Consider the following 72,089-nt stretch of genomic DNA (forward strand, 5'->3'; position numbering starts at 1 on the left):
ACAGCAGAGGCTAACGCCATATTAACAGCCTTATAATATACTAATAAACACCCTAAATATAAACAATATATCCTCTTTTCAGACTCTCTTTCGTGCCTTTAGGCTATTAAAATCTCTCTTGCAAACATCCACTTTTAATTGAAATTATTGAATTATATAATGAGCTTGCTACTGGCCAATACGACATCGTCCTCTGTTGGTTACCCAGCCACGTTGGCATTTCTGATAACACAATGGCCGATCTTGCTACCAAGGCAGCACTGAACAAATCTGTGAGACCACTTCCTATTCCATACACTGATTATAAAGCTACCATTAGATCGTATATCAGTGATCTGATGCAGAAGAAGTGGGACACCCAAGTAGGTATCAATAAATTACATGCAATAAAACCTTATATTGGTTATACCTACTTGGGTTGTCAGTCCAGATTTGAAGAGGTCATCATGCGACGATGTCGTATTGGTCACACAAGATATACTCATGAATACCTACTGAAAGGTGAGGATCCTCCGTTTTGCATCCCTTGTGATGAAAGAATCACGGTCAAGCATGTCCTCCTTGACTGTATTGATGTTTCCATCACAAGGGATAAATATTTCAATGTCAAAACGGTTAAGGATCTAATTATCATTTAATTGAATTTTAAAAAGAAATAGAATTACTTGATGAATTTTGAATAATATGTTTTGTAAATAGATAAATGGTATTTTAAACATGGTAGTGTAAATTAGCACTTGCGATTGTTAGTGGCTGTATCCTCTAAGGGGGTTAAAGTATCGTAAAATTATTGTCCTCCTGAGAGGATACGTAAGTCCCAAAACTTTCAAAATTAAATTTAAACTTACCAGATTTCTAAAACGTGGTATTTTGGTCCATAGTATGGTGATCTACCTTCAGTTGTTGGCGACCTATAGCCAATTTTTATTATGTATTGTCCTTATTTGAAAGCCAATTTTGGAAAGAAATGCTAGCTTTATTTCTTGATACTGTGATATTCTAGTTGGTTTTACTGCCCTCCGATGACAGTTTGTTTTTATAATTTACATGACTTTGTATTTATGGTGAATTCTAAACTTGTCACGATATGGCTGAAATATTGCCGATGTGTCTTTAAATCTTAACTCACTCATTCACCCACTCATTTTCGTGACTCTTTGTGAAGGTTAACATGTGTCACTTGAAACCCTTATAATATGGTGTCTGTTCGTGAGTTAATGGATATTTTCAATGGTTCACAAGGAAGAGTAATCTGGGCCCCGCGCGGTACACTTGTCCACTTATAGGACGTGATCAGTTTATTGTATTCTGCACTGTGTGTCATGACCCATTGCTGAAAAGGGCTGCACTTTGAGGAAATGTTTAACGTGCATCAGAGACAAGCTTAAGTATGTGAAAAAACTGTAAACAAATACTTGTATCAAGCACCTGACATGTTTGACACATAAGGGCCATGAGGAACAACACTAGGCATAATTACTGCTGTGTAAACGTCATTTACTATTGATTTGACAGTCGTTGACATGAAGGGCCTGATGTGTGGATTTTGCAGCTTATTACAGCCTGCTGGCCGCTTGCTGAGACTAATGAGAGAGAATGTCCAAATATCAACCAACATGGAGGACTTACTTCCATCTTACCCAATTAGTCACAGAAATATAGCTTGAATACAATGTTCGTGTTATAATTGGTCGCCATATTGTTTGAACAACCGGGAACTGTTAGAAATTTGTTTTCGTTTTGAAACACATGTACATTTGTACTTAAACGTCATGTTTCTCTGTTTTAAAAAACAACCTTTTCATATTTGTAAGAAATATCTGATTAAAGCAGAGTTGTCTGTACGATGACGACTTCATTCTGAGCTTCTGTCTTTTAATTCAACATCCAACAGTGATGAGATATTCGCGATAAAGTGAGCGTGCAGTCTTTGCCTATCGCTGATACACAACACACACACATGCAAATGCAGTCCATATGTTCTTCTGAATGCAAACAGTCCATTTGTTCCGCTGAAAAAACACAGGGACAGTTGATAAGGGTCAAAGCTGATCGGTCAAATCTGCAAATGACCTCGATATGTCTACTACGAAACATTTTGAAAGCTTTACTTCGCCATTCATCGTTGCCAATCCGAGTAGAAATTTGATTGACAAACATCAAAATGGGTTAACGTTAAATTCGAATCATATTTCATAAATAACAAAAAAGGAAACACACAATAATCAATCATTTGACATTTTTTACAGCAATATAAAGATAACTACGCATCCAAAACCAATTAATCTTTAGTCCCTGGTAGAAAACTCTGAACTTGGATAGTGGTAGCTCAATCTGCTTTAACACTTTGTTATCTATTCGTAAGATCCAGTACTCTGTCTTCAAAACTTTGTTACAGACGTCCTTCATTTCGTTAATCGTTAATCATACTGGCTCCTCGTTTGCATGGGTATCGTAATTGTCCTTCCCTGAACAGCATACCATGAACATAATTTAATTTGTCGAGCAATCGACATGTGATTTGTCATTCACCTGATGAGAGAAAAAGGTGGTCCGGACACGCCTCTTGAGACCATAAATAAGTTGTTGGGGTTCATCTGCAGGTCGGTGAACAACTGATTATTAACTAAACCCGTAGTGTGAAGTTGCGTGGATGTTTATCGAAACAGTGTCTTGTTCAATGAGGATAAAACTGGGATTGTCTCCAACTCGAAGAGTAAATAATTCAGGGTAATAGATTACATGTTTTGTTGCAGAACCTGAATGAGCCTTTGAAGTGATGTACATCACAACATCCAAAAGAGTTTACAATATAGGACAATTGAAGCCACAGACCATCTCTGCTAATGTAACGAGCCCTCGGTTTAATTCTGTAGATCTAAGGATTTGTGTATCGTTTAGGCAAAGTGCAGGTTTTGCTGCCTCTAATTTACGATTTCGGTGATTGGACGAGTAGCGTTTCCTCGTTCCAAAGTAATAAACCAATCTAGGGGCCTGATTGTAATTTATCTCAGTGTTTGACTGCTCGCATTAGAAAGCCAGGATGATGTCAAACACATTGGAATGTTCCTTGTGAGCTTCTTGCCCTACGTTGCAGCTGGTCCGATGCTTGTGGTAGCGGAACCTGTTTCAGACGTCGGGGCAGAACGTGGTTCCTACGACCCATTTTGAAACGACAAAGTATACAAAGGCTAGATATTTGTAGGACAAACGGTGATATCAACTCGTCAATCAACTGTGGTCGCTGGTAGCTTCTTGGAGCTGGATTGTGACTCGGATGATGGGTATTTCAAGAACGGGAAGATCTTTCAACTTTTTAAAGTAAAATTTTCACGTACCAAGTTTTTAAACGTAGTCTTTTTGTTCTTTTGAATTTTTTAATTATCCTACAATCGCCAGCGGCTGAAGGGATGGTGTAAATCCAGCTAGGCTCCATGCAGGTAGCAAAATTAATGTAAGTCCCCATGATTCCTAGTAAGGTGATCTACCTTCAGTTGTTGGCGATCTATAGCCTGTTTTTATATTGTATTGTCCAAATAGTGCTATTAGTTTTAACTTTCAACGCTAGTTATAATTCTAATTGTATTATTCTAGTTGTTTTACTGTCCTTCGTCGACAGGTTTTTATAATATACATATATTCCATTTCATTGTCAAATATGTTCTCGTCACGATATTGCTGAAATATTGCCGATGTGACGTTAAATATTAACTCACTCACTTAATTATTACATTGTTAAACTTGAGTGAACTGTGTTTACTCACAAGTTAGTTTTCATAGATATAGTGAACACTGTTTACATTAATATCGTGGATGCTCATTAAGCCTGAGTTCAGTTCACTCACTCGCTGCTGTGAGTAAAATTTGACATGACCCCTGTGCTTGTATAAACACAGTAGCTGCTAATCCTTTTCAGGGTGTTGGCAAAACGAGGATAAACCACACAGAAGCTATGATTACCAGTGACCACTCTCCACTGTCTATAAGTAAGTTGGGGGTAAAGAAACAACAATGATGTTATATAATTGTAGCTTGGGGTTTTGACTTCCTCAAGCAAGTTAAAAAACAAAGTGATCAGTACTCAAGTCGGGAGCGAAATGAGAGGTTTAGCCATGTCGGCTAGATAAACTGACTTTCTGAATGTGCCATCAAACCGAAAAATGAGTCTCATTAACCTGTTCAGACAATGACCCACTTTTCAGCCGATCCGAATTTTCTCGTGTGAAAGTGAAAATAGACATCACAAACAACTATGGTTACACTGAATTTCAATTGCTTGTTTCATTAGAAAATGGTATTTACAAATGAATTGTGTTATATTGTGATGGAACAGGAACAATTGTTTATCCATAAGTAAGACTTTTAACCATATAAAATGGTACTTTGTTTTCTCGTTACGATATGGCTGCAATATTGCCGATGTGACGTTAAGTAATAACTCACTCACTCACTTGTTGCCGGAGGCTGTCTTTGGTGATAAAGGTTTGTTTGAGGCGTTGAATCTATTACAGGTGGTGCTGTATAGGGACTTGTTTCGTCTTGTGGTGATTTTGTACTTTCGAAGAGACCAAAACACACAATTTATGCTACAGATACACACACATGTTTATGTGTAAGTCACTTATCCTTTATACCGATTCAAACAATATAACCAAAACTGGTTATACATAGGTTACGTCCCGTGAAGATCCGGGTTAGAATTGATTTTCAGTAACCCGTGCTTGTCGTAAGAGGCGACTAACGGGATCGGATGGTCAGGCTCGCTGACTTGGTTGACACATGTCATCGTACATGTATCCCAGTTGAGTAGATCGATGCTCATGCTGTTGATCACTGGATTGTCTGGTCCACAGGTGTTTAGTTACAAACCGCCGCCATATGGCTGAAATATTGCTGAGTGCGACGTAAAACTAAACTTACTCACTCACATAGGGTACACGTACAGATATGCAAATATAGATACTTTATATAGTTTCATTCTTTGTTAAAGGCATTAACCACATGCAGACAAAATTCAAAATCTTACACATCACAAGGGATAACTATTTCAAATCACGAACGATGAAGGATCTTTTTAATAATATCAGTTCTCATTTAGTTATTGCATTTTTAAAAGAATTAGATTTGTTGAATGAATTGTAAATAGATAAATATTTTAAAATTGGTAGTTTAGTTGAGCAGCTGAGATTGTTAGTGGCTGTATCCTCACAGGGGGTTGAAGCATTGTAAAATTATTGTCCTCCTGTGGGGGTACGTAAGTCCCAAAACATTCAAACTATATTTAAACATACCATTAGTTTTAAGCGTAGAATATATATTATTTTAACTTATGAATAAATTGTCTAAACTTGCTGACGGCTGAAGGGATGGTGTAAATCCAGCTAGGGTCCATGCAGGAAGCAAATGTACTGTAAGTCCCCATGGTCCCTAGTATGGTGATCTACCTTCAGTCGTTAGCAATCTACAGCCTGTTTTTATATTGTATTGTCATTTCTAGTTCCAATATTTTAGATTTAATTGCTAGTTTTAAATGGATATCTGTGATACACTAGTAGTTTTACTGTTCTTCGTCAACAGGTTTTTTAATTTCTAACTTTATTCATCTTTAATATCATTATAAAATGTTCTCGTCACGATATGGCTGAAATATTGCCGATGTGACGATAACTCACTCACTCACTCAAAATCTTACAAGGGATCCTTATTCCCATTTGCGCTTGTGCCAATGTCAGCAGTTCATATCGTATAGTTCCCTAAATGCAAATATATGTATGGGTGTGCAGTGACATTCCACTGATGACACCACAAAATGCAATATGTAATTCCAAAACATTTATTTTATATTATTAACCTCAATCTCGTTTGCCTTACAGAATATGGTACCGGTCGTGAAAAGTGAAACAAATATTTCATGAAAATGTCATTAATGCAATGCTTGGCCATTTGACTTTTAGTCTATATGTAATTACCCTTGGCTTCATATAGATCGAGTTGCAACATGATGACAAGCCTTTTGCAAGTGCCATCCTCAAATAACCTTATGAACACTGACGATAAATGTATAATCAAAATGATTGGACGTCGCATCGCGTCCGTCGTCATCGATGTGAACAGTATCTAGTTTGATTAGTGATACTAAAGTACAACGCCTTGTCGACATCCGTTCTCTTCCCTTGATCTTCCCACGTGGTCGACGCCTCCACTAGCGTCACATTTTACGACATCACTACCTCCATTATTCTGCATGCCTCTTGCTACTTACTTCAGTTTGAAAGTTTGATTCACACAGAGTCTATGTTACAGTGTGTGTATGAGTGCGCCTATAATTAGGTTCTTTGGTCTCATTGTGTAGGAAATGATACAATTTTGACTTAAAATATCTTACCAAGACAAATGTATTGCGAACTGACCGAATGAGGATCGTATAGTCATGGTTTGGTCGCGTGGTACCTTCCAATTTTGCTTACAAAATGAACCACTTCATTGTCTGACTGTGCTTGAATATTTTGAAGGACAGTATATAGAGGTAATATTGATGACTTGTTTGCACAACAACACACAGTATGTACTAAAGGGATAAGGCAATGGTCCATTATAGTGATTTACTTCGGTCGGTTCGCCTTCTCAGATGGTACTACATTCGGTTCGCCTTCTCAGGTAATACTACATTCGGTTCGCCTTCTCAAATACAGAAGCTTAATTGCAAAACAATTGATAATAGAAAATACGGTAAAAGACAGATAAATGAACCGAGTCATGTTCGAGACAAAGATATTTTATGTCCCTCGTTATGACGTTAAATGGTGCCAAATGCGCCCTTCCTGATAACGATCTTTAAGGCTCAATAGCCAATGGGTAATTTGTTTTGTCAGTTCATTCCTTGGATACGGGGTTAAACATATTATTAATTTATACATACGTGTGCACATACAACCACAAAAAACCGCTTATCTCCTGCTAATATCCTGCTAATATCTAAGCAAACCAACACGAGAACTGGTTTTATCCATATGAACGTCAAGCATATGCATGCACTGTATCTGATACTATTTTGTCACAACCGATCTGTTTATTTTCTTACTGTTTTGTTGTCTTACTTCAAAATGTTCCATGATGATAAAATATCGATTTGGTATCACATCACGTGCTATTTCCGTTCAATGTAGTTTTAGAACCAACACCTCTTCAAATCTCCTCCGCACTGTCATAGTATTTCATAATGCACTGTTCTGCTAAAGGGCAAAGAGACCTGAAACAATACATTTTCAATATTTCATCAATGTGGATATAGCTTTTAATCTTCATACATGGCGACATTTTAGAGGTTGTTTGTTTAAGCAATAATACAACTTTTGATGAAATTGGAATATGGTTCAAAGCGGAGTTGAAACCAACACGGCCAGTCACTAACAAAAGCATAGATGTACTTGATTAGTTCTATTTAGCGGGAAAGCGACATTATGGCCTCAACAACCAAATCAGAGGAAAATATTATTTAGTTGTTGCATTGTTTACTGCTTTGTTTCCTGACAACACACTTGTTATTCACTATTCTGTTTGGTAAGTAAACATTGTTTAGGACCACTGTACAGCTGTACCAACTGTACCAACTTCGTAGATCGGCGCTGATGATGTCAATCATTGGAGTGTCTTGTTCAGATTCGATTACTTAGTACATATATATAGATGGAACATTGCTTAGTCCCTTCTTAAACAAGAAGCAGGCAAAGAAGCAAAACAACTGCCATGGCTGGATACTTCTCAAGACAGCTATCCGATAAAACATCTATTGGATGAGATTGCACGATGCCTACCACAGGACCAGAACCAGCCGGCAACTTTGTTGTAGTTTGGCATAGTTAATATCATCTCCCAGACTATTAGACTATTTTTAATGATATAATGCCTCCAATCTAGGCTTGAGTTGTGCCAATGAACATCGTCATGCGATATTCGTACATATTCAGGATCGATCAAACCAGGGTTCGATAACCGAAGCCTGGGAGGAATGAAACAACATACCTTCAGGGCCTACAAGATCACTCGCATGTTTTTTTACGCTCGTTAGGGTGACCCAAAAGAAATGTTTCCGGGTTCTTTTCTTAAGCAGCGTATTACAGTTTATCGTTCAAAGGAAACCATGCAATGCTTGAATTTGGCGGTTACTGGCCATCTCATTTGAAACAGCCGCCTTATCCTGACATATTTGTTCCGATGTGATACATCTTCTCGCCTCTTACCGTGATTGACAGGTCCTGTGAAATGGTTTTGATGCTGCTCTCTGTTAACTGGCGACTGACATTGTGGGCGTGTCAAGTTATGTACATAAATTAAACAATCACCTGATGCAAATAACGTCACAGTATGTAATCCTTCGATTGGAATGTTTATCCATCTCGAAATTTCCGTCCGCTTTAATTAATTTATATACCTCAATGAACAGAACAAAATATACAGTTTGTAATGAAGCACGGTTACGTTTCGCTTCTTGTTGTTTTTATTATATGGACAATTGATATTATTTTTCATAACACGCCATCGAATACCGGAACTACTTTCAACATACGTTTACTGTCACGAGTGGTTCCGTTGATTCACAGATAAGGTGGTCATAAATCGCACTTACTGTGCACTTTCAACAAAATACATAATACATTGATTGATTAATTAGATAACCAATGTAACAACACGGACATGGAACCGATAGACATCGCTTCACCATGTAATAACACACTGCTGTTTGTACAGACTTGCTACCATCGCACACCGGTGGCTTTCACTGCTGTTAGCACAATGATAAACTGATTTACGTACCTGTTATGTGAAGGACGATGAGAGACTACTATCAATACGGATGTTTTACCTTTACACCAACATTCAGTATTAAATTTACATGGTAGTGATTAGTTTGTCTACATTTACTTTCGTCAGTTCATGTACGATACGCCCTCTGGCGTGGGATATCCTAGTGGTTAAAGCGTTCGGTCGCCATGCCGAATGTCCGGGTTGGATTCCCCGTATAGGTACAGTGTGTGAAACCCATTCTCGTTACCCGCCGTGATATTGCTGGAATGCTGCTAAAAGCGGCGTAAAATACACACTCATATACATCAGAATTTTCTCAAATGTAATAGCATGACGGTACACAAACATAATGGACAAATGATAAACATGTTCACTGTAAAGTGCCGTTAAATTCGAGACATTCTTATCCAATACATTGACATGACCCTCTCCATAACACTAAATTATACTAAATGTGCACTTCTTAAAACAGTCCTTATGGTTTAATAGCCAATGGAGTAATTCGTATTCTCTTAAACAGACCTCATTTCTATGTTGTCATTAAATATGACAAATAAGTTGAGCAGGAGGTGTCAGTCATAGTTGAAGCAGGTAGGTACCTAGGGTTCGAACCTGTAAGGGATACTTCATTTTGTACTTCCATGCGTTCAGTTTCCCAAGTAATTGCCTTCCCATTGCAAACCTACAGTGAGAAAAACGAGGACAGTTAAACAAAAGCAACAACATAATACCTGTCTCGAAGAAATATGGTTTCAACTGAGGCATCCTCATGGCTGGTAACTGTCTTCATCATTAATTGATCATCAAAGGGTGGCATTGTTGGCGAGCTGGCTAAGGCGCCAGGCTAGTGATCCAGCGAGCTTGAGGTGACGGGATCGAGCCCACCTCTGACCGGGTGTAAAAACCTTGGAGTCAACTTTGTGTGCAGACTCTTTCAGTGTTGTCACAGCCCCTAGTGTACACCACACAACCCTGTTCACTTAAAAGATCCGTTGGTATATGACCAGATGGTGGCCACAAGAATATGTGCAAACACCTAGTTGCGGGTACAGCAACGGGCAGTAAACTTGGACAAAGTACCGTGACTATGTGTCCCAGTCCACCCAGCTGTGAATGGGCACCTCGTAAGGATGGGAAAGCCACATTAACTCAGTGCGCCTATAGTGGCTGCAAGAGTTGTATGATCCCTAGGGAGTTGAGATTGATAAAACATTGTGCCGTTTGAGACTGACATCCAATGATCGAGGGAAAAACGAAGCGCCTTTGAGCAGGTGATCTGGATATTGGCGCTATGTAGATATATATCAATGAAAAAAAATATTTGTAGTTTACAGATTTGTTTAGTCTATCTTTTTGTTGATCCCTGGCGCATCAAATCGAAGTTTCTAGTCATGCAGGTAATGTTTGTTTGTTTATCATGATAGCGGCCGATGATAAACAATCCTATCTGTACTAGACTACCCAGTGAGCAGTGATACAGTGAGTGAGTGAGGTTTAGTTTTACGCCGCACTCAGCAATATTCCAGCTATATGGCGGCGGTCTGTAAATAATCGAGTCTGGACCAGACAATCCTGTGATCAACAGCATGGGCATCGATCTGGGAACCGATGGAACCAATTGGGAACCGATGACATGTGTCAACCAAGTCAGTGAGCCTGACCACCCAACGCCTCTTACGACAAGCATGGGTTACTGAAGATCAATATTCTAACCTGGACCTTCACGGGTCAGTGATACAGTGAGCAAAGGTGCACGCCATCATGGTATGATGACACGCTGTTAACCAATTCACCAAGTCTGACGACATACACAGATTCTTGGGGAATTACTCTTACCCGGAATGCCGCAGGGTTCGGGTGGGATTGGGGGTGGTGGGGTACCCTAGCGGTTAAACCGTTCGCTCGTCTCCCGAATGCCCGGGTTGAATGTCCCACATGGGTACACTGTGTAAAGAGTCTCAAAACCAGTCTCCACCCGTCACTAAGATTAGATGCGCCATAAGGTATGTTGTGTCTTACTTCTAGGTATTATTTGTCATAGTGTTTAAAGCATGAGGTGAACCGGTGTGAAAATAATCGATATATTTTTATCTTACTTCAAACCGTTCCATCAAAGTATTATCAGTTTGATGCGCCCTCAGTCTAACACAGTTACAAAAAACTAACGATCACCTTTCAGTTTTCGGTATTTATTGCCACACAAGCGTATTTCACTAAGTTATTGTGACATTCACAATGCAAACGGCCGAGGAGTACTACAAAGTTCAGTACTCCCCCGACATCTGGATCTATCTTTGCCCCACAAGCATCCACAACTCGGTCCCCCAGGCTATATTTACCTCTGAAAGGCACCACGAGTACATTCCTGTACACCGGTTAAATAAAAAGTGAGCAGAGGACTGTCGGTAGCATATTTAGAAATCAATAGATGGGCGTGTAACATAGCTCGGCTACGTCGGAATCTCATCTGTAGGTTTCCCATTAGCACCAGGATCATTATAACATACACGTTCACTGAGGAATTGCCACAGTTATACGGATGAAACTGTGTCTTACTGTTAGATGTTCCATTCCCGGGTCTCCTGATAGGATGTTGTTTTAAGGTGGCATGGATGACGTTTCGCAGACAGAAAGGTAAGATGTATGTTTAATATACTGACATATTGCTCATAAGTGTTTTTAAAAGTAGAATGGTCTTTTTATGACGAGTTTTCGTTTCTCGTAAAGATCTTTGATAGTGTTTTTGTGTCACGCTGAATCTGGAGCAGACAACCCTGTGATGGTTATTGCCAGGAACGATGCACTTCATCGGGTACATTACCTGAGTCAGCCAAGTTACCGGACCTAACCACCGAGGCCAGTATAGGTGGCTGGGGAATTATTCCAGCCCTGTATACCCCTGGGGTGACATTGAAGGAAAATAACTTTAGTTGTATACAGGAATCATGAAAAATGAAAATAATCATATTTTCTCAAATACAGAAACGTAGTTATCAAGCACTTATTCCACTATCTGATATACCAATGGCAGCATTCTGTGAAAAGACACTGCATGTATATCGGTAAATATATGTATCAAACTACGAGTATTTAGTAAATGTCCCGCAGTTATCCTCCAAAGGAGCAACATTCTTGAAGCTACAACATATAATTAGGCTAAAAACAAACACATCTTAAAGGTTTAGTGTGCATCAAGTAATTAGAGAAGGGCACCCAGAGAATTTACTCTAAAGATAATGTTTCTAGATGCTCCTTTCGACTATCAATAATAGTAAGATAACCGAGTTAACACCAAGTTTATTTGAGTTCCCCATAGTTTACTGACATCTTGAGAGCCCCTGGTATCATGCAGTGATAGGATAAGGCAGGAGTGGTGTGCTGTAGATCTTTGTTCTCCTTGCCCGCGTTGACTGCTTTACCGTTTTTCTTGTTATGTATACACCATTGATCTCCCCGCTAAATGATCAACGCCTCGGCCAGTTTAAGCCACAATGTTCATCATTTGTATAATGAGGCATTGTACTCGTACGAAGTATTACGTTACCGTTATACCTCACCATCAGTTTAAATGATAAATTCCCTGTCTACGTATGATTTATTTAGCTTAAGGTAAAATAAAGACGCCTTTGTTTATAAAAATAGGAGCTGTTTGCAATAAAATACCAACGAATGTACAATACGAATGTACAATTTCATTTACTTTAGTGTGAATATGAAATAGTATAAACATGTATATATTTTACATAGTTCTACCCTTGTTGGTTTTAGTCGTAAAAACTGTTCATAAATACAGCTTTGATTTTTCTGTCTTGTTCGTCACACCGTTTTCAGAGCAGATTAATCATCAATTATTCCGTCTATTTATTCACGACGTCAGGATCTATATCATGTTTGTGCATCATCAGAATTTCAAAATATATGTATTTCTATTGTTTAGTCTAGTTTTTCATGACAAAAACAGCAAATAACAGCTTGCGCATACATATATATATATATATTAATAGATAAACAGTTCATGATAAGAGTCACGATCCACATGTGTGAACGAGTGACCTGGCTGTAACGTCGCTTTCAACAGTACGTGATTGATATTATATCGTGTCAGCTTATGTGTAAAGTAAGCTATGTAGTACAGGTCTTAGACCTTTATGAAAATCTTATGAGTGAGTGAGTATGGTTTTACGCCGCTTTTAGCAATATTCCAGCAATATCATGGCGGGGGACACCAGTAATGGGCTTCACACCCATGTGGACAATGGAAACCGGGTCTTCGGCGTGACGAGCGAAAGGTTTAACCACTATGCCACCCCACTGCCCCGAAAATCTTATGAAGGCATGACAACTGTATGCCTCCATGTCGCACTTAACTATTCGTTAAGAAATAAAGTTGTTTCTGTAGACATTTTATATTGTAAATATAATAAGCAGTGTAAAGTCATTAGGGTACGTGTTCATAAGATTTAACTTCTGCGTTTTTGTACGAACGTAAAAAATTGCCGTACATCCGCTTTTACTGATAAGCCGCCATGAATGAACGTATTTCTGTGTCATCTCTTCTTTTGGTTACTGTAGTCTTTAATCCAGTCAGTACCCGTTCTTAATGTACCAGACCCTCGAAGATCCGGGTTAGAATTGATCTTCAGTAACCCATGCTTGTCGTAAAAGGCGACTAACGGGATCGGGTGGTCAGGCTCGCTGACTTGGTTGACACATGTCATCGGTTCCCAACTGCATAGATCGATGCTCATGCTGTTGCTCACTGGATTGTCTGGTCCAGACTCGATTATTTTCAGATCGCCGCCATATAGCTGGAACATTGCAGAGTGCAGCATAAAACTAAACTCACTCACTCACTCTTAATGTACCATGGTTGAAGTGTTTTTCAGGTGAACAATTGATTTGCCTTTGCATGTGTTTGTGGAGGGGCAGGCTACGCTCACGTCTTTGCGAGTACCTGGTATAATCTCTGTTTAATTGTTTTTCATACGCACAGCCATGCGTAGGTCGTGACTCGCACAGTGAAGTTTTGCTATGGCGATGGAAATTGTTGCGTCGTCTTAATTAACTTCGGGATCAATGAACTCGACGGATTCTTCTCAGTGATTAGGTATGTTATAGAATCAGATTACGTATCGTGTATACAGGCAGCGCACGGTCAGATTACAATGTGTAGGTTCGGTGTAACAACCAACAATACTTGAATACCACGTATGTTCAGAGATACGTTTAGAATGACGTAAATTGATTCCTACGGTCCTGTTGAGTAATGATACAGAAATTGTAAGATTACGATGTTCATCAGGTTACACACTAGCTGTTACATTCGTAAACAGTCACCTTCGAGGACATTCGTTCACGACACACTAAACATTTCAGGATTTATTTTAAAAGATGTGAGCTGGCTCTTCTCCACGTACCCGTTGCGAATAGGAAATGATATGTAAATAGAAATACTAGTAAACGTGTAAAGTAATTAATTCTATTAATTTTGAGTGGGTATCAGCTTAAATTGTAATCCTGGTATATAACGCTCACAGCTCGTTATGTGAGTGGTGTACCATATCCGTTATCACTCAGCTTTGAGAAGTGGCAAAATGGCTAGATGCAAGTATAAGACTGACTTGTTCATATAGCATAAGCCTTGACTACAATGGTACAATAGATCACATAGGTTTACAATTGCAATAGGACAAACGTATTACCAAACACTCATTACTTATTGTTACATATTGTCCATACCGATGTCTTCAACTGCATTTAATATGTCTACAAAACACACATTTGTCTTATAATTATAAAACCAGCAATTGATTCAGCCGTCGGCAAATATTTGCAAAATCTTTACGAATAATCACTACGGTAGTGAGTCGATGATGGAAGGAACTGTAATGTGTACATACTGGAAGGGCTGCCTGCGATATTGCTTGCTTGGCTCTACTAAAGACTAATTATTAACGGCGGTGTGTATTTGTGTGTGGAACCTGGTAATCACTCAGGTTAAGAGAGTTTATTTGCGTTTGAATGAAGTACGAATGTGTATTTATGTTACTGAATGGATATCGAGTACGGAGGTGGTTATTTATGGTACTCATCGCACGGTACGATTTACTAACATGAATCTAACAGTAAATTGCTAAAGCGCAAATGAATACCTGTGACAAACATTTTTAGGTCAAACGTATAAAAATGTATTTTTTAGCTACATCAATAATTACTGCTGGTATTTTGTGTCCGTCACGGTATATAAATCTTGCTAGCGAAACGAACTAACTGCCGCGAGCTGAATGAATGTTACAATATATACAGACAACGGGGATGCCGATGGCCAATCGATATCATACAATATTGACACAGAGGATTGCATCACTGATCCGAGTCATAATCGGTCAGAAATCCGTAGTGGGATACAAACAGCATGGTTGTATTTTATCTTTTAATAACCAAATATAAGATTTGTTTGCGTGTTTGTTTTGTTTTTCTTAAACAACCAAGCTTATCTTTTGTAAAGATTCAGTGAAACATTGTCTATTTCCACACCTGTTGTATCTTGTGGTGCATCGAGACTATTTGGGCTGAAATCGGAGCTCACTCTGGGGAGAAAAAAAGAGAGCTCCGTTGATGTTGGTGAAACTGGGTTAAAAGAACGGTTAAGACAAAAAGAAATGTAGAGCTTTTTAACTGTGGAGGTTTGCCATAGCTTCTATATATTCCTGCTTGGAATTGACGCTATCAAGCAAAGGTCAGCTCCGGAAAAAAATGAGTCTGTGAAAAACATATTACAGGGTATATGAAATTGATTTAACAGTGGTTCAGACTCATTATCGGACAAAAAAAGTAACACAAACAGAATTTAACCCTAAACACAAACTATACAAAACGTAATTAGACTGAAAACACTCTAAATATAGGTCCAAAACACACCTACGACACCACTATGGTTTATCCGTTCCTTGTTTGTTTTGTTTATCAACAAGCACAAAAACCGATGGGTGTATATTTTCTTTCGCGTGGCAGTAAATGTTACCACGCGCCAGCTAAAACCGCTGTCTACGAACTGACGCATGGCTTCTGAAACTCAAAGCATCAAAACGAACGAGGTAACGAAGATATTTTCTTGGTGTCCTTTAGAGGTTGGTGTGATGAACAACGAGGAGAGTTCTAAGGATATTCAACTTCTTTATATAATTTAATAAAATGAGCAGGTGCTTGATAACGGCGTTAGTAGTTACACCGAAACGTCGCTCATATGTGTTAGTGTGGCATTCTAGAAGTTGGTGGCATAGAGATGACGAAACTTCATGGATGATCAACGTCTCTATTTTCACAATAGCGACGTTTCGGTATAGCTTCTTATGCCGGTATATGTTTGAAAACGGTGTAAGAAGCTATACCGAAACGTAGCATAATAAAGAAGTTGTATATCCATAGAACTGTCCTCGTTGTTCAACTTAACCGGGCAGTGGATAATGTCTAACTTGCATACAAAGGCGTCAGCAGGCTGAGACATATCCATAGCAGTTATTGAATGGTGAGTCTCAGTTTGTTTTTTGTTCCTACAAACACAAAGCGTTAAGTGCTTTATTGCAGACGTTTCATCTTCAAAATGCAGAAATTCGATATCTCTCATGCAACGTATTGTTCACCGTCTGAGCAAAACTGATTTTCTATTCATCCAAGTATAAATATAGTCGGCTGAGATAGGTCTATGTTTATTGTGTAGATGGAATCATATCTATGGATCATATAGAAAAATACAGGGATAAATATATGCATGTAGTTATGTAAATACAGTAATTATGTGTTCCCTACCATTGAGAATATGATGTGGATGGGAATGGGATAAAGATATTTCAATGATGTTTATACACAGAAAGATGTGCGTGGGACGACGGTGTAGCTTAAAGCGGAATATTGGATGAAAGTTATTACTACATGTAAGTCTTTCTGTTGACCACGAAAACCTGTATGTGACTCCCCATGTAACATGGTTCAAGCCGAACAGTTTGGAATGTAATATGAATGAAACCGGACTGCGTCTCAAGTGAGTAAGTATGAGTTTACGCCACTTTTACCAATATGCAATCAAAATCACGGTGGACAATACCAACTGCCTTGGCACAGTGCACCCATGTGGGGAATCTAATCAAATCATTTAGCGAGAAGAGAGAATGTTTTTGCCACTGGGCTACAACGCCGCCCCTTATGTCTCACAGGGTAACTCTGAGGTTGACACGAGGATTAGACAGGAATATATTCGTTGCTGTGACATGTCTCCTGTTATCATATTTGTGGGTCTCACCGCCAAAAATATAATGAGCGAAAATGTCCACTTGGCGTTATTATGACTTTACAACCTATCAACTAACTCAGTACCACCGTTGACTTTAGCAATATATTCTCAGTCGCAGTACCTAAAACCACAAGGACTATTTGTCTTGTCCGACGGCCATTAGTGTAGCTACGTGACATCGATGTCTGAACCATCAGGTCGAAATGTCTTTATCCACGAATCTTCTTAATAACTTTTGTGTTTCTCTATTGTTTCTACATTGAGCCTGTAATTAAAGTAAAGTAAGACATGAGTTGTGTTGAGTTGAGTTGGGCTTTACGTCACATCGACATTATTTCAGCCATATATATTCTTTTTCATTATTATTTGTAAACAGAAAATATCATAGCACCAAATTAAAAAATAAGCAATTCGTCATTAACATTATATAGACTGTTACAATTCATGGTACAGGTCAACTTCCCTCAGGTAGTTAACAATGAGATGCCCGCTCACGCTAGAAAACAGGTCTTTCAGATTTATCGCTTCGTAGTGTGAATCCCTTGCATTTGAAAAGTCAAGCAGAATATGCTGGATGGTGAACATTTCATCGCTAGAGATACACATAGGAGGTCCGTCTCCGTCCGTTTTCAGAAGATAGTCATGAGTAAACCGACTGACCTCGTATACATTTTGTATAGCCGCACACAGTGTACGTTAGTGCTCTATTTTTATGACTGTTTTGTACCGCATAACAAGCAAATATACTGAATCTGACGGCTTCACGTGAATCAATTTTTGTTAGTTCGTTACACACCGCGAACAACTCGCAAGTAATTGCTTACCAGCAGGAAATAGCACTAATGCGACCAACTTATTGCGTAGATTCAACGTTCCTATCGCGTAACTACGATTTAAGTGTTCGCAGAAAAAACATTACATTCATATCTCGATAACTGAATTTACGACACTGGACTTACTCTACGACATCAAAAGTATTGATATTCCTAACTAACGAACTGAATCGATTTTACGACATCTGTTGTGTGTACATATTCAGTGGTTCAACGGAAAGTAGCTGAGAATTCACAACTGACAATCGCTACCCTATTTGTCTCCAGTACCAGTTGTCAACACATGACATGGCTGATGAAGTGATAGTGACATGACATGACATGTCAAAAGTCAAAAGTCAGTGTCAGCAGAATGACATGACATCTCCTGTCACTGGCGAAATGTGGGAACTAATGAGACGTTTGGGAACAATTGCTTTCTCGCCTGTAGTGTCACCGACAGATGTAGTGGGCTGTCACAATGTTTGACGTATTTCCATAAATGTTTGATAGGTTTCAAATCTGGTGATCAAGAGGGGGAGGAGAGGAACTGAATAGCTTTCCTGGGAACGTATACTTGACGGCGTGAGTCACTTGGTCTGACATTAGCCTGTTTTGGCATTCTGAGTGATGCGGAGTAGGACAGCAGATTGTGATCTCACTAACGTTTCGGTGAACGTGAGCCAGGCTGATCATATCAGGCCTCTGCCCACATCGTTACCATACCTCCTCCGAACCTCTCACCTCCCTGAATGCAGATTTGAGCAGAAAGTTTTCGCCACCGAACCCCACAGTTCTCCATTCCAGGTAAGACTTCTTATTTAAAGATACGTAAGTCGAAATGTCGAAATGTGTGGCAAGCATGTAGCTAACTATACACTGACCAGTAACACTTACCTGCTCCAACACAAACGCTGTGTCAGTTCACACGATCACTCAGTCACTGTATTCAAGCAAACACTCGGTCTCGGAACCGCCAGCTGCAACCGTTATCTTTTATGACATTTACGTCCTGCGATCGAGGTCAACACAGACTGAAGCTTTACCAATGTGCCCGGATTTATCTATACACAATAAATTCTCACGCAAGCTGCCGAAAACCGTATCCTTATCACACAAAGGGTGATGCCTCTACTCTGAGGGCGTTGCTATTTAGTATAGAAGTGACGTCATAGTTCATTCTCTACTGCATGTTCTTCCCAGTAACAGCTTCATGATTTATGAGACTTTAGTATAAATATGATTGATTGACTTTGATGATTGTTGGTATAACACAGCAACATGTAAAGGTCCGTCGGTCGTTGGTTACCAAATCATCTAAAACACACTCAACAACTCAAACGAGTAACTCCTGCTTTTCAGTAAACGGTAATTGCGAAAATCGAAACTTCTCTATTTTGTCGTTGCTTACAACTATGACAGTGATGCCGAGTAATATCACGGGGGCGACAGAATTGATTTCATACGTTGCAGCCATGAAGAGAATCAATCCTGGGTTTGCGTAAAGGTTGTAAGACAACGTGCTCTGTCTGAGGCTGTATATACTTACATATTTCAAACGTCAACTTGAAACTGCTTATATAATTATATGAAAGGCATAGGCGAATCCAAGGGGAGGGGGGTGGGATTCAGGGGGTCGAAAATTCGTGGATCCGCCTATGAAAGGAGAGTCAATAAACTACATACTAGATGGTAACTGTCAAAGCGGGTGTTGACACAGATAATAATAATGGCCATTTATAACGCGCCTTTTCCACACACTCGTGCATGCTGCCTATGAGGGGTTAGAAGGTTATTAGTCAGAAGACTTGTCCCACCGGGTACCCACTTTCTGCTGGGTCAACAGAGGCAATTTTTAACAAACTCATTTGCCTAAGGTGAGAGCGCATGTGTCACATGTGCTTCGTTGTGAGGACAGTTTGACTCCTGAGAGTTTCAGTAAATCAGTTGTGAAGTGTCAAAGTTGTATCTTAATGTATACATATTAAACAAAACTTAGTTGTTAGTTTAGCACAAAACTTGCATACATCTGATATGTTTTCCAGCAGGCTGTCCCATAACTAGGGCATGCACTATCTATTACATGTTACTAGTAGTTTACTCTGCCGCCAGAGATAGCTATTTATATAATGCAATGAGGAAACCTATGTTCCGTACTTACAACGTTCAAGTAAACCCTTGGAAGGACACAACACATCTGTATACTGACTGAATGTATACCCAAACTAGTCTATCAAGTGAAATTTGAACCCTGTGCGAATATAAACGTTAATGCCACAGAGCAAGCATATCGATTATCCGGCGAACCAGATTCCAAAGTCAAAACGCCGCTGAAGACCATATGAACGGATCACCTAAAGTTTACAACATCAAGCTCCAAAGAGGTTAACCATGCCCCACCCTTCCGGTAGCGATAAACGATCACTCAAGTCGCTTCAATTCTATGTGTTCGTCGCTTGATATACCACAGTGGTAGTTCTTCAATGCAACGACGACAAACAAAACAGTCCCCGATTATGAAATTTAATCTGAAAAGCAACCGATACTCAGTTACAGTGGTTCCTTTTGTTGGATGAAGACATAGATTTTGTCAGCAGACAATGTAAACATGACGGTACAAATAGACAATGTTTTGAACACTGACTGAAAATAGCATAACGTTTCAAACTGTTCCCAGGCAGAACGTAAAGCCGTTAGTTGAGAGAATATGGCGGCATCTTGATCTGAAAATACACCACCCTTACCTGAACACATCTGAAACCCTGCAACAAAGACATGCTATTTCAACCAAAGCTGACCCGTGAAGATCTGGGGTAGAATTGGTCTTCAGCAACCCATACTTTTCGTGAGCGGTAAGACTAACAGGATCGAATTGACACATGCCATCATATCCCAGTTGCGTAGATCGATGCTCAGGCCATTGATGACCGGATTATCTGCTTCACACCGCCGCAATACAGCTGGAATATTGGTGAATGCGGCGTTATACAACCAACCAACCAACCAAATCAACAAAAGCTAGTCTGATTAAACACAAATAGCTGATGATGATTTCGCCTAAAGCATTCACCTTACGGATGCGAACATCACGTCGAAGTTTGCAGCGGCGCGTCTCGTTGAGGATTAATGCAATATTTTCTGTTAGTTGACAAAATATTCACCTAGGGTGGATCAGGGGCTAATTACTGTTACTTGCCTGAAGTGACAAATTATCTGGGTTGGGATTATGTCAGGTTATCAGTAAACTAGAGGTGGTGACCCGCCTAGTATTTCATCCAGTGGCACTCTATGAACCCATCCGATTCGAAACCTTTTACCTACTGCGGGCGTTTATTGAGTCCTCTCGGACTGATGGAGTGAACTGTACCCATTGGTCAGAAATAATTAGTTGACGGGTTTCCTCTTTCGGTGTTCATTGTGGGTCATCTTCTAAGCTTGGCATAACTAAGACATTTCAATAGTATGTTCTTAAATTTGTAAGCTGCAACAAACGATTAAATCCTACTGCCTGAAAGACGTGTAGAAGTAATGGCGCCGTAGAACACTTTCTTGAAATAATAAGAGTTGATGTTCAACATTTTTTCTCCCGAGCAATTACTTTGAAGTGAAGATAAGCTGAACGAACATTTTTGTCATGTTCACTGAAAGCCATCGCTCATTTGAAATTGGAGCCAAAGCCACATGTACACGTGATTTGTAAAGTCATTATGCATATCCGTATTTAGAAATGGAACAATGGCACCCCAAGTCAAGGTTGTACACTTGAATGAAGCAGTAAATAGCATAATTTGGCGTGATAATTGGACGATAAGCGAAATATGGTCTGTTGAATATTTTATTATATGCCGTTAATGGACATCATTTCCTGGACGCGCGTGACACAAATATATTAGTTTAATGGATAACTCTAATTCCCAGCTACGGTCTGGTGATGAGAGCACCCACTGAGTCGATCTGCCCACCTGCAGTTCTTGGCTTGGACATTAACTACTTAGTTTACTTCTATTTATTGTCGACAGTGGGCGGTACAGCCAAGACTCATACTTAGTTGTCAAATACATTTCTCGCCAAGCAAAAAAGTGGATTTAATCTTACTTTTTTATTGCTTACAGAAAAAGTGTATAATTATCATCACAACGTTCTGTTATTGTGACATCACTGCATGTGCCTCTACCATGTGTCTATTCTGTGTAAATTATCTCTGTAGGTTACAAAATAACACACATTTATGCGCACGGGTTTTTTTTCCATTCGATCAATTATTCGCACGTATAGAAGTATGTTGTATTATTCATATACGTGACTTACATAAAAACAGCTGCTGGGCAAAAGCAAGCAAACCATGTTTGATGATATCTTTAAAATGCATTTGGAAGTTGGAAAAACTTCTTTGATTCTCAGTAATGTTGTTTCTGAGATTCTTCGTTGACCTTCAGGTGAATACTGAGTAAGACTATAGAGTTAAGATATATAGAAAATATGATGTTGCGTTAATATACACCACGGTGAATGTCCTAAGACCCCGAGATAATGACGAAACGAAAGGGATTAATAATTACAAGCCAATTAAATGCGCTGAAGGAGTAGTAATTGGGCTGGTAGTAATAACAAGGAGATGACTATGGTAACACTATCAATAAGCCAATCAAGAAGAACCTATGTGGTTGATGGTATGATTATAGCACAGCGGAGTACACGAGGAGTAGGTGGATGCCTTTGTGTCTGTTAAAGGCTGGCTTCTTTCTTTGGATTTCAGTATATGTTCTGAAAATTTCCTTTCCTCCATACACTGTTCTTGTTATGGTGACTATTGGTTGATATCAGGAAAAGTGGTGGGTGGTACATTGTATGAGATGTGCGGGGAGTCTTAACAAAGGGTCTGTGTTCTTTATCCTGGAGACTATGGGTCTTTTGAATCTATTGAATATTTTCCAACTCTCTCTCTCTCTCTCTCTCTCTCTCTCTCTCTCTCTCTCTCTCTCTCTCTCTCTCTCTCTCTCTCATATATCACTCCTGTGCTCTCTCTCCCCGCCTCCTCGCTCTCGCTCTCATACTGTGCTCTCTCTGCTCTCTCTCTCGCTCTCTATATCATCTCTCTCTCTCTCTCTCTCTCTCTCTCTCTCTCTCTCTCTCTCTCTCTCTCTCTCTCTCTCTCTCTCTCTCTCTCTCTCTCTCTCTCTCTCTCTCTCTCTCAGGGATATTGCTAAAAGACAACACTCACTGACTCGGTGGGTACGATATGGCACTCGGCAACATTTTCTATTTCAAAGCTACCTATTTCATTAAAGATTCTTAGTATTCTAGTATTCTGTGTAATCTAACTGACGGAGATAAAACCCTGGATATTGACAATCTTATAAAAGGCCATTACGGCTTAAGAGGAAAGGATGATATTCCAGTAAATTGCAATGCGATAAATATAGTTACTAAAGGAACTTTGAAAGGTGATCGCATACCACTAATTTAAGAACATTTATAGATCAAAGTACATTGATTTTACAGTGACATTGTTCTCAACAGCAGCTGTATCAAATTCAAAATATTTCTGCATATCAATTAGTCCTCCAATAAAGTGCGAACAGTATACAAACCGCAGTATATCCCAACTAAACGCACGTTATAGTGATACTTTGTCTTTTGTATCAGTTATTGAAATTCTCATTTATTGTGTGTACCATAGACTTGAAAGCGATCTAATCTTAGTGACCAGAGAAGGTATGCCGAGTTTAATATGTTTCATGTTGTTGAAAAATAATCAATATAACCATTACTCACATTTATTGAATGACAAATATACGATAACTCTCAGCAGGTGTGTATTAAGCGAAATATTTGTGGTTGTCTAAATTCTTTTTCAATTTTAAAGGAAACATAAAAGTCGTCTGAAGTGATGCATTTCTCTGTACACCATACCAATGATTGTGGTGAGACCCGCATCATTTGTATCTTTCCTCGATGATGTAACTAGAATACTGGACGAAGAAGCGATAAACAGTACTCACTCACACATAAGATTGAAACATGGGATTCTGGCGCACCTATGGTATGACCGAAAATAGAATGTTGAAAATATTTACATGTCAAATTTGGTTTTATAATTTATTTGCATTTTTCGATTTGCACCCAGAGAGGCTGTACACGAGTCATATCAGAGGATAATAAAGGGTGTTTGTTGGCACATACATTTTAACAATGAAATATTTACGAGAGGTTTTGCATGCCTATTTCTGTATCGTCGTGTATTAAAGCTTAGTCTTCACAAAATACGTTAGATGTGCGGGTACGAATGTACGTTTTCAATGATAAATAAATTTTGTCAAACTCATTGGTAACAAAATATTGTATCTACACAAACCATAATGAGATGCTTTAGAAGTATGTAATCTAGTGCCGTCATAAGGTTTTACCATTAGTTTTGTGACAATGACAGTCAGAAAGACATTGTAGGTAATAATGATGTTATTAACCCAGGAATACACTTGTAATGACTTTGATGTGAAGGGATTTCTATATTGCCAAAGGTATTAAGATGACTGTATTCATCCAAATGTATATATTTATTTTAGGGCTGGATATTGCCCTGATTCTCATATTGCGATATATTGCAATAATTTAAGAGATATTGCAATACATATTGTGATATATTGACTGGAAGGTTTCTGCCCAAGTGCTTACATCATAAATTCATAATAAACTCTCCCAAAAAAGATGGAACCTGAACTTTCAGTTTGGATAAGAAGTATAAGCTTTACAAACTTTTCAAGGACAGACATCTTATGAACGCACCACCATTTCTCTTTATCACCACCCCTAAACACAACGCACGTGCACAACGCAGTAGCCCAATACACGTGCACGGGGAGTCATTCTTGATTTAAACAGTTTTCAAGAAGGTCGATAAATCACTGTAGACCATTAATTTTGACAATCATCTTGCATCACACGGTCGTTAGTGTTTGTTTCTAGCTGGGTTTTCTGTTCTTTCTTTTCTTTTGTTTGAAAATGAAAATCGCACACATGCAAATTTCATGTGATTCACCAATCATCTTTGTAGAGCGATTACTGTGCATGTGGTGATGCGCTCTCTAAACATTCATTATTATCATATCAACATTGATTGACGCCGATATATCTCCCATTTTTTCAGTCGTAGATTAAAATGAGGTTCCATTACTTTTTTATGAGTATAGCCCTCTGTGTACGACATCATTTTCTTAGTTGCTGTTACACCATGCTTTCACGCTTCCCGTCCCCATTGTGTAATGGCTGTATGCCGATGGTTTACAAATAAATAAAATGATATAGAGTCTTAATATGGAATGTTTAATTGAAGTATTGCAACAAAGTTTTGCGAACATAATAATGAAGGTAATAGTAGGGCTGTGACGGGTAACCCGGATACCCGGGACGGGTGGGTAATGAGTTGCACCCGTCTCAAAACCCGGCCCCGTTATGATCATGTGACTAATAGATTAAACAATGTAATATGTTATTCTTTCATGATTAAAAGGGTGTATTGTCTTTGTAGATTTAGACATAATTACAGTCACCTCTTTTGAATATAATACATGGTTAAGATATTGAAAAACTCGAAATTTTAGCCTCAGAGCTGAGGAATATATTGCCAATTCTTACAAATTTGATGTCAGGAATTAACATAATGGGTATCCGGGTAGGGTGGGGTAATAGTGGGTGGGGTACCCGGGTTGAACATTTGGACCCGTCCCAGCCCTAGGTAATAGTATAACATGATTTTCATGGCCAGTGTTGTTTGCTTCAACAGAATGCACTTCAAATGTCTTCAGTGCAGTAAATAATTATTGTTACTGCATGTCAGTGATTCATTCATCTTCAGTATAAACATGTGTTGACATGAACTATTGCAAAATGAAACAAAACATGATTTTGGTTAACTACTTGAGCTTAACATCTCATGTGACTTCTGCTAACTAAGATCCGTGACTAGAATGTCATTATACAGTCACAAAGTTTATAAGACTTAAGCCTTTGTGATAAATTGATGACATATGTCCTGTTATGAAACAAACAAAAATAACAAAATAATGTGAATTGTGAAATGGTCACTCAGAGCCAGAGGCTCTACTAATAAGTCCAAAAACAACACAGGTCCATTTGAGGCCACTTAATTCCCCCAAACTGTCACATATGAAACCATTGAAACCAACAAAACTTAAAGCATTTGGTAGAATATTTGGCAGTTTTGGAGCCACTAATAAAGACACTTCCATTTGTAAAATGTTACATGAAACCAACAGAGATATAAGTACATTAATTTTGGCACTTTTTGTTGCCATGGAAATCAAGGGCAGATACTTCAAAGGGAGCTAACTCTGAATGACCCAATATATTGCAGAATCTGAGTCATATCGCGATAATCGTATCACGAGATACAGTACCGGTATATACCGGTTTACCGGTAATATTGCACAGCCGTAATTGATTTCCATTCATCTAAACTAAAACAACTCATTTGTTCCATTTTTTTAATGTAACAAATGCATATATGGAAATGTACTCAGAGAATGACGTTTATCAGCATTTTTTTTCAATTAAAGAAACCTTATCTACAGTGGTCCCTGAGGGCTCTGACATAGTGGTTATGTGTTCATGCTAATTGAAACGAGTTTGCATTTAATTCCTTACATTATCACACTGTTTACTTTTAGTGATTAGCCCAGATACACTTGTCAACTATAAGCCAAACTGCGAGAATGTGAAGACGGCAATTATGTTTAGACACCTCGTCTCTTTTCACCAGAATGCATAAACATTGATCAAATCGCTGACTTTTACATCCCTTGAAGCAATTTTGTGGCCAAGAACGTTGACTTCAATAGATAGGACTTCTGATCCTGGTCTACAATACGTTACTTATGCCATCCAAATCGATGACAAGGGGTTCAGTATACAAAGATCACAACTCGATATGGCTGAAATATTGCCGATGTGACGTAATAACTCACTCACTCACTACATAACTGAGTGTGACGCTCCCGGTAATGGTTAAATGTGAAGTGGTAATGATAAAATAGAAGATTTCAATCATAAATGGGGTCTTCTCTTCCCAATACTTTGATGAATTTAAAATGTACCCAATTTACCTGAGGTCATATTTCTCTTTTATTGACTTATAAATGTGTATTAACATGATATTGACATAATACCTGTACATCATCCACCTGTCTGTACACCACTGTTCTACATATCATGACATTGTAATCCTGGGAACCAATAAAAAATTTTTAAAAAAATATAAAAAATGTGAAGTGGTTTCTCTGACTCCGAATCTGTTGTATACTCTGTACACCCCCCCAAAACAACAACAACAACAAACAAAACAAACAAACAACCCCCAAAAAAACAAACCAAAAAAACAACAACAAAAAAAACAAATCAAACAAAACAAAAAAAACAAACTTTGCGTAGATCGATGCTCATGGTGTTGATTAATGGATTGTCTGGTCCAGGCTCGATAATTTACAGACCGTCGCCATCTAGGTGGAATAATGCTGAGTGTGGCGTTAAACAACAATGAATCAATCAGATGTATTCTTTATGCATTCCATGTACAGAGGTGATCATGGTGAGTCTGTCGTAGGTGTGGCACCCATATGAATTTGTCGTGCGCTGCAATTGTACAACGTGGTCGACCAGATCTGATAACTGTTCCATAGTCTTGCAATGGTGATTGGCGATACGTGCAAAAAGTACTGGGTACGGCCAACGCCTGTTTGCAGTCAGCCGGTGACGTTCTTGCTCTGAGCATCTGTCAGTCGTGGCATGTTTTCACTTTTCTCTCGAGCTTGCTGTACAATTGTAATGACAGACAAATGGAAACCCGATGCCCAACAATTCATGTTGCACATTCATTTCATGTTTGTGTGTTTGGGAGCCAAGCGTCAACATTACCGAGTTTTTGTGTGTTTACCCCTCTTTTTCAGTATTTTATATTCTACCTGCACAGATCACTTCAGATGCATGCGGTCATGAGAATTTCATATTTTGTACTCATTTGGTAGAATATCTGAAAAACTCCGTCAGATATGTCGATATTCCTACTGTTACGCTTCTTATTTCGCAGAGCATATAATGGTTATTTTCTCAGTCCATATGCTATTGTCGTAAATGACTTTAGGGTCCAAACTCCCTGATGGAGTAACTGGACTTTGTGTACCAACGGATCCTTCAACAGTTACTTACACGTATTGCCGTTCCATGGTTAATTTTAGACATTCCCCTGCCATTCGCATGGCCTTGACGTTTCACCAAGGAATGGTGTGTGTCCAACGACCGTTGCTCCTAATTACCTAACACCATTCCTGTACCCACGCACATTTATTCAAGGACTAATGCAACTTACATAGACTATGTTTAGCTTAACTATATCCTGTGATATATCGTTTTGTTTCGTTAAAACCAACCCCTGACCTTATGTTTGTGTCGTGGAGGGAAGATTACTGGAAACCAGTGACCTATAAACTCATTCTTGTATAAGTTTCTTTATCCGTCTTTTATTGATTTCCTTCATGATTTCCATAATTCTGAGACTTTCTGTCTTCCTGGCTTTTTGCAAATAATCCATTTCCGACGCCAAAGTCTCATTTCAGCCCCCACTCCAACACTAATTGATTCTGGTCTATTTGCAACAGAACTACGATTAACTCATTCAAATCTTCCGAACAATTACCCTACATAGCCACAGTGATTTAAGTCCTCGTGTCCACAGCTTTACACTAATGTCGTACGTGTATTTAATCTGTCTGTCCACAATAGAACAGTTCAAGACACGAAGCTATATTTGTGTGCAAATTTATGTTCGCTTCAACGTTGTTCATATGCATGTTTGGACGTGTGTATAATGATACTTGGCCACGTGAGATCGTTCACATGTCAAGTTTAGGGGTTGCCAAAAATAAACATTGAATATGTCAAATATGGCGTCTTAGAGCATAAACGTTCTACTTGTTTGATTTTGTAGAATTATGTTTTTAAAGCACAAGGACAGACATGTCTTACTGTAACTGAATACGGTAATCCCAGCCATGTGTCTCCTACAATCCTATTGCACGTACAATTGGTTATAGGCATATTTTAGTGCCCGTTGCCCTGCAGAATGAAGGAGGTGCCTTCCTTTACCAAGTTTTGAAGACGCAGAAATCATTAATGGGTGCCATTCCTTACTGACGCCCATGATCAAGCACGTGTTCCATTGTTGGCATGTCTACTTATCTCTACTGCTGCCACTTCTAAGTGAAGACGTCATTCACTGGGGTTCAGGTTGACCTTCCATATATTGTGAATCTGTATTGTAAACCAATACAGATAACGCCGTCGGTTCCAAATGAATTCCCGTGCTTCAAATACTCAATAAGACCCGGAAATTGGCCAACACATGATGTTTATCTCCTAAATGGGAAGCCAATCGGCTGCCCTAAGACTGCAGTAATAAGGAAACCACATCATTAAATTGTAAGCGTAACGGTTCCATTTTCAAGCAAGAGTGGAATGGTGTTTTGATCAGTATTTACGTTTTGATGTATTGTCTCATCTAAAGGTGACGCATGACGTAAACAACAAAGGTGAACACTTGTGGTGACAGACCCGGAATTACAATAGGGACTTAACTGGGATCCAAACATCTCGCGTAACGATCTTTAATCAGCATGCAAGGTGCGGCGAACGTATTTACGTAATTTAAACACAGTGTCAGAACCTGTTTGTCGTTTTATTGCTGTTATATTGATATGTTTCAATTCCATTCCTTGTTTAAACTCTTCCATGCTGTGTTATGGCGTCACGCGTGCTAAAAGTCACTATTCGACAGCCCGCACCAAAGAAAATTCATTGGTCTCGACGAAGGAGAACTGCCTGTTTGAAATTGCGGTTCTTTGCAGTCATTGTAATCTCTTCTTGCTTTAATTCATCTAGAACATGAAACTTGAGCCCTCAGAATCACATTTTCAAAGGCTTGAAATTGGTTTGGTTTCTATTTTTCTAAGACGGGGAATGTATTAAGTTACATTAAACGCAGGGTTCGATATTTAATGGGATTTTGGTTTGAACAAACTGCCATCTATATGTGGACGTGTCATAAACCAATAGTGACGCAGGTCTTAGCCGTTTTCGTATGAGTATCGTAAATTGGTATTTGACCAAGGATGATAATTAGGCAGAATCTGGGATTCTCACCAAGAGTCTTATACTGGAACAACAAGGTAAGCAACCCTGCACAGCCAGTTACGATACCGTACTTCCAACAAGTGGGCCACCATCGCCATGAAAGGCTGCAAGGTATCATACAGGCTAAGATCTTTTGCAAGCTACAATCGAAATAACGATTGACCCGAACCATTAAGCTAAAGTATACTTGACACATGAAGACGTGTTTTTGCTTGTTGAATTCAAATCAATACGTCGACCACACGAAGATTGTATCACAAATGTCACGCCAGATGTGTTGTTAAGTGCGATCTATTTCCAGTTAATAGTTAAAATGTCACTAACATCCGAGTCTGTAGTGAAAGAAATGTTAAACGGTTTCGATACTATTACTTTTGTAATGCATGTGATAAGGTAACCAAACGAAGAAATGGTCATTTGTCCCAGAAATCTGTTTTACATTTACATAAACATGGCCAATGTACATATACATTTGCCCAGTCGTACTGGGCTTTAATTCGGTTTACTATTAATTAATTCTTAATAGTATGGAAGAAAGCCGTCAAACAAGTGGACATTTGTTTTTCTTGCGAACTTCCAGCATGACAATGGTTCGGCAGTGAAATCAGCCGTTGGTATGCAACATAAAGGGGCAAGGTATTGTCGTGTTGTCTCTGCCAGACACAGTGGCACCACCCCCAGTATTACCGCTACTTATACATCTCCCATCTAAGGATTCGGTGTATCGCGGTGATGTCATCAGCATTCCTGTCGGTCGCCTGACACTGTCCAGAAGAAAATCAAAGCCAACAGACGTAAAGCCGACACTGGAACATCAGCAGCAAGGCCATCGATGAGATCGAACACAGTGATACTCGCTGACCAGAACTGGCAAAGAGTCGTGCTCACGGGCGGGAGCAGATGAGATCTTTTCAGGGCAGATAAAGAGTTCGTGTCTACAGACATCTACATACAAAACACATTGATAGAACCGTTACTCAGAAAATAAGGTGAACAGATTGCTTCGGTCAGCACGACTTATCACCTATAGAACACGTGTGGGATTACCTCGACCGTCAAATTGGAGCACTGCAAATTCGGAGAACCGTTAGCGCTGAGTTAGTTGTTGAGTCTCATTTCCCATGTCCCATACACGACATTGACTGACAAGTGTGACATTCTGAAGGATCAAATGGAGTTTCATGTGTTTATTGCAGCTTTGATGGTTGATCGATAACTGAAAAACTAACCTACATTTTTTTTATTCCCCAGCCTGACTTCATATTGTGACTTCAAAATGATTTCATATTGTGTTCCTATTCAAGGCAGAACGTGTAAAAATGTTGTATTCTCATGTCGTTGGATACAGTATGTATCTCCCTTGATATTGGTTCTGTTTTAGGAAATTCAGTGTTGGTGTGAACTTTCCTCTGCTTCTATGTTTACAGCTGACACATTATATAAACTATCACACAAGGTCACTTTGCTGAACCTCTCCATGTGAATTAAGAAAACACAAAGGATTTACTGGAATTATTGCAATCCCAGGAAAGAAGAATGATACATGTTTAATGTTTGTACACCACTATCCATCATGACAAACATGTGAGACCTTCATTTCTTGATCCACGGAAAGTTTGACTTATGTTCTGACCAGAGGTACAACTCTATATTAGTCTGACAAAAACGAAAGCACATTCCATCTGCATCTGCAAAGCAATAAGCGAAATGCCCTTCTTTAGCACAAATATACAAAATGTCATCACTAATGTCTGAGGTAAAGACATTAATGTACAACAAGAAATAGAAATTCCTATGAGCACTATGCCCCCAAAGGATTTATTTGAATTTCTTCAGTCTCGGAATTATATATAGGTGACGCTGATGACTGAACCTTCCCAGGTACAATAGAGCGTGCTCTCTCTACAAAATGTCACCGAACGTCATACGGTTTTGAAAGTTGTCCGATCACTGTCAGGACCATTAAGGCTTCAGGAAAGCGTTGAAACATTTCATATTAGACACGTAGATAACATTGTCAACTTTGACGTATCACTTTCCTGTTTGGAGTTGATCTATGCTGCCCGGTGGTTTTCACATGTTCGTTCACCAAGTGACTTGTTTTCGGGACGGTACCACCAGTGGGGCAGGATGCCCCCATCCTTTTAGCAAGAACCTTGTATTATCACTGTTAATATCCATAAACACATGCTCATGACACAGGTCGTTTCCCTTCCGTATGGGCGCAATCTATTATTATCCCGTTATATAAAAACGGAAATGCACAAAATCCTGACAATTATAGGGGTATTTCTCTGACTAGTATTCTAGGTAAAACTTTTACATCTATTATCAACAGTAGGTTAACACAGTGGTCGAATATGAGAGATTTAATACCGGAACCTCAAGCTGGATTTAGAAAGGACTACTCAACATTTGATCATATATTTACCTTGTATGCTATTATTGAGAGATATTTATCCTTTAGCAAGCGAAAGTTGTATGTAGCTTTGTAGATTTCAAAAGGCGTTTGATTCTGTAGATAGAGGTAGAATGTGGAAATGCTTAAGAAATATAGGTTTGAGAGGTAAAATGTATGGTATCATAAGATCGATGTATTCCAATGTAAAGTCATGTGTCCGCTGTGGCTATGGTGTAAGTGACTTTTTCGATTGTCCTGTCGGTCTGCGTCAAGGATGTATTTTAAGTCCTTTACTTTTCTCCTTTTTCATTAACGAATTATATTTAGATATCATGAAGTCTGGTAAACATGGCATCCAACTCTCTCCCGATGTAATAGAACTTTTATGTTATTATTTGCTGATGATGTCATTCTTATGTCCAGCTCTGTAATTGGTCTTCAAAATCAAATAGATATACTCTCAGCGTATACAGATAAATGGCAGTTGAGTGTGAATCTAGATAAAACAAACATCGTTATATTCCGAAGAGGTGGTCCTTTGTCGGCTAGAGAGAAATGGTTTTAAAGATAAACGTATGAATGTTGTGAATGATTATAAATACCTTGGCATATTGTTTACCCATACGCTGAATCTGAATAAGTCCGTACTTAACCTGGCGAGGAGAGCAAAGAAAGCTCTTTTACAACTTCACTCTGTTGTTCCTATGCTCGGTCTTGTTCCACCGACTATTTACTTCAAATTATTTGACTCTCAGATACAACCGATTTTACTGTATGGATCTGAAATGTGGGTTTTAAAGAGTATTATACCATAGAAAAAAATTCATTTGCTTGCCTGTAAAAAGTTTTTAAATGTTGGTTTGTCAACACCAAATGTTATGGTTTATGGTGAATGTGGGAGGTTCCCCATTGTACATATCATCTTATTGTCGTTGTTTAAAATATTGGTGTAAAATAATTAATATGCCTGAACATCGTTTACCTAAAAAAGCTTTCAATATGCTTTTACATCTTGATTATCTTGGAAAGAATAACTGGACATCTCATATTCGCACCTTACTATTTAGATATGGTTTTGGTTGTATTTGGTTATCACAGACAGTTGGCAATGCAAATATGTTTATTAAACAGTTTCGTATGCGGGCTATTGATATGTTTAAGCAGGAATGGCATTCAACTATTAATGAAAGTTCTAGATACGATTCATATCGTCAGTTTAAGTCGTTGCTTGAGCCAGAGTGTTATCTTGCTCACCTTCAATACAGAAATATTCGCAATGCTTTTATACGGTTTAGATTAGGCCTTAATGATTTATTAATTAACCGTGGAAGATATGTTTCTATGGAAAAAACCCAAAGATTATGTCCATTCTGTTTTATTATTGAAGACGAATTCCATTTTATGTTTATTTGTCCTGTATATGAAAATCTAAGAAATAAGTATCTACCGCAACTGTCTTTATCTCAAATCAACGTTAATCTATTGTCTTCCTTACTTTCCAGCAAAGAACCTCCAAAACAACACAAAGTTGCTCTATTTATCTACAATGCATTTTTGTTAAGAAAAGAATTGATAAGTTAGAAAATTGATTATATATGCCATTGTTAAGATGTATCTCTTTTGTATATGGGCCTATGGCCTTTAATACAATAAAATATTGAATTGAATTGACACAGTCGGAATTATAAATCGTAATGAAACAGGTATGGAGATTGTAAATGAGAGTGTGCAAGTGCTGGGCTCCCTGCTATTTACCTCAGGCATGCTCTGCACTATGTAATTCCGGACATTTTACAACTGTCTAGTTTGTATGGATTCTTATTTTCAACCTCTAAATCAAGAAGAATGGCACCACGAATGGCGGAACCGGAAATACCTAGGACAATAATAATGATTAATCTCAAATCATCTTAGCATTAAATACATCATTACATAGACAAATGTAAAATTATATCGCGATTAATTTTGGTTGACATAAATAACTTAGCCATACTGCTGAGAATCGCATTGATTCCAAATTCCACCAACCCTGTTCCGAACTCTCGACCAGTCTATTGGGTATTGATTACCTTGTTATGTTGGCCTACTCTTCTCGTTACTAATGACAAACAGCTTCGCAAACAGAATAAAAAAATCGGGCGGAAACGTTAAGGTAATAATTATTTCTGTGATCGCGCCCAGTGTTTGCAGGCACGTGTCATACACCACATTGGACGTTAGTAATAAAATCAGGTTCTTATTTATTCCTATTGAATTATATTACATGATACAGACCGAAGAGGAAAGCTATCCCTCCCGTAATTATGTGAAATCTCTGCTGAAACAGAATCCCTTGTACGATTCCAACCATCTTCTGGATCACAATCGCTTATTGTTTACACCAGGTGTTCGCGAAAAGTCGTTCTGTATCACTGATTTTATGCAAGATAAAGATCGATCATGATTGATTTCCAACAATGCTTCTATTCAGTTAATGGCAGTGTGGGAGTGACCGTTCCTTCCATCACGCCGCTTTTGTCAGTATGAGTGAGTGGAGCAGCCGGAGATAGATGAGGTCAAGGAAACCCGGATGTTAAAGGTGAGCGTCGCATCATGATCTGGTCTACTTTTACAGGCCAGGCGTCCAGACGTCCAGACGTAGTGTGTGTCATATGTAAAACAGCGACATACTCCTTTTTGTCGATCATTACGGATCGATTGACCTGATTCAGACAAGTTCAGCTGACAGCTAGAGTGGACACTACATGACATGTCTGAAACGTGTTATTCCATTTAATTGGTTAGTTCCAACTGAGCAGTGTGTTATCGTTATACTTTCACATCACTTTCCCAAACTAATTACACATGAACAAGGTTCATGTTTGTGTCTTCTTTTGGTGGCCCTCGTACTTTTTTTACCCAGAAAGAAAACAGTTCATGTAAAAGGTGTAACGTTTTAAGAAAGTAGCACACACGATAACGTGGAAACGATGTTCAAGCACGAACTGTTTATGTGTCCCATGGGATCGTGGCACTATACTGAGACGGCGCTCTACATCTGGACTTTCATACAGGCTCGCATCATTGAAACATTCAGCAGGTGATCGTTATGCTTTGTGAGTTTTATTCTGACCTTGAAAGTTTAAACTTGAAGTTTATGTTTTTTAAGAAAAATCAATTTGTTAAAAGTGCAGTTGCACCTCACCCACATACCCACTGAGTTGATCCTGCCTTAGTTAAACAGTAGTTGTAAAAGTAGTAGCAGTAGCAGCGGTAGTAGTTATAGTAGTAGTAGTAGTAGTGAGTAAGTGAGTGAGTTTAGTTTTACGCCGCACTCAGCAATATCCCAGCTATATGGCGGCGGTCTGTAAATAATCGAGTCTGGACCAGACAATACAGTGATCAACAGCATGAGCATCGATCTGCGCAATTGGGAACCGATGACATGTGTCAACCAAGTCAGTGAAACTGACCACCCGATCCCGTTAGTCGCCTCTTACGACAAGCATAGTCGCCTTTTATGGCAAGCACATCGGTTGCTGAAGACGTATTCTACCCCGGATCTTCACGGGTCAGTAGTAGAAGTAGTACTTGAGGTGGTAGTAGTAGTAGCAGTTGAGGTAGTAGTAGTAGCAGAAGTAATAGTAGTAGCAGTAGTAGTAGAAGTAATTGTAGCAGCAGTTGTAGTGTTAGTCGTAAAGGTAGCGGTAGAGATAGTTGCAGTAGTAGTAGTAGTAGTAGTAGTAGTAGTAGTAGTAGTAGTAGTAGCAGTGGCAGCAGTAATAGTAGTAGCGGTAGTAGAAGTAGCAGTAAATTTAGTGGTAGAATAGTAGCAGCAGCAGTAGTAGTAGTAGTAGTAGTAGTAGTTGTTGTAGTAGTAGTAGAAGGAGTTGTAGTAGTAGTAGCGGCAGAAGCTGATGTGCTTTCGTTACTGATTGTTCACTTATGCAGACGAATGGTGAGCTTCCCTAGTCCGTTTGAACAGATGTATGGCTTTGTGCTCGTCTAATTGTGATTGAGACAGTGGATCAGACTGTCATTGTTGATATTGATTAGTTGTTATCGGATTCGTATCAGATATAAGCGGATCTAAAACGGCCTGGGGTGCTGCTGAGTGATGAACTTGTGGACTCCAAGTGTGTTTATGCCTGTGTTGCATCGCCGTTGTATTCTTCGTTTTTACCAGAAGTAGTAGTTGTAGTCATATATAGCCATTGTAGTCATATAGGCACCATTAGTGGCACCAAAGGCGGATGCCATCGATCACCATTTGAATACCACTTGCTTATTACCAAGTATATAAGCCTGTATAATCTCTGTCCCACTGACAAGTTTAATTATGTGCCTCGCACACAGAGGTCTTAAAACGGATTATAGTGTAGAACCTTGAACAAAGTGCTTCCGGATGAATACTTCACGCAAGCTGAAGCGACTCGTGAATGCGAGCCAAGGATTATCACGTGAAGCCATGACACTCTTATCAGGCAATCAAAGCCGAAATATCCAAAGGGGCCATAAAAAAAATGATTGAAATAAAATACAGACAAAACATGTAGTGGATCTCTCATAATTCCTTCATGGCAGGCATGAAAGGGCGTGTGCGATAAAAATAATCTTGGAACATCGCCATCACCTGACTGGCGCTACATGTTCCGTTCAATCAAGGTTGATTGATGAGACAAAAACGAAGAATTCTTACAAAAACGAAGAATTCTTACAAAAACGAAGAATTCTTTAAGGAACAGTAGTACACGTGAGAATGACAGAAGAGGGAGTTTAACAAAGGTGCAATTACTGGCCGAATCAAAGATGCAAGCTAGTTCAAAGTTATATAAATAGAGCGTATTAACCGAGTGTGTTTCCGTATCATTAATATCATATATTAGGAATAATAATGGTATCATGCGAGCCTTTGGCGAGCATAGTACATACTGTTTATTCCTAATATATGAAATTTATGATACGGAAACACACGAGGTTAATAATCTCTTTATCATATAATGTCATTCTTAAAATTACTCTTAAAAAGAAGCAAATCGTACGTGAATTTATATGAAGAGAATCGAGCATTCGCGTAAGAATACTTAGCGGTACATCAAGGTGAAGGTCGTTCAAGACGGCGACATATGGTTGTGACTAGTCGCTAATACAGTGCAAACATAACTCATGCTTAAAATAAGATCTTTCAGTCTAAAAAGAACAACAAAATCGGGCAGGGTTTTCTTGGGAGTGTTTCTATTTTCACTGCGGGTAATCACCTCATCAATATCAGTTTCTGATACCTGACGGAATCGATTCGTCGTCTGTATTGTGATCGATAGATCGAAATCCTTGGTTGGTACCTTTCTTAGACGATTGCCTTTCAGTCGTGCCTCACAATATGTACCTTCAACTTGAACGAAGTACTCCGTTTCATGTTTTCCAAAGTCAATTACTGCAGTAACGATTCGTGAACCTCTGTCATCAATTCTTACAGAACCACCAATTTTGAGAATGGGGGCAGCCATGTTTGTTTACAAACAATGTAAACTCGCGACGACGTCATCAGTGAAATGTTAAAACGTTTTAGGATTCGCATGGCGTGTATGGAGTTTTGCGAAAGTAGTTCGTGGATTGATGTAATTTGCATAGTTATCAGATTTGGATACCAAGTTTATCAGATTGCTTTATTGCACCGATAACACCCTCCATTATATGATAAATGGAAATACGTGTAGGTCAAAGAGCGTTTTCAATTTGTTTGGTGCTGAGTAAATTACGATAGAAAAGAGGATGTGCAGCGTAGGTGTTTGTATTTTGGTTCTACATTCAGTTCACCTTTATCTAGGTAATTACGTATTAATAATAAATTCACACCTTACCTTTTATAGGGGGACATATGTAAAGGCTTTTTTTTTGCTTCACAATTATTAACATACTTGTAGACTAAAGCTATTATAGCAACAAATGAAAAGAAATTCCCCGTATCCTGTTTGTCAAAGGTGACTAGACTTACATTCGGGCGTACTACCTTCTTGTATTTCGGTTGGGTCCCACCATGTATCATTGGTCATGGAGACGAAGATGGGTTTAGTAGATTTGATTATAATTTCAAGACGGCTAAATGGGATGAGCAAACGAGTCTTCTGTGTACTTGTTGTGGCTCTTTATTAGTCTTCGTGAAATTACGCTCAATTTATGTGACGAAAATCGAATGATATATCTGGTGCATCTTGTGACGGACATTGTATGACACACAAAATCAGCGATCTACCATACCCAACCTCTGCGGCTTTCGCAAAAATGAAAGTGTGGCAAGTGCAAATTAGCGATTAGGTGACTTAACGCCGAGATACCATTCAACTATTCTCAGAAAAATACAGATAATGAACTACACAGTGAGAATAATCCTTTATCAAAAGGATCTAACACCCAAACATGTGTGGGGAAACATCGCTGTTACTGAGAATGTTTTATTAGTACTCTGTCTGCATTCGTTGGTTTCCTTCCAAGACAAGATGCATGTATACATCACTGACACTTCCACATTAAGCTGTCATGTTTTGATGTAACTGAAATAGCCTGCAGTGTCACGTCAAACCACGCTGCCTCAGTGTATATCTGTTGGATATGTCTGGGGTGTCAAAGCTACAATAGGTAAATGAGAGATAGTTCTTGAACCCAGCGCGGCAGTAGTACATCTAAAACTCTGGGATTATATTTGTCTGGGATTAAGTGAGATAGAGAACTTGTAACCGCAATACCTCACACGAATTCAAACGTATTATTCTTCTCTATTTAAAATCCTCCAAATGACGTTTAGATCAACTACTCCTACACTCATTCGTCGGATCAATTTCCAATATACGCAGGCGTCTTTGAAACGACGATGCATTCATCTGGTAAGACGAATCTTACAAATAATTACCCCATGCCGTTCTTCAATTTTCTGGAACTATTCTGGAAATCGACATCAAACGGCTAGGCGTGGTGTGTGTTAGGTAGATGGGTGAGTGAGGTCGACGCTGCTTTGCATTATTATTACCCCAGGATCGGTGCACATATAATGGGCTGTGACCTCTGGCCTTTACTTGATCACACTTATTGTATGCTCTCTTTCATATCTTAACCACGAGAACATACAATTTATTTAACCAGGAAATGCTATCAGCCCTGTCCCAGAGGAAAAGGTAAGTGTTATTACTTTCGGTATTTTATTACGAAATGCAACTGAATTTTTCTTTTTTATTTATACAGTGTTAATTACATTTACTAATCACTTGCAAATGTATATATTTATGTATCCCTTTTGAATTCCCGTTTGCCCGTTCATGATCCCAGAGGACGCCACACAGGAGCCATTTTATCCATTAGCAGACACAATACAAATTAAAAGTCAGATAAAACAACCAACTTTTTACCTCTGATGTTCTGAAGAACAGCAAAAACTGATCTCCAACATTATTGATTTCCCAGTTGTCCTAGCCTTACGCTTGCTCCAAGCAGTCAAGTGCAACAACTGGTGTATGAGATCATTGTTTACTGCTTGTCTTCACTTTACCCAAGTTTCAGAACTAACGCATGCGATCGTCTTCTTTTGACTCAACGTTACGTACAGAATGTACAGCGGCGAAATACCTTCAGTAATAGCTACATTTTTCTTTCTTTTATAAAACTTCTATTTAACTTGCATCATTGGTCATGGAGACGAAGATTGGTTTGGTAGGGCTTTGTATTTGAGTGTAATTTCAGGACGACTAAATGGGATGAACAAACGAGTCTTCTGTATGCATACTGTAGCTGTTTGAAATCACGCTCAAATGTACGTGATGAATATCGAACTGGTGCAACTTATGACTGCGGGGGGCGGTGAGGAAGCTTCGTGATCAGAGCCTTCGCTCGTCACGCCGAAGACCTGGGTTCAATTCCCCACATGGGTCAAATGTGTGAAGCCCATTTCTGGTGTCCCCGCCGTGATATTGCTGGAATATTGCAAAACCATACTCACTCACTTATAATTATGACTGCCGTGGCGGGTATTGGCCGTAAAGTCCATGGACATTCGAATTCTTTGATGATCACTGTGTTAACACTTAAAGGATTTTTCAAGTGGAAAACAATTTACGTCGTAGCGATTCCTTGATGGCATAGGTCCAAGGGCCAGTAACCTATATACTGTGGTCGTAGAAAGAGGCACTCTTGGACATGATAAACTGGAAATGGTGTCAGTGTTCAAATTTCTTGGTGCGTATTTTGAACAAAGATTAACATTGTCTCACCATATCACACATGTGTATAATACATGTAACAAGACCATCAATCTATTAAAGTGTATTTAAAAATACTGGGGTGGGGTGCTGATAAGTCAACTATGTTATTGCTGTGCAAGGCCCTTATATTATCCAGACTTGACTATGGTTGCCAAGTGTATATGTCGGCGGCTAAATGTCATCTTAATAAGCTTGACCGAATTCATCCCAAAGCTTTGAGAATATGCACTGGGCCCTTTTCAACAACTCCAACCTCAGCGCTTCAAGTTGAGTGTTCAGAAATGCCCCTTCACCCTCGAAGACAACAGGTATCTTTGAAATATTTCTTATAAATGAAAACCAAGAACAAACACCATGCATTCACTGAAATTGTTAATGACTGTGTGGAATTTGTCATGTGTGACTGGTCTCATGGCAAATTACCCTTTGGCTTGAATGTACAGAGATTAGCTGATCAATATGGTATTTACAACTGTAACCCAGTTGATCCTTCTGCTCCGCCTGTCACACCTCCTAGATTTCTCCTGAATTGAATTCTGAACTCAGTGTAATAGTGAATAAGAGAAGGACCAAAACATAATAAAAGTGATAACTCAAGACTTTCTGTCTAGAAAGTTATTCTAATTTCACACACACATATATCTAGACTGATGCATCGCAAGAACCATCGATCGTACTGCTGGGGCTTTTTGGATACCCGATTTATCGATCGCTAAGGTGTTCAGATTCTCTGATTATCTTTCTGATTTTGCAGCTGAACTTTTGTCCATTTTGCAAGCCTTGAGATGGGTAGATGAACATGACCACGCAATTATCTTTACAGATTCCATGGCAGCAATTAAAGCTATAGAAGCTGGTGCAAATGGATCTAGAGATGACATTGCTCATGAGATACATCTTTAAACATGAAGTTCATTGCATGTGACATTGTGCGGGTCCCAGCACATGTTGGAATACATGAGAATGAAATTGCAGATAATTTGGCCAAATCCGATTGCAATTTCCTGAAGTTGATTTATTTAAATTTCAACCAAGCCCTAAAGATTTTGAAAATGTTTTATCGAAATCTGTTACAAGGAGTTTGCAACAGTTGTGGGATACAGGTACTACCGGCCGACATATGTCAATTTCAATGTATATTTATTTTGCTATTTTATCCTCTGTATGCATTGTATGTATGCTTTTATGTAGCGCCTTGAGCATGTATCAGTAGGTGGAAAATGGCGCGCTAAAAATATCCATTATCATTATCATTATCATATGTACAAACTTAGACCATCATAAAATTCGTCGTCGTAAAAGCGTGATGAGGTCATTCTGTCACGTCTCGGACACTGTGGACAAAATGCTTACAGGGAGTATTATAGATAAGACGGTCTCTTCTAAATGTGGCCATTGCAATTTGGAGACGCGTGAAAATATTGAACATTTTCTAATTACATGCCTTGGGCAAAATAACATAAGACATAATCCTCAGAAGTGCTGTACTTGAGGTTGATGATATATATTCTTTAGAAACAGTTTTGGGCCCCAATATCATGTACGGGTCCGTGCAACGGGCAGTTTTAGATTTTGTCTCGTCATCTGGAAAATATGATGTAATCTAGACAGGCTCTCAAGTGGCTAAGACAGATTTAGTTCTGTGATTTTAAATCTTTTAGCGCTCTCTCATCTTAACCTAATGCTTTTTAATGAATAAGTATTTCATGTTTCAGAAAAGGAAGTGATTACTTGAGGTTTTTAATCCGTAACACGAAGCAGAGGTTATTCGATATATGTATACCTCTATCTAAATGAATATTAATAGTGTTGTCGGTTCTTTTATGTTAACTAAACGATTCCTATTGGCGATGAAATTACCTATGATGTTTTATTGACTCAAGTCAATTTTGGGCGCAAATAGGCCTCTTATTGGCCCACGTCGCCCTAAAACTATAAAACCAACCAACCCAACCGTAGAAAGAGGAGACTAAACAGATCTGTTGCTCTGCCTTGGTTAATTTGTTCATCGTTCAACTTAGTCAGGGGAATAAGTCAAAAATAAGTGGTTTCTCTCGAAGTCAAAGCAGGATTACTTTCAGGTCATCGTCTTACAGCTAGAATTTTGCTGACTGTGAAGTTGAAACACAAGGCATTGTAAGGAGTGAGTTGCGTTTTACGCCGCACTCAACAATGTTCCAGCTGCATGGCGGCGGTCTGTAAATAATCGAGTCCGACCAGACAATCCAGTGATCAACAGCATGAGCATCGATCTGCGCAATTGGGAACTGATGACACGTGTCAAAGCGAGCCTGACCACCCGATCCTGTTAGTCACCTCTTACGACAAGCATAGTCGCCTTTTATGGCAAGCATGGGTTGCTGTACGTATGTACGCACGCACGCACGCACGTGTATGTATGTATGTATGTATGTATGTATGTATGTATGTATGTATGTATGTATGTATGTATGTATGTATGTATGTATGTATGTATGTATGTATGTATGTATGTATGTATGTATGTATGTAAAACCTATTTGCCGCTCGAACTCCCGGTCTTTGGTGTGACGAGTGAACGCTTTAACCACTGTGCTACCCCCCATACCCTCAGTTCATTACGAGGTAGCTGGAATTTTCCTAACTAGCGCATTAAAGAACATTCAATCATCCGCTCGTAATTGTGACAAATTCATGTCATACATTAATGTGAATAACAGTCATGTTATATCCTTTGAATAGGAACTGATAATCACTTCCACTGTGCCAGTAACCTAGTATTATGAGGGACGAGTATGTTATTTAGAAATTGCTATTTTAGCATCAAGTTCTATCTCACAGTTAAAGGTGTCTGACCGCCGTGCTAGCTGTTCATTCCTCCCATTTGCTATGTACCAAACATACAGCGGACTCAATGTAACATCTGGGCATTACAGAGATCAAGGAATGCCAGTCAATTAACAAAGAGTGACTCTAAAGTGTTATAGCTCAGGTCAGGCTTGAAGAATTACGTCCCAATCCATAGGTTTAACTGTAATGGTCAGTTTTTGTCTTTTTCATCAATTACAATAAACAAGTAAAACGCTATAGGCATTATTATTATTATTATTATTGACATTTATAGCGCACATATCCACGCACCAGTGCAAGCTCAAGGTGCTGGTATTGTTTCCCTTCGATCATTGGTTGTCAATCAATCTCAACTTATTATTTCTATGGTTCCTGTCCATTGTGGTCAGATATACATGGACCACTCCGAACAAACCGATTAATGATTACACAGTGCCATTGAGAAAGTGGTCAAATGTAACATATGTTGTTCTTGGGATTACACTTTCTTAGTAAAATACAGATTCTAGTACTTTCGTTGGGTTTATTCCCATCCGGGATTCGAACCCACCTCCTCAGAGTCAGACTTAATCAGCCACCGTGGTGGCTGAGCGTGTTAGGCGGCTGACGTTATGTGTTGGCGATTAGGTGTTTGACTCTGAGGGTGTGGGTTCGAATACCGAATGGGACTCAACCCAACATAAGTACTAGCTATATAAAATCTGTAATTTTACTAAGAAAGAGTAATCCTAATTATAACATACCAGTATGTTACGATTGAGCGCTCTAAAACATCATAAGTCCCCATGGTCCCTGGTATGGTGATCTACCTTCAGTTGTTGGCGATCTACAGCCTGTTTTATATTTTAGATTTAATTACTAGTTTTAAATATATCTATCTGTGATAGTCTCTAGTTGGTTTTACTGTCCTTTGTCGGCAGATATTTTAAAATGATTACCTTGTTTTCATCGCTATATGGCTGTAATATTGCCGATGCGATGTAAATATTTAACTCACTCACTCACTCACTCTATAACAACGTCATCTGTGTTATCCATGTACAATGGACACTTTCAACCGATATACCTTTGCACCGTCGTAAATTGTGTGAACAGTTTTCTTACCTGCATCAGTGCCCGCTACTACATGCAGCTGAAAAGCCGTCATTTACAGAGGCAATGGTATCGTTTTTCAAAACACACATACCATAACTCTCTCTCTCTCTCTCACACACACACACACACACACACACACAGACACACACAGACACACTCACACACACACACTCACACATTCACACACATTCACACACAAATGCGACGTCGTTATATATGAGCTAAACCCTTCCTCCCCAACTGAAAGGCGTATTATTGCCATCTTGACGTCCAAAACACTTGACTTTTCGAATACATCAGGAGCGGTGGGGTAGCCTACTGGTTAAAGCGTCCGCTCGTCACGCCGAAGATCCGGGTTCGATTCCCCCACATGGGTACAATGTGTGAGACCCATTTCTGGTGTCCCCCTGCCTTGATATTGCTGGAATATTGCTAAAAAGGGGCGTAAAACCATACTCACCTCACGCACTCGAATACATCATACATTTCTTTTTGTGTCATGTTAGCCACCATCGAACATTTACTTTGCCATGTACATAAAGCAATGACAGACATTTGTTGCAGAACAAATGATACTCATATATGATTGCCATGATGTCGTAACCGAAAAAGTGGGTGTATAATTATGTGGTTACAATGTTGTGGAAATCAAATGATCGATATCAGACGCTGGCGATAAAGGCTAGATTTGAATGACAACAATTGATTGAAGCACCTTTGCATTTTGGTTCCATCGGACTGGTAAACACCTGTAACAAGACCATCAATCTATTAAAAGTGTATTCAAAAAAATACTGGGGTGGGGTGCTGATAAGTCAATCTATGTTATTGCATATGTGCAAGGCCTCTTATATTATCCAGACTTGACTATGGTTGCCAAGTGTATATGTCGGCGGCTAAATGTCATCTTAATAAGCTTGACCGAATTCATCCCAAAGCTTTGAGAATATGCACTGGGCCCTTTTCAACAACTCCAACCTCAGCGCTTCAAGTTGAGTGTTCAGAAATGCCCCTTCACCCTCGAAGACAACAGGTATCTTTGAAATATTTCTTATAAATGAAAACCAAGAACAAACACCATGCATTCACTGAAATTGTTAATGACTGTGTGGAATTTGTCATGTGTGACTGGTCTCATGGCAAATTACCGATAAACCTTGCACCGTCGTAAATTGTGTGAACAGTTTTCTCTACCTGCATCAGTTCGCTACTACATGCAGCTGAAAAGCCGTCATTTAACAGAGGCAATGGTATCGTTTTTCAAACACACACACACACACACACACACACACACACACACACACACACACACACAAAAACACATACATACATTTTCTTTTTGTGTCATGTTAGCCACCATCGAACATTTACTTTGCAATGTACATAAAGCAATGACAGACATTTGTTGCAGAACAAATGATACTCATATATGATTGCCATGATGTCGTAACCGAAAAAGTGGGTGTGTAATTATGTGGTTACAATGTTGTGGAAATCAAATGATCGATATCAGACATGGCGATAAAGGCTAGATTTGAATGACAACAATTGGATTGAAGCACCTTTGCATTTTGGTTCCATCGGACTGGTAAACACCTGAAAGCTACATTAATATGTGCTTACTTCTCGTAAATACTATACACCGAGATACAGCAGAATTTAGCCAGTCTCGCCCATTCACTTAACTATCACCCCTTTGCTCCTTAATAACGGATATCAAACCCAATCAATAATTTATAAGAAGCAACTTTTCGAAGTTTGTTTATTACGCTTTTATTAAGTCGACTCTTTGATGCCTAATCTAGTCTAGTCATTAATATACTGATCAGCTGTATCTGACTACATATATCTGTTAGGTACAAAGATGACCCAGTAAAGCACTCGTTGATCAAACGCGCATTCTACTAAATCATTACATATAAACATGTTAATACTTCTCTTTAACCTTTAGGTACGTAAGTCCCAAAACATTTCAAGTCAATTTAAGTGTACCAGGTTTTTAATCGTAGTATTTTTGTGTTTTAATGTATGGCTAAATCTCAGCATCAACGCCAATGGCTGAAGGGATGGTGTAAATCCAGCTCGGGTCCATGCAGATAGCAAACGTAATGTAAGTCCCCATGGGCACTAGTATGGTGATCTACCTTCAATTGTTGGCAATCTATAGCCCGTATTTTATATTGTATTGTCTTCTTTGATTGGAATATTTTAACTTTGCTCGCTAGTTTTATATTTATATCTGTGATTCTCTAGTCTTTTTACTGTCCATCGTCGACAGGTTTTTATCTTCAAAATGTTTCCACTTTTTATTGTATGGATTGTTTTCGTCACGATATGGCTGAGATATTGCCGATGTGACGTTAAATAGTAACTCACTCACTCCTTTAACCTTTACTTAAAGAAACATTGTGACCTTTAGAGCAAAGTATTGATGTATCGTTGTATGAAGGCGTTGATGTGTTGATGGACCTTGAACATATTCGCTTCCAACACATGACAGTCCCAGCGTTCAGTGGAAGTTGGATCAATCGTTTCAATTTGACAATGGGAAAGATTGGATGTGGCAGGTTTCACAGCAATACTTGATAGCGTATCGATGCATGTAAACTCAATTTAAGATGTAACAGATGTGCAATGTCATGCCAAGTCACATTACATTGTCATTCTGGTTCTTCAAAAGTCAAACATCACTGATGTTTCCAGCACACGTGTAATATCAAAATGAACCGTGCAAGTCTCATCTAACAATATTTTGCTTTCTTGCAGGATTAAAGGATGTCACGGTGCAAACAGATATATGAGTTTAACGTGACACTCTTAATTGTGTTCAGGACAAACACATGATGGCAAGACCAGAACAGACCTGACGCAACCCTTTGTTCGCGAGGACATGATGGAAGAAGACACCATGTTTTGTTCGTTAAAATTAGTTCTGGAGATAAGCGATAATACCACTTTAATATGACATCGTATTCAGTCTTCAACATTAACACTGTTACAGTGTCCACAGTGACGACAGAGGCTCCCGCTACGGACATTCCTCTACCTGCAATCGGATACAATGTCATGGGTTCAGTCTTTTGTACTGTCTCCGTCGTCGCCTTTTTCGCCAACGGATGCGGATTACTTGTGTTCCTCAGAAATAAGACATTACGCTCGCCGACAAATCTGTTCATCATGTCGTTAAGTATATGCGACATTCTGATGGCAATTTTCTCAACCATTTCATGTGCCGCCAGCTTCAGCCATGGATGGGTGTTTGGCCATGTGGTCTGTGTTCTTGAAGGTTTCATGGTGTACTTCCTAGGCCTTACCTCCATGTACCTTCTGGCCGCCATATCAGTTGACCGATACATTGTGATGTCGAAGCCCCTCTTGTCCTATAAGATTACGCATCGAGTGGCAGCCACTGCAATCTCCGCGTGTTGGGGGTTGGGCTTCTTCTGGGCTGCTCTTCCTCTGGTAGGGTGGAATCAGTATAACTTGGAAGGAGTCGGGATTTCTTGTAGTATTGTATGGCAGAGTGAAGACCCCGTCAACATCAGCTACATCATCATCATCTTCTCCTTCTGCTTCATCTTCCCCTTGTGTCTCATGGCCTTCTCCTACTACAATGTTTACATGACGGTGAGTCGAGATAGACGTAACTGTGTCCTTATTGCTAAATACTGAAATATTGTTCCTATTGTGAAATATTTATGCCTAATAACTAAAACCAATCTTTTAACAACTGTATAGTTTATTTTTACCATTTCTAAAGATTGCATAATGTCATATTCTGAGTATATCAAGCCATTTCTTTTCCTCCGAAATATCTATTTTGTGTTAATATTCCATTACAGTTGTATAACAGTTTTAACGGAAGGGCATCTTTAAAGCCAACTTTCTTCTATTACTAAGATAGGAGTTTAGGCAAGTGTAAGTGATTGTGTTCAATCACCAAACAGTACGACCATAACGTCATGACCATAATTATCCTATGGCAGACAATAGTCAATTCATGATCACATTTACTATTTCCAATATATTGTGAAAACATCATGTCAAATCTGACGTTATTCTGGCATGCAGTAGTCATTGTGACAACTCTACACTTACACAGAAGTAAGAACTTGCATTCTGGCTCACCCAATAAGTATATAGTAACGTCTGGATAGACCGTAGTGCTGGTCCCACTTTGAGATATTTGCAAGCGTTAAGTGCGTGCGTGGCTGCTTGTATAAGTTCGCAGTAAAGCCGGCTTTACAGTGGCTGACGACTGAAATATCATCTTGCACATTAACATGGCTACCCCACTCCGGACACAGAATAGCTGCCAGTAGTTTGATGCCGATGACAGAAATCTGTTTACAAATGTCCCTGTTGCCGACTAACATTTAGATGGAGTATGTTATATGGTTTTTAAACATAGGTTATGTTGTAGCCTTGTACTTATTTCACTTTTCACATAATATCCTTTGTGAACGCAAGAATTAAATCCACACTTGTGTAAGTGATACGTAAAGCAGATCTCATCAGTGGAACTTCAACTATGAAAGCGTGTTGTGTTTCCCGTGCTGTTCGAAGAAAACCGAAGCCCATAAATATAGGATTACATCACGAAATTCAATTATGATGACGCCCCTACGAACAATGATATCAAAATGGCAAAAGAGCAGTAGTTTGATGCCGATGACAGAAATCTGTTTACAAATGTCCCTGTTGCCGACTAACATTTAGATGGATTATGTTATATGGTTTCTAAGCATAGGTTATGTAGTAGTCTTGTACTTGTTTCACTTTTCATATAATATCCTTTGTGAACGCAAGAATTAAATCCACACCTGTGTAAGTGATGCGTAAAGCACATCTCATCAGTGGAACTTCAACTATGAAAGCGTGTTGTGTTTCCCGTGTTGTTCGAAGAAAACCGAAGCCCATAAATATAGGATTACATCACGAGATTCAGTTATGATGACGCCCCTACGAACAATGATATTAAAATGGCAAAAGAGCAATATCAGACGAGCTATAAAAGTACTTATGAGTGAAGGGCAATGAGCCGTATATATGTCATGGGTAGTTTTTAGTGTAGAAGTGATCGATTGATCCCTCATTATTACATATAGAGTTAACAAGTGGCACGACACAAGGTCAGTAAGAACATTAGTGGTGTTTGTGGGAAATGGGTCAAGATAAACACAAATTAATGTAATTATTCCAAAGACCAAAAATGAATGAGTGAGTGTGTTTGGTGTAAAGCCTGCAAAGCAAGCAAGCAGGTGTATTTACCATACTTTGAAACATATGTCTGTCTATGCAAAACGTCTTATATTGTGATTCGTTATGTTAGATGTGAACCATGCTACATACATGCAGTGAATGAAACATTACAGTTTGGGTGACCGTATATTGTCAGAGGAGCTATGAATGTATTGGGGAGAGACGTATGATACGCCTTCTAACAGGGTGGATCATTGTGGACGAGAGACATCAATATATCATGCATAGGTTTAGTTCAGAAGTTTCGAGGGCCTAGTGGTTAAAGCGGTCGCTCGTCACGCCGGAGTTCGCTTCCCCACATGGGGAGAATATTACTGATGTCCCCCGCCGTGATATAGCTTGAATACTATCCTCACTCACTCACTCACTCACTCACTCACTCACTCACAGATAAATCGTAAATGATCGTACATGACAATCCGGAGTTTACAGTGCACATCAATAGGAAATCAGAATAACGGGGGAATAATTGGTTTGTGTATTATTGCGGATGATGATCAGGATAATCAGAAAAACTGTGATGAATATTTAACAGAGCAGAAACTGATTTGGGGAAAGGCTGCGGCCATACGCTTACTTTAATGTGTCACTCTACATAGCGCCGACCGGTATGCTCATTGCGCTCACAATGAATAAAGCATTAATGAAGTCCATCGATATAGAACGTTTTGTAGAGAAATGTTTTGAGATGACACTTAAAGTTTTCAAGGGTTGGAGATAGCTTAAGTTCATCAGGGACGGAATTCCATTTGACCAATGTAAGACTTTATCCAAATGATTTGAGGTTCCACTTTATATCCGAGCCCATGGAGTAAAGGGACGTTTAAGATATCTCCTAATTATTGTGTCAGATTTTGAATTGTGTTTAGATGCGTAAAAGTGATTGAAAAATAATCAACTTGGCAAAAGAAAGTATACACTTAAACATGGGCCTGAAGGAACGATTATATGCCTTATGAACACGTTACTAGGTCGTTACACAATTTTGATTCGCGTTTCAACACCGAATATCCAGTTCCTGTGTGTTTCATTTTATCCACCATTTCTAGCTCAAGAGCAGATTTGATCCTAATATGCAATCATTCAGCAGTTGACCTGGAACGAAATCACTTTCGGGTGATTTGATCCAGGAATTTTCCTACTAGGACGAAAACCAAAATTTACTTACGCACGTGTTCTTTGATACAAAAATTGACTGGTACGGGTAGACGGACGGTGCAATCAAGTGATAAAATCCCGTTATGTCCGATGTTATATAATGTTGTCAGCTCTGAACAGCTTGTTATCGGAAACATGTCAGAGGAAAGGACTGGGCATACATATTGCCACGATTACATTGTTCTCAAGGGTCACTCCAAGACTGCTGCTCCTATCACCGTTAAAAAGCCCTCCTATTACTAAATTCACGTGGAGATTAGATTGCTATCTATTTGGCATGTTTGTTGAAACATCTTCTCATTCCATCACGTCGAAAAACCATGTGAGGTTATAGATTTAGCTGTGCGACCATTAGTGAAGCTGCATGAGCAGGCTAGAAGTCTTGTTGTCTCCTTTGAACTGCAACCAACCATACACAGCAGGCAAAAAACACCACATACACGAAAACCTTTTCAAAGTACTATCAATCTTTTATCCAAATAACAGAAATTGGAATGTGGTTCATATACGAACACAAACTTAGAAACTGATTTAATTCGATTTCCCATTTTCATTTCAGGTCCGGAATATTGCAAAATGTAATGTGTGGGACTCAAAGAGTCGAGTGGCCAGAAAGAATCTCAGACTGGAACAAAAGTTGTTTAAGACATGTTTGCTCATGGTTTGTAAGTATAACCTGTATACTTATCAGATGTTGAGTACGTGAGTGGGTTTTCTCATCTTTAAACAGTTTTGCAGCAAAGGACGAGAGGACACAAGAATGAAGTTTCAGTCATTTTCCTTATGTGGTAATCGACGAGGCGTGACGAGTTAATGCTTTTAGCACGAGACTACCTCCTCGTGTATATAACAAGGACTAATCTCATATGTATGTGTTATTATAGAGACAAATCAAAATGTATATTACGAATTCATTTACATAATTATATGGTCGGAGCTGCTCTTGACTCGTCTGTTGCAGCAAATGGGCAAAACAGTCATTTTTTGTGCGTTTACATTTTTTTTCAAATATATTACAAATACAAAAGCGAAAGAAACCGCTGAGTTAGAGGGAATATAAAGACACGAGTAATGGTCATGTATTTGAAACCGACATCAGAGTTGTAGTTTTATATAGTGTTTCGGATAATGTTATCACACTCGTACCGTTTTGAAATTGTGATGGTTTGGTCAAATCAAATTTACAAGAGTATGCTATCTTTTGCCCAGCAGTTTAATCTATGGGAAGCCAGTTTTTGAAACATGTATAACAAAACCCTGCGAGGATAGATTAATAAGTGTTATGCCTTACATTTGATGCGATGGAGAAACAAAACTAACGTGTGCCGAGTAATTGTTGGTATCAAGTCCATCATATGTCATTTACTTTCTTCTCTTGTAGTTGGTACCATGTCCATCACGTGTCATCTTTTTCCTTCCGTTGTATTTGGTACTAAGTCCATCACGTGTCATCTTTCTCCTTCCGTTGTATTTGGTACCAAGTCCATCATATGCCATCTTTTTCCTTCCGTTGTATTTGGTACTAAGTCAATCACATGTCATCTTTTTCCTTCCGTTGTATTTGATACCAAGCCCATCATATGTCATCTTTTGTCTTCTGTTGAAATTGGTGTCAAGTCCTAGCAAATGTCATCTTTTTTTCCGTTGTATTTGGTACCAAGTCCATCGTATGTCATCTTTTGTCTTCTGTTGAAATTGGTATCACGTCCATCGTATGTCATCTTTTGTCTTCTGTTGAAATTGGTATCACGTCCATCACATGTCATCTTTTTTCTTCTGTTGAAGTTGGTGTCAAGTCCTGCTCATGTCATCTTTTTTTCCGTTGTATTTGGTACCAAGTCCATCGTATGTCATCTTTTGTCTTCTGTTGAAATTGGTGTCAAGTCCTGCAAATGTCATCTTTTTTTCCGTTGTATTTGGTACCAAGTCCATCGTATGTCATCTTTTGTCTTCTGTTGAAATTGGTATCACGTCCATCATATGTCATCTTTTGTCTTCTGTTGAAATTGGTGTCAAGTCCTGCAAATGTCATCTTTTTTTCCGTTGTATTTGGTACCAAGTCCATCGTATGTCATCTTTTGTCTTCTGTTGAAATTGGTGTCAAGTCCTGCAAATGTCATCTTTTTTTCCGTTGTATTTGGTACCAAGTCCATCGTATGTCATCTTTTGTCTTCTGTTGAAATTGGTATCACGTCCATCACATATCATCTTTTTTCTTCTGTTGAAGTTGGTGTCAAGTCCTGCAAATGTCATATTTTTTTCCGTTGTATTTGGTACCAAGTCCATCGTATGTCATCTTTTTTCTTCTGTTGTAGTTGGTAACAAGTCCATCACATGTCATCTTCTTTTCTTCTGTTGTAGTTGGTATCAAGTCCATCAGATGTCATCTGTTTTCTTCTGTTGTAGGCGTGTACCTGCTGTCATGGCTCCCATATACGGCTGTATCTTTCATGTCGGCGTTTGGTGCAGGAGATATTATTTCCCCTTTGATGGCAACGATCCCGGCTCTTGTTGCTAAGTGCAATGGATTATGGAACCCTGTGATTTACATAGGCACAAACGCTCAGTTCAGGAATGCTTTCTGTGAACTCCTACCGTGCGCGACATTGAGGAATGATGCGGACAGCAATACTGAACCGAGACAGGCGTCTTCGGAGGCCAGGAGTTACAGATTTGGGTTCCTTAGTGGAAAGAAAAGCCAAGCCGGTCAGACGTTTGGTCTTACTTTAATGAAGGATAGTATCGCTGTCGATCATACTGTTGTGGAAGAATTATCACCAAGGGAGTCTCCGGTCAATGGTAGATGTGTAATACATAGAGCTGAGTTGTCCGATTTAAGTACCGGAAATATAGCGGATATTTAAGTGCAGTTATTATTGAGAAGCTGATCAAAACGTGATTCCTTACTATAATTGAAGAAAGAGTATTGTGTCATTTATGTCAACCGTGACGTTGTGCCCAGTGTAAGTACTGACGAACATTCCATGTATGTGAAATAGAATCACCATAGTAATGCGATCTGCTCATAATACCTGTTGTAAACGATACTTGCAGATATGTAAATGTGCAAAGGTTACAAATCGTGATGAGCCTTATTTTTATTTTAATCATAAAAATCTCATAATATTTATATTGTAGCGACATCTACATTTTGACAACAATGTTGTGATTTGCTCACATCCGGTATTTATGAAAGTATTCCGATGGTTGTTGCATCAAATAATAAGGTTCAGCGTTCACATATATTGGACGAACAAAATATGTAAAAAAAATTATGGACGTGCTTTGATGCATTTGAACTGCAACTGATCCTAAAAGGACATGCTCACTTTCTAACGTCTTTGTTCACACTGAAGTATAAAAAGTATTTAAGTTTTTTTTCATACAGAACACAAACTTTTCGATCTCAATGTGTTATTATATCTACAGTCCGTTTGAGTCAGAAACGGACTGATGAATTGCAAATGTTATCATTTTACAAAATTGCCACATAAATATAAATTGTACACATGTTTATCATTTACTAATACCCAACAGCTTTCTTATATTTGAAAATTTTCCGGACTCCACCAAAACAGTTGTTTAAGAAAATATCATCATTGAAAACGCAAAAGTTGTTATCTGTCGCGGCGGGGTGAAACCGCAGAAACGGAACAGCCAGTCATGGCGGGGGACATCTCAGAATCTATTCCGGGAGACCTGTCGGTTGCTTGTCTGTCGTAGTGTCATAGTCACGACTGAAAGGGATGACAAGTGGTGCCACAGTTGCCTGTTGTAAGCCATCCCAAGACCAGTAACCTTGTTCAATGACGTTAGCTACCTTGTTGACACAGATTTGCCAAGTTTCAGTCGTGATTTTGTTAAGGGATTCCTTAACCAAAACCTCTACGTCACGTAATCTAAAAGTTGTGTTTGATCTGGCATCATCTCCTTTGACAATACCCCATATCATTTCAATGGGGTTAAGGTCACAGTGATAGGGTGGAAGTCGCAGAATATCGTGACCATTACTTTTTATGTAACTGTCAACTTTGTAGAAAGGTTCACCTTTGTGGGGTTTTATGATCTCATATAGCTGAGGTTTCGTTGCCTTTGAAGGCTGTGCGATCTGAAATTTGTAGAACCATGATATCATACCACCTTTCGACATTTCGATGTCGGGGCTTTACTGTCGGGGTCCTGCACGCTGTGGTATGGGGCATTGTCCATTACGATAAAAGACTTCTCTGGTAGAGCTGGTACCAACTTGTTTTTTAACCCAATCGAGGAAAAACGCACCATTCATCTCGGAATGGTAGTCTCTGTTATTTGTGGACTTTGCCCTGAATACCAAGTCGCAACCTGGGAGAAAGCCTTTGCTGGAGCAACCAGCATGGAGAATGATTAGTCTCTCTCCTTTCCCTAGAGGCAGCTTTCTACGTGACCCCTTATCACCCCCATCGGGTAGCCACTGACTGCTGGCAGTGTGCGAGGCATTGACCCAGGTCTCGTCCACGTACACTGGTTCGAACCCTTCCTCGCGCTTCTTCTTTATAACCCTGAGAAAATTATTTCTCAAGCGAACGATATCAGGGCGTTCACAGAGTACTGACCTATTCTCCCCCGAAATTTTCTTATAACGATACCCGAAAGAGTGTAAGAGTCGCCAGAGAGTGTACTTTGATACTCTGAGGTTGTGTTCTTGCTTCAAATGCTTTTTTTAAAATTTTCAGCGACATGTATTTGTTTTCAGAATAGAGCTTGTTGATAGACTGCCTTACAAGGTTATTTTGACAGTTGTCCAAATGTTTTAATTTGTGTGATTTTGACACGACCCCTACCTGCTTCGCATCACCCTCACAATGTTTGCGTTCCAGAACATTTGTCAGTACCCTTGCTGATACTCCTAAAGCTTTTGCTGCCCGCTTACGGAATTTATCAATGGCATCAAATGGTTTGCCCCTTTCGGCTTCAGCACGGAAAACATCGTACACTTTAATCATCAACTGTTTCACGTCAGCATTCAACTTCATTTTTCATCAGGCATGTGTATCCCGTGCCCGACGAGATAGTGGCTGTTCCGTTTCTGCGCTTTCACCCCGCCGCGACAGATAACAACTTTTGCGTTTTCCTGATGATAGTTTCTTAAACAACTGTTTTGGTGGAGTCCGGAAAATTTTCAAATATAAGAAAGCTGTTGGGTATTAGTAAATGATAAACATGTGTACGATTTATATTTATGTGGCAATTTTGTACAATGATAAAATTTGCAATTCATCGGTCCGTTTCTGACTCAAACGGACTGTATGTAATATGGAGAACAGAAAACATGTTCGAACTTTTTACTCGGTTTCATTGAAATATAAAGCAGATAAAAGTTCAAGAGCGAGTTTTCCAAATTATGAATTGTAAATACAAATGATCATATTGTATTCTGTGCAAGTTCATGTTTAACGTCAGATGGGTATGACACTAAAAAGCTCAACCTCAAAGTGTCTTCTCTATAGCATTGTATATAACGAGCACTACGCAACGATATCACTGTCAGGAGCTGGTGCTAAACACGTGGGAAAGTTTAAGTGTGGATATCCGATATCTGTGGACAACATCAATGTTTACAACGATTTTGGTGGTACGTTGCTCAAGATTGCATCGAACTGCAGATTGCAGCGAATGGGATAGTTGGTGGGATCAACCTGTGTACATCAAAATCAATCATGCATGCATGTATGTTTGTGTGAGCGTTCGTTCGTTCGTGCGTGTACACATTTTTCAGTTACTTGATACTTCTCACAGCAGGCTATACCCTTGTGTAATGTTCTGGATTTACTTCATACTTCTCACAGCAGGCTATACCCTTGTGTAATGTCATGAATTCAATTCTAAAGATCCTGTTCATGTATTTCTTCAAGTTAAAAATAATCAACACTGTGCAATATACAATATGCGTTCATGCAATTCCTTGGTGTCCATATAGATTTCCATGTATGAATGATTTGCTACACTAAACAGTTGATCATAAAAATGTATTGTCTACAGAACACATTTGTTCTATATTTGTTTTTTGATATAGTGTTTGCAATCGATCTGGATACCTTTACGGTTTATTGGACTCTCAGTGTTATTTGATCTTATGCATGTACTTTGTCGTTAGGTGATTCTGTAAGGCGAGTTAGTTAGGCTCTGGAAATTCTTTGTACTAATACATCACTTTATGTAATGCACACACAATGTCCCAGTTTGACACTTAATGACGAAAACGACGTCTACACAAGCACCTACCTTTAGGACATGAGATCGTGAATCAGATTCCCATTTGGTGTGATTCAGCATAGATATGAAAGGAAATCCGAAGATGGCTCACCATTTAGACCTTTACCTCTTACAGGCAGGGATCATGTTCGCATTCAGACAGACCTTGACACCCAACTCTACATGGACAGTATATCAATCATTACTCTTGCTACGTTTAAAAAGGCTTCGTGATACTACTGCAAATGCTACAAAAACATACCAAATAATGATAAATCATTCCCATAATCATAACATACTGAGTGAGTGAGTTTAGTTTTACGCCGCTTTTAGCAATATTCCAGCAATATCACGGCGGGCATAACATACTGAACTATTCTGACGACATCATGAATATTTATGAACTGCTATAAAATTGAGTGAGTGAGATAAGATTTCTGGTCACATCAGCAGTATTTTAGCCAAATAGTGACCAAAACATGTTATACATTCATGACACATAAATCGAAAACATAAAACATGTTGAAGAACTACACTAAAAACCACCAGAAAATCGCAGATATAGAACCTGATGTAAAACCAGCATGTAAATCCAAAACCTAGACAATACAACATATAAAGCAAGCTACAAATCGTCAACAACTGAAGGCAGATCACCATACTAAGGACCATGGGGTCTTACTGTACGTTTGATTCCTGCATGGACCCTAGCTGCATTTACATCATCAATTTAGTCATTGCCGATTGTGCTATTTATCTATTCAAGAAACATATTGATCTGAATGTTTCAAACAATTCAATATATTTTTGAAAAACCTGGTCAAAAACATCCCTCATTGTTTTTATACTGAAATATTGATCCTTTTGTGATGGAAAGACCAATACAGTCAAGCAGGGCATGATTGACCGTGATTATTCCATCACATGGGATACAGATGAGAGGATCCTCGCCCTTCAACAGGTACTCATGTGTATATCTTGAAAGGCCAATACGACATCGTTGCATAATAACGTCTTCAAATCTGGACTGACAACCCAAGTAGATATAACCAATAGTTGGTTCATTAGATCACAGCTTTACGTTCAAATATAGGTTTGTAATCAGTATTGGGAAGTAGAAATGGTGTCACAGATTTGTTGAGTGTAGCTTTAGTTGTGCACAGCATCAGCCATACTGTTACCAGAACTTCCAACAGGGCTGGGTAACCAACAAAATACGATATGGTATTGGCCAGTACCAAGAACGTGAAATAGTTCAATAATTTATATTAAAAGTGGATGTTTAGAAGAGATGTTTCAATAGCATGAAGTCACAAAAGAGAGTCTGAAAATATGACTAACTGTGTATAACAAATGTTCCCCTAAAAACACTCCATAAATCGAACAAACGGCAATTGTATCACTCTTTAGTAATGGTTAATATGTGAGTTGGGGTAACACAAACGTTTGTCGACTTCATTTTTGACACCTGCTTGTACAGTTGTGTGTACTTTATGAATAATCGATTGTGGCGCCCACATTGTTCACCTCTGGGCTGTTTTAGCCCACCGATTCTTCTGAAAAACAGAAAATAACAAAGACGAAGAGACAGTGATTGTTTATCTACACATATTTGTTCATTATCGATTAGCTGGAAATACATATTTGCCTGGAGACAAAGAGACTATTTGATAAGCGTGAAATTGAGTGCAAATATGGGAAATGAAAACGAAATTATAGGAAGCACACAGTGGTAATTATCTCTTTTCATGTCATGTCATGCTGACAACAATCAATTGTTTAGATTAAGTCAGCCATCGAAGTTAGATTACAGGCAGTCTATGCAAACAGCGCTTGAGTTAACAGCCCAAATGGGCAATATATTGCCACATTACATGTAACCATATTTGTGTACAAAAACAATAAAGGAAAACCCCTATCAAAACATATAGGAAATGAAAGGCAATATTGTATCCAAGTCGGAACCGCATCGTGAATGAGATGTTTTAGAAAACCCTGCACAGTGACTTAAATGGCATATTTATCTGATACAATTAGCAATTGAACTTGGTCGGTTTACACATCGGTAACAGGTTCCTCTTTGGGACAATTACATTTTGAATTCATTGGATCAATGTTTTACTTCACTTGGCAAGGGACCAATATACACGAAGTTCATACGTGAAAGCGTGAACGGTTCACTACTAATGGCAAAATGGTCTTAATTATCCCTAACCTCAATGACGTGTTTTGTACTTAAGCATGATTGTCCCGCCAAATACATGCACGCTTTATGCCCAGAGCATGGTCATATATTTCCAGGTGTTCGATAACAGGTTCATCTGTTGGATGGCAGCGTGGTTTTAAGAGAGACTAGCAATGACGTATTGTAATTAAATAAATAAATAGAAAATACAGCAACAAACAGATGTGAGACAAACAGTTTCTTCTACCTTGGCATGCCAATTTAAAAAATAACTTTCAAAATATACTAGTAATAAGCATATGATGATACGAGCAGCATTTGCTGGGGGCGTCCTAGTCTACTTTAACAGGTGAACCATCACATTTTTTATTATTTATAATTTATTTGGCAACAGGTGGTGTTTCGTCACCGAAAGCATGGTTAGATATATCTTGTATACTTCAGGTGCTTTAGGCCAAAATGTATACTTATAAGATTCATGTACACAGATTCATGAATCTATGGACAGCATCAAAATCAATCTCATAAGTCGTTGTTTCTCTGCTCCCATGACATCTTCGAGTTTAATACAAAACATCCAAGTACACTAGTATGACGTTTTATATATTTTTATTCTATTTTACGTCAGGCTCGATTTCAATGGCTGGCGTGGACAAAACGTGTGGGTTCTATTCTCCAAAAACTGAAGAATAGACTTACGAAGCAGAAACTATGCATACTCAGATACATTGTTTGTTCAGCCATGGTACTCTACTATTGGGATTCACACATACGTTGAGGCCTCTGATGGCTCCATAAAACGTGTGTGAACACATGTAACGTATTGTTATATTTGAGATGACACTTTCTCAGTGAAGTACAGCTTCTAGTACTTTTGTACTCTCAGAGTAAGACACGTAATCGCTAGCTGATGACGTCACGTATCCAGCCCACTTCCGCTAAGATGGACAACCCCAAAAGACCTGTATTGTCCTCCTTAGAGGATACGTAAGTCCCAAAACATTCGAAGTAAATTTTGATCTGCTACATTTTTAATCGTAGTATTATTGTTATCTTAATTTGTGGCTAAATGTAAGCACAATCGCCAATGGCTAAAGGGGTGGTGGTATAAATTCAGCTAGGGTTCATGCAGGTAGCGAAAGTACTATAAGTCCCCATGGACTCTAGTATGGTGATCCACCTTCAGATGTTGGTGATCTATAGCCTGTGTTTATATTGTATTGTCCAAATAGTGCTTAACTTATAGTGCGTTTGGCTCAAAAGCGGACCGATGAATTGCAATCTAACTCGAAAACTAACATGCTAGTTTTAATTCTAACTGTGATCGTCTAGTTGTTTTACTGTCCTTTGACGACAGGTTTTATAATATCCACATATTCTTTATCACCGTTAAAATTGTTCTCGTCACGATATGGCTGAAACATTGCCGATGTGACGTTAAATATTAATTCACTCACTCACTCAAAAAGACCTAGATACCGATGCGTATCAAATATTAGAACTGTGTTGTGTCATACTGGTGCATTATTAGATGTTTTTGTCACTCACTTATACATCCCCAAGCAGTAAGTAAGAATATATTATCTACTCTTTCTACAAGCTCTCTTAGCCATTATGGAAGATGTCACGATCAGTTAGGTCGTGTTTGCATCCAAGAAGAGTACTGTACGTAACACATTTAGATAAAGTGTAAATGTGGTCTCTTCTTTCTGTCGGAAGTGTGTATTCTGTAGTCATAATCATGAACAAGTCAGTACTCAGTACGTTGAGTAATACTCGAGTTTTCTCACTATTTGTGAGCCCTATTCACACGATACACATATTTATTACGTTAGTATGAGTTCCAGATGTACGTAATATTGACTTGCCTCTGACGTAAAACAATGACAAAAACAGAAACAAAACAGAGATATTACATGACATATATTTTCTGTATCGCTGTATGCGTCACTGCGTTCAGACAAGATGTTTATTTGTTGTAACTTACACGTTGATGTTTTTGACGATATACAGGCTTGTATTTGAAGTTTTTGAAAAGCGTATTTATTTCAGGGCAGAATATAATCCTTTGACTGCAAATAGCACAGCTTTGACCATAAATTTGCAGTTTATCACGATCACAGTTCCCTTCCCAGGCACTTTGATCATTATTTCAGTTTTATTACTACTCCCTATCCGATTGACATGCGTGAAATGCTCGAAGCGATGCACCTCATAAGGGGCATTCACACAATGCAACTTGTGTGCAGTTTGTTGTTTGTAACACTTTACGTCGCGTGGACATGCACACTCGTATGTATGCAGCTTGATGCATAGTCTGTTTGAACGTCATTTTCTTAGGCGGATCGAGAGAGGGGCTGTGTGCGTGTGTGTGCATCTCCCCTTCCCCTTTTGTCCTCAAAGTTATCAAATGACCATTGAAACTCTAATAATAACGGGTGAAAATGAAGTATGCACCCTCCCTTTCTCAAAAGTGTGCAACCCAGCTTTCTCAGAAAGCTCTATCCGCCCCTGGTTTTCGTAATCATAAAGGTAGGATATTTTGTACTTCCATGACAACTTCATTACAGACCCGTGACGATCAGGTTTTCAGTAACACAAGCTTGTCGTAAAAGCGTCCAACGGGTGGTCAGGCTCGCTGACTTGATTGACACATGTCATTGTATTCCAATTGTGTAGATCGATGCTCTTGCTCTTGATAAATTGATTGTATGATCCAGACTCGATTATTTACAGACCGCCGCCATATAGCTTGAATATTACCGTCAAATTAAACTCACTCACTCACTTCTTAACATGACCGGGCGGAGGGGTAACCATGTGATTAAAGCGTTCGCTCGTCACGACAAAGACCCGGGTTAAATTCCCCACATGGGTAATAATAATAATAATAATAATAATGTGTCCATTTATATAGCGCCAAACTGCACACTAGGTATGCTCATAGCGCTAACAATCAAGGCCATTATTACCCCGGATAACCCAAGCTGCCTGTTGTGAAATGTGTGAAGGCCATTTCTGGTCATCCCCGTCGTGATATTGCTGGAACATTGCGAAAAGCGGCGTAAAACTCACTCACTCACTAACTTACTCATGCTTGACAACGGCAAAAGAATCTATACCGAAAAGTCGCATCATATTATAATAAAGAAGTTGTCATCCATAAAGTACCCTACCTATTACGAAATAGGACATACTCAATTCTCGGTAAACTCTTATTTCGGTATTTATGATTTAATAGTTATGTAAAACGATAAAAAAAAACAAGAGTAACCTTGTTAGCTCAATACAGGTTCTCACACATTTGCGTCGGTCCTATTATTGTGGGTTTACATGGTGCTATTTTTAACTTTAACTATGTAGCTGTACCCTACATCCTCAATGTAAATATTTATTCAAATAACCGATAGCTGCATGGGGAGTTCAATTACAAAACTACAGGGTGTCTGTTTTTGTCAAAACACACAAAATGTATCTGCGAAGTCTCCGCAAGGTCACAAAAACTCATGTGAACCTTAATATTGGACAATGGTTACAATATATCCATGCCTATCACAGAACATATATTTCACACTCATCTACGACACTCTAAACAGGAGAGGTGAGGTGAGGTGAGGTGAAATTGGGTTTAAGGTCGTGCTTGAAAATATTTCGCTCATTTGAGGGCGTGCATGCGTGTTTACGTGTATGTGCGGCTGCTTGTACTAGCCCAGACTGAAGCTGGTTTTATAGTGCCACTGAGATACCATACCGCAGTGAAGCATGAATACCCCACTCAGACACATTATACTGACTCCGAGAGCCAGGCAGGGACCAACAAGTACCATATTTTAACGTCTTTTGGTATGACGCGGTCGGGGATCGAACCCGCGACCTTGCGCTCTCCGGGCGGACGCTCTAACCAATACAATACGGAGGCGGTCCTCTAAACAGGTATTTGTGAAATTGTCTACTAAGTCACAAATACAAAAGGTTCAAAGGAAATCAGTCGAATTGATCAAGTGTAGAATAAAACCTTGAGCTCTGAAAACCTAATAATTATAATTATATACATAACTGTCTTCTAAAGTGTCTAGTTTCAATCGACTTGTGCTCACTGGCGCTATGACAAAGTTAAAAACAAATGCATGCACATATATGTTGCGGCCATTAAATTTCCGAGACCCGTGCTGGGATTGGATCCACGGACCTTCGGACGCTTTGTCCATATGACCAAAGGGTTAACCCCTTCAAGGTCAGGATGTCATCTGTGTAATGACTCCACGCCCTGTTATATATATACACACAAGTCTAGTGGAATGCTGAGAGGAAGAGGTGGGTTTTGAGGAGAGACTTGAAAAGGTCTTTGGATTTGGTGTTTCTTAGTTCAGATGGCAGAGAGTTCCATAACTGGGGACTGCAAACTGAGATGGCACGGTCAGACATCGTAGAAGTAGACAGAGTAGAGCGACACTGGAAGATCGAAGTGCACGTGTAGGAGAATACAGGGAAATCAAGCCCTCAATATGACGGATAGTTATCATTGTTGAGTCAGTCATGGGTGATAATAAAGGTATTGAAGATAATTCGAGAGAAGACGGGAAGAAGTGCAAGTTTTCGGGAGCAGGAGTGATGTGTTCAGTTATAGGAATCTTTGCGATGCATCTGAATTCACTGTAACTTGGCTATGGATTTATTTGTAAGACTGACTGACTGACTGAGTTTAGTTTTACGCCGCTTTATGCAATATCCCAGCAATATCACGGTGGGGGACACCAGAAATCGGCTTAACACATTGTGCCCATGTTGGGAATCGAACCCGGGTCTTCGGCGTGACGATCCAACGCTTTAACCACTAGGCTACCCCACCGCCCCTTATTTGTAAGAGAGCATTGCAATAATCAAGCCTACCAATGTCCCTACTATGCCTTGTTTTAACCGTTTTAACCTTTAACATACCTAACATACATCGCTCCTTCCTATTCTGTCCGTGTAGCAAGAAAGATCCTGCTCTGAAATCACCGCATACAACTCTCAGTGAAAGCGTTGTGTAGGTTACCGGGTGTGATGTCATCTATCATTCATCACACCGTTGAACATATTTGTTTTGTGGGTGAATGAGTACACATTACAGTTAAGCATTGAGGAGTTATGCCCCTTTTTCTTTGTACATATATACCTCCCTTGTTGTTTTGACGTCAAAATGTATGTCCGTCACATTTTATTAAAGCAAGTAGTGAGTTTGAGTGAGTGAGTTTATTTTTACGCCGCTTTTAGCAATATTCCAGCAATGTCACGGCGGGGGATACCAGAAATGGGCTTCATATATTGTACCCATGTGAGGAATCGAAGACTAGTCTTTGGCGCGACGAGCGAACGATTTAACCACTAGGCTACTCCACCGCCCTCTAAAACAAGTAAGTCACTTCATAATGTAACCATACAGTTGCACTACACTACTGTCATCACTGGAAAAAAAGTCCACATTTGCAAGTTTGGAAATGTCTTGGAGAGATGATGTTTCCCAAGACATTTCCAATTTGGAGAGACGAGGTTTCCAAGACATTTCCAATTTTGGAAATATGATATTTCCAAATTGGAAATGTTTGGAAATCACCATTTATTTTCTAGTGGTGGTTCAAATGTACGGCAAAAATTCGCACTTACAATTTCCATAAATCTGTAGAATAATGCGTTCACAATATGTCTATTCAGCACCAGAGAAACTTGAACAACGCAGATCACTTACCGCTTTTCAAACCGGTTTCTAATTTTACACCATGTAATAAGATGCAGTGCTATACATCGGCATTAACTTAAAAAGTCAGAGTGTTCATTTTTCAAATCAGTGCGTCTGAACATTAACACCAGGTCTTTGAATGGCATTTACAAGTCATACACATAAGGAAGAGAGTTTTGTATGGATTTCAACTTCTTTATTATGAGGAACACAACGTTTCGGAGTATATCCTTACTCCTTCATCAGGTGAATTAACTATAACACAGCAACCGAAATCCCAGCAGTAATTTAACCGCGTGATCCGTACTTTAAGTCGACGCTGTGTGAATGCCAAGGTGAGCACTATTTGAACTCATACAACTAATTGCATGCAACAAGCTGCAGCATCTAGCTGTATCGTGTGAAAGGTCCTTTAGAGGTGTTAACTTTGCTGCTTACAAACTGGCATCACTTAACATACACAGAATTTGATTCATCTGACCAACCTCTGAGTTCCTAGTGGAAGATCCGTTTGTGAGCTTAGGAGAACCCGAGGGCAGCTGTCGTTTCTGGTCTCTCGTGTAGTCACTGAACAGCTTAGGGACTAGTATCCTAAGGTGTTTGTTATTGCGCCTGGCGTTGTGCGTTAATGTAATGAAATAAGGACAGGTTGGGTCTGGGTATGACGTGTCAGAGTTTGGGGTTATACTACAGCATGTTATCTCGGTAAGCTATCACAGTTCTAAGCCAGGCATTAGGCCTGGACTTGACCAATCAGACACACATACTGACCGCTACCTATTTTGGTGCATCTAATTTAAATTCATCTAACAGCCAACGGTGTATTCTTGAGGTATTTTTTCAATGTCAGAATCCCAATGTAATAATGTACGAAGCATAATTACAGAAATAAAACATAAAATGCTTCTCGTGATTGCAACAGATAGCTTGTGTGTTTCAATGTTATTTGTTATTTTTTAATTGATCTTGTATGGTTATTTACTGATTTCACAACACAGTTTGTCTCCAACCTATTTCTGGGTTATCCCGGCTAACCCACATTCTGTGAGTGAGGCACCAACTCACCAACAATCGAAGTGAGCTATCTAAGCCACTGCGGTTTCCACTGAAATGGTCTGGCAACTTGTACCCATCAAGTAGAAACTGATAGGGCTAACACGTGGGGAGGCTATGCATACACTTTGAGATTTAGAAAGTGGTCAAATGTAACATATGTTCTGTATGGGGTTACACTTTTAGAAAGGTACAGGTTCTGGTATTTTGGGTGGTTGAGTTCTGTCCGGGATTTCAACCCACACTCTCTGAGTCAGGGTCCAAATCTCTAGCACCCAGAATCAGCCTTCTAACTCACTCACCAACCGCGGCTTCCATAAAAACAGTTTGCTAGATTTTGTGTCCTGGTGATCTTCTGGTCACGTTTTGACAGGTGTCTGGTGTTCTTTGAATCTGATGTTTGGGGTTCTGAGGGTTTCGCAAATACATGTGATCTGGTACATGTACTCAACCATAAACATTGTGAGGGAGAATATCTTTGTTGCTTCTTGAAGTACCATACACACGACAACCACATGTAGAATGTTGAACAAGACAATGTATGACCTAAGGGTGGAATACAACGACTCACTAATCATCAACGTGGGCGTGATACAGGAAATGCTGGACAATCCGTTGTGGTAGTGGGACGGGCCTTGGCTGTAGTTGTCAGACAATACACAGACTAAGAACCCATGTGCAACCGACGGAGTACCGTTGCAGATCGCCCAAGGTCTTGGGGATCTGGGTGTGACGTCGCACCAAGATGACGTACAAATCAGGTAACGCTATCTCCGCAACGAGATTTGTTAGAGCAACTTCCTCCAGCACAGTTGCTTAGAGTGTCAGCACAGATCATTAAGAATCGACTTGTATCCAAGCTGGGCGAACATACACAGGACCTAGCCTGGCGCCTTTGCATTATGCTCAACGTTCACGATGAGTCCAGAGATGTACAACAGGAACCAAAGACACTGGCACAGTAAGGTCCTCACTGGTCCTGGGCTGAAATTGCCTTTCCGTTCCCCTGAATTCAACCCGACCAAACACATTTGGAATGAGCTGGAAAGACTAGTGCAACGGCGAGAACTTGGACAAGCATTCGTTACAGGAGGATGAAGAGACGTTGTGTTGCCGGCACGGCTGCCCTAGGAGATTTCACTTGTCATTCGTCTTCCTCTGTTCAAAGAGTTTTATCAGTGTGAAGTAAGCGTTGGGGGTTAATGTAACGTCACGTTCTATTTTTCCAATCCACTTTTTTATCGTCTGTATTTTAACCTGGACAACAATGTCTTACACACCTGTGGGAGAGAATCCCATGTGAGAAAACTGCTATCAGACATATATGTGAGATATATTTCCAGGTTTGTGATTATGATGAACTACTTTCCTTGAACGCAATTCGATAATTAAATGAGAATGTACATTATAAAAAAGATCCTTCATTGTTTTGACACTGAAATATTTATCCCTTGTGATGGAAAAATCAAATCATGTCCTGCTTGACTGTGATTCCTTCATCACAAGGGATGCAAAATGGAGGATCCTCACCTTTAAGTAAATACTCAAGTGTATCGAGAATGGCCAGTACGGCATCGTCTTAGAATGACCTCTTCAAATCTGGACTGACAACCCAAGTAGGTGTAACCGATAGTTTGTTTTATTGCAAGTAATTTATTGATATCTACTTGGGTGTCCCACTTCTTCTGCATAAAATCCCGGATGTAACTTCTTATAACTGTTTTATAATCACTGTAAGGTATCAGAAGTGGTGTCACAGATTTGTGGAGAGCGGCCTTTGCAGCAGAATCGGCCACTGTGTTACCAGTGATTCCAACATGGCTGGGCAACCAACAAAAGACGATTTCATATTGGCCAGTAGCAAGATCATTTTGCAATTCAAGTACTTCAATTAAAAGTGGACTGTAGATAAAGATCCGATTCAAGTCCCTGATCTACTACGTGAGCATTCGTTTAACAGATTCGCTAATTCACAGATGACAATCAGAGCCAAAACACACCACATAAAACAATGTAAAACATGAAACATTTGCCGGGATTCATGAGTACAAATAAACCCGTAGATATCTACAGCCATGGTATACAAGCCACAGCTTAAAATAGTCCTCCGACGCATAATATGCAAAGTTCATTTCTTCGTTACATGCAGGATGTAATCAACTACAGTCACATATAATACACCTCGCCACATCTGTAACATCTCATCTGTAACATCCCACGTGGAAGTGTCGGGCTCCGGGGAAAACTGTGGCGAAGAAAAGAAGTGAATGTTACCTAAGCGATGTCACATTCAAGCACACGGGTTTCACATAACAAACACTCTTCTTTATTTCTGGTTCCGGTCCATGGGGAATATTGTGTCTGAAATCAATGAGCAACGCCAGCAAATGTCCCAAACGATTACAATGACGTCACACTCTCAATGATTGCATGCTTGCAAAAAGAACAATCATCTACGTTGTATCATCGTCATTTCAGAGTTTAATTTATTTTCTTTGATGTTATATAGTTAAGCATCATCAGTATCGCCTTGAAAATGCACAGGTGTGCAGAAACGTTTTTGTGGAGGGTCAACTGAGGTATGGATAATGATCAAGGAGCCCAAGGACGTCACTCATTCATAAACGTTGTGGTGTGTATTACTGCGCCACTACGATGCGAAAATATTATCTTTGAAACTGTTCGACACAAAAAGCAATGCAATTTATGGTGTGTAAGAACCAAATTATTGCATTCGTATGTGTCACATGCCACGTATCTTACAACAGTTTCTAAGATAAATGACAGACACTCGTGTACCGTCCTCTATATAACACACATCTATTTTCATAATAATACACAGACTACGTCCATTGTGAGATTCATTCCTCTGGGTTTTGGACATGCGTCGTTGGTGTCAATGACGTTCAGATGGGTCTTGAAAGATTGGCGTTGTTCTTGATGACGATGAAAATCTAATGACTGGCAGGACCTTGGTAGGATATGGTGAATCTGATGGATGATGGGTGTAGTTTTGGGTATTGGCCCGGAGCTCTTGTAAGATTGTTTTTGAGACATATCTGCCGAGCGCTTAGGATTTATTGATTTGATTATCTGTGTTATTATCTGTGCCACTATCAATCCAGCTGGCTTCCATTCCTATCACTTTCACCAATCAGTGTTATTTACCCCTTGCCTTCCTTTTTTCCACAACCGATCGGTGCTTATTATCTATCAGTAATTATTTAAGCCTGGAGTTACCTGTACTTCGGGCTTCTATTTGCCCATCGCTATTATCAATCAGCGCGAAATAACTACTGGCCAAGTTTCCACCTTTCCAATCATATCACGTTTGTTGTTCTCAAATATACATACACAACCTTTCCTCTTCCTATTTGAGAGAGTAACACTATACTTGAATCATCTTACTCCTCAAGTTCTGAATCCAACAAATGCAATACCATTATGTGTTATTTTTAAAGATATTGTCGGTATTTATCGCTACGTGTGTTTAACAATTTATCTCTTACATTCTTTGGTACACATCACAAACAATGTTATCAGAGCTCACAAGGGCACGTTTCACTGTGGTTTGTTTCAGTATAACAATCCTAGCAATATCAAGACGAACAAAGAACAACCTAAAAATTGCTTTTCTATCCACTAGTATTATGGTGACCCTGAAATAACCAGGAAATAGAAGTAGTGTTCTTGGTTTCAATAATAGTTCTACGTTTATGTTTTATAGTACCAAGGGTCATTTTAATTTTCCTAACACAGAAACCTCTGAAATATATACACAGGAGTAAAACAACCAAACTCATCTATTCGCTCACCTTGCTTGGGCCGGAGCACAAATAACCTCACAACAATTACTATGGCGTCTACTTAGAAAGAATATGTATCGCGTTTAACATTGGGTACATCTAAATAGGGTGTGTGGGAGCCTGATTTGTTTCCCTAATTGAACAATTCATTGTGGTGACCAGCAGTCTACTCTGGTCCTCTCCCCACTTTGAATTAGAAACAACTTTCAACAAGTCAAGTACTTTCACACCTTAACTTTGAGTTTTTTTATGTGTGGTAAGATACTCAAATTGCCTGGCCCAGGAACGATTATTAGCAAGTCACATACAAGCATACCCTACTAACCCACATTAACAGATGTCTACACGTGACTATTAATTGATTGTGTGATGTCCTATATGGCAAGCTCTTCCTTGATCAAATTACGGTCATGGTAATTGAACGGTAACAACGAGGTCGATACACACGTGGGTTAAACTTCCATCACATTCCACGTATACTATTACCTACTGCAGTCACCTACATACGTACAACAATCCATATACAGTGATATAGTCCGGCATTATATAAATAATGTAGAGATAACACGTGGGCAGTTGGTGTAAACATACTGCTAGAGTGCTGCAGGCGACTCACACAGCAACGTTTCATGTTATGTCATTGAAAAGTTTGTTTGTCCTACACGTAGGATGTTCTGATGCTATGCTCTTTCTATCACAAAATCACAGTTACTTATGCAACTTTTGCTCGAAAGATTCTCAGATTTGCTTTCAGAGCTTTAAGAAACGTTTTATGGTGGACATACGGTCATGTGTAGACACATGTGTCATCCAACAGCATATTATGAAAAGTTTCAACTTGTGACATTTACGTTTACAGTAACGAGCAGAAAAAAATGCGACTTTTCACAGACGTAGTTTCAAACTTTATTTACTGATAAATTCAGTTATATTTTTCATACATCAACTCTGGATACTGAAGTTTACATTTATGCAAGTCAATAGTCTGTTAGTCCACCGTTTCTCTCGATGCGCTGCTGGATACGGCGTCCCATGCTGTCAATCAAATTGTCTATGTAGTCCTGGGGAAGGTCCATTCATATGTGACTGATGAGATTAGACCACTCAACGACACTCTTCGGTTCCAACTTTTCTAATATTTTGTCCTTCATAATCTGCCACACATTTTCAATTTGGGTTCAGGTCGGGTGATGCCGCTGGAAATTTCTCTAAGGTCCCGTGACTCGTTTCAAACAAGTTACAGGTACTTGTGTCTTGACTTGTGTACAGGTGCATTGTCCTCTAAAAGTTTGAAAGGTATTCCACTTTGTCCTATATGGGATTCCACTATGCCTTCTTGTATAAGTTGACAGTACTTGCATGAATCCATCCTTCCTGTAATAGTTAGCAGCGGCGTTACCCCGAGTTTTCCTATACCACCCCAAACCATGACACTGAGTGAGAACTTCGGAACCATTTTGCAGCTACGTCGACCTCTTGGCCAACTCTTTCTTGTGATCCTATAAAACTGAAACTTTGATTCGTCCGTAAAAATCACATTTGAAAAGTCTGTAACCTGTGTTTCCCTGCACCACTCGAGCCTTTTCTCCACATGTGCTGTTGTCATCAATGGAACTTTCTTAGGCACTCGCTTGACATATCCAGATTGCTTTAAAGATCTGCTAATTGTCCATTCTGATACCTTAGGGTTCCTTGATTTGACCCCTTCACAGCAAGCTGTTTTGCAGACCAGTTTGGGTTCGCCGCCGCGAGACGCGCGATACGCCGTCTGTCATTTGCCCCAAGAGTAGCACGACGTCCCGATCCAGTCTGTCGCTCTGTCCCTAGCCCTGCGTCAAATTTCTTCAAATTTCGGTAAACAGAGGCCCGATGCAGTTCCGTCAGTTTCACAAGTCTAGTTACGGATGTAATACCTGCTTCATAATATGCCAAGAGTCGATTTCTGTTGTTTTGTAACGTCATATCAAAGCTTCGGTATCGTCTGCTAGCAAAGAGGTCACGTGATCAAGCCATC

The 72,089-nt window shown here is 39.2% G+C and overlaps 1 protein-coding gene across 1 annotated transcript; it reads left to right on the plus strand.

Moving 5' to 3' along the window:
- Nucleotides 1–11,290: 11,290 nt before the first annotated feature.
- LOC124270587 (parapinopsin-like) lies at nt 11,291–54,165 on the plus strand. Its single transcript, XM_046705602.1, has 4 exons — nt 11,291–11,439; nt 47,428–48,288; nt 51,641–51,746; nt 53,488–54,165. Exons 2-4 carry the CDS (start codon nt 47,623–47,625, stop codon nt 53,943–53,945), a joined length of 1,230 nt encoding a protein of 409 aa, XP_046561558.1. The 5' UTR covers nt 11,291–11,439; nt 47,428–47,622; the 3' UTR covers nt 53,946–54,165.
- The last annotated feature ends 17,924 nt before the right edge of the window (nt 54,166–72,089 follow it).

Source organism: Haliotis rubra, unplaced genomic scaffold, assembly GCF_003918875.1.
Source record: "Haliotis rubra isolate DU_JTF1 unplaced genomic scaffold, ASM391887v1 Scf153, whole genome shotgun sequence".
NCBI classification, from domain to species: domain Eukaryota; kingdom Metazoa; phylum Mollusca; class Gastropoda; order Lepetellida; family Haliotidae; genus Haliotis; species Haliotis rubra.

Excerpts from the sequence above, each read along its gene's own strand:
- LOC124270587 (XM_046705602.1), top strand. The coding sequence starts at position 47,623 with ATGACATCGTATTCAGTCTTCAACATTAACACTGTTACAGTGTCCACA. Across the intron at positions 48,289-51,640 it reads ACTACAATGTTTACATGACG|GTCCGGAATATTGCAAAATG; the intron begins GTGAGTCGAGAT and ends TTTTCATTTCAG. Across the intron at positions 51,747-53,487 it reads GACATGTTTGCTCATGGTTT|GCGTGTACCTGCTGTCATGG; the intron begins GTAAGTATAACC and ends CTTCTGTTGTAG.